The sequence below is a fragment of the Pelobates fuscus genome, chromosome 11 (assembly GCF_036172605.1).
Source record: "Pelobates fuscus isolate aPelFus1 chromosome 11, aPelFus1.pri, whole genome shotgun sequence".
NCBI classification, from domain to species: Eukaryota; Metazoa; Chordata; class Amphibia; order Anura; family Pelobatidae; genus Pelobates; species Pelobates fuscus.
In genome coordinates this window covers 82497701-82569789 of record NC_086327.1, presented here as the reverse complement: position 1 = coordinate 82569789, position 72089 = coordinate 82497701, and the positions used below count along the sequence as shown (strand labels likewise).

General features: G+C 42.0%; 1 protein-coding gene across 1 annotated transcript; it reads left to right on the top strand.

Annotated features, from left to right (window-relative positions):
• The first annotated feature begins 14069 nt into the window (after window positions 1–14069).
• Window positions 14070–69895, top strand: ABCG4 (ATP binding cassette subfamily G member 4). Its single transcript, XM_063437113.1, has 15 exons — window positions 14070–14400; window positions 42195–42466; window positions 42825–42942; window positions 44389–44521; window positions 45472–45522; window positions 51095–51240; window positions 55153–55276; window positions 55424–55538; window positions 55627–55757; window positions 60304–60405; window positions 60817–60985; window positions 63308–63408; window positions 67077–67235; window positions 67344–67462; window positions 68128–69895. Exons 2-15 carry the CDS (start codon window positions 42241–42243, stop codon window positions 68351–68353), a joined length of 1920 nt encoding a protein of 639 aa, XP_063293183.1. The 5' UTR covers window positions 14070–14400; window positions 42195–42240; the 3' UTR covers window positions 68354–69895.
• Window positions 69896–72089: the final 2194 nt, after the last annotated feature.

Genomic DNA, 72089 nt, shown 5'->3' with positions numbered 1-72089 from the left:
AGTTGAGTCTTATGGTTCCTGCAATCTCTTCAGGTGCAGTTTGGCTAAGCTGATACAGGACCGTCTTTATGCATGTGCACACTGAGCAGTTGCCCGGAGGCCCCACAAGATTAGGGGTCCCACCGCGTTGCCCATATGTTGAGGCTGATAGGGGAACAGAGAAGATCCTTTTATCTCCCCTGCCAACATATGCCGAGCTGGCCTTACTATCTGTCTTCTCAGGACGTCCACGGGCAATTCCTTAGTGGAGAGGGAAGAAGGATCAAGGAGGCTGTAGGGTCCTTTCGTGAGCAGGCAGTTCGGAGCGTTACCACAACAAAGCTCCAACATAGTGAGTTTGTAAGAGGACAAAAAGTGCAAGAGAGAGGACAAGAGACGTGCACCCGCCACCACTTGACCACTATGCAGTGCAATGTTCCCCCGTCGCTGGCAAAAGGTAAGAAGAAGGGTGGGGGGACATAAAACGTTTATTTATTTATTTTTAAATAAAGATAAATATATACATCTGCTTATCACCCCCACACATTAAAGACCCTATGCACACCTACATATATACTGTACCCCTCACACACACTGCACCCCTCACAAACACACTGCACTCTTCACACTAACACACTGCACCCCTTATATACTACACTCCTTACACACACTGCACCTCTCATTGCAGTGCCTGTGTGTGTGTGTGTATTCAGCAGTCCATGTGTATGTATTCAGAAGTCTCTGTGTATGTACTCAGCTGTCTGTGTGTGTTTCAGCATTCTGTGTGTGTGTATCCAGCAGTCTCTTTGTGTTTTCAGCACTCTGTGTGTGTATTTATCAGTCTGTCTGTGTGTATTCAGCAGACTGTGTGTATGTATTGTATGTATTGCATTTGTTGGATGTACCAATAAATATAAGCTTCATTTTATCGATACTTTACATTGTTATTCCTGTGAGTGGTTGTGTAGGAAGGGCACTGGTGCACTGCTTTTCCCGGGGGTCTATTTGCTGTTAAGACGGCCATGCTGACAGGGCACTATTTATTCCACAGTGAAGCTGAGTTACTGACGCTCTGGACTGGATGTGTGAGAAATTTGTATTTGTCATGGTGGAATGGGTCCATTGCCCACTGATTTTTCCCCTTTTTATTTTTGGATATACACCCTATTTGTGACTTAAAATTACTCCTACTTCCCATTTTTAATAATTCTAGCTAGCAAAAGAAAGTTTTCTCACTTAGAATTTATTTTTACTCAAGATATATAATAATCTAATTTTGTCAACTCAAAACGTGCAATGAAAAATGCTTGATATTGCGCAGCCATTATGCTAGGCAATATTGTAGCTGTTTTTGCATGACAGTGCAATAAGGTATACGAACAAACATTTTCACTCACATGAACAGATCCAGTGACACCTGCTGGGATAAAAGGCTTCTTATAACATGCACAGGACCGTGCTTCAGTGACATGCACATAATTATTTACACAGAATTAAAAAACAGTGCAGCATGCCATTTATCTGTGGGACTGATTGCTCTCTTCCCAGCCTTGAGCACCTACTGCTGTTGCAGAAAAATTTTCAACTAATTAGTTCAGGGAGCTTATCAACACGCCACAGCATCTGCATGTTCATCAACTAGGGAATTACTAAATTATCTGCATAATTTTAATGATGTAATCCTCATATGGTATGAATCCAGCCTCGCTGACCTGCCACTTTTTTAATTTTTAAGTGTATTCCTTGTTTAGTGACCGTAAAAAAAAAATAGAACCCAGACAGGGATGAGCTATATTAACTCTTGAATTTCACCAGAGATCCAGACATACATAAATTGCATTTAAGACCTGAGTACAGTGTAAACCCATTAGTTTATCACAGAAGGTATCTGAGTATATGTTTCTGGTTTTTACTCTATTTCTATGGCATTTTCAGGATTTGTCTACTTTAGTATCCCAACATATTATTTGGCATTGATGGCATACAATTTGGAAATCGCTTAAACTATAAAAACTCTGTTTAAATGAATACAACAATGATATATATGCTAATTCCTAACATTGGTGCGTGTTAGATGCAGGGTCCCGAACAGCAAGTTACTTACATTACTAAAGCAGCAAGGCGTTTTACTTATTGCAGCTCCGCTCCACCCTCTGAAGAACCTCATGACTGAGGATATCCCAGGTCCGTCCAATCTGTCCTTCTGGGCATGAGTGGCAATTGCTGTCCTCTGCCAACAGAATGCTTCTCTACAAGATGCCCTAACTTATGTTTTGAGTGTGTGCTCAAGGCGAGTGAGGAAGAATCCCTAAAGTGCCATTTTTGTTTTGAAATCAGAACTTTTGAAAAATTCAGACAACTGAACAGATTTTAGCACTGCAGCAAACTGAAATAATTTAAGAGCTTGGAGTATTCCTTAGGAAATAATGGCATTTAATGCCAAGATAGGAGGTTACCTTTGTTTATGTGTTTCATGAATTTATTTCTTATCAAAGGGTCTTGAAAACATGGAAGCAGCAAGGATCTATCTAGAATAGCGTGCGCAGTAGTAGTAGTAGATTTTGAGTGTTTCTACGTGCATAGTATCAGTATGAAAACATGCGAACATTTTGGCATGTTCAGAGTGCTGTTGCGTTTGCCTGTGCTACGTTAGTGAATACGTGTCAGCGTTTCTATATGTGCTCTATAAATGAGTCATCAAAATTATTTAGCGCCCATTTAAAATCAGGTTTATTGTCAAACTTTACAGACTTTCCGCTGTTTGCAATGAACAAATCAAACAAAAGCAACACCAGCTTCTAGCAGCGTTCCTGATGAATCTTAGTCCATTGCTTATGAGCAATGGCCTCCAGTTCAGTAATATTTTTGGGTTTGCGTGCTGCAGAGGCCTTCTGTGACTGTGATGGTCACTGTAGAATTTTCCAGGACTTCTTCTGCTACCAAGCTTTGGTGAAATTTGTGGTATGCTTGGGGCCATTGTCTTGTTAGAAGGTCCAATGACGACCAAGCTTCAGCTTCCTCACAGACGGAACGACATTTTCACCAAGGTTTTCCTGATACTTCAAGTTCCCAGTGCAAAGCAGCCTTAGAGCATCACCAAGCCAACACCATGCTTAAACATAGGCAGACTGTTCTTTCCAGCATATGTTCCATTCTTCTTCCTGCAGACATATGCATTGGGCTGAAAAGTTCCAGTTTTATTTCACAAAACTAAACAGAATCCCCAAACTTCTGTGGCTTATACATATGATTTCGAGCTTATTGGAGCTGACGTTTCTTGTGCTTTTGGGTCAGTAGGGGTGTACATCTTGGAGTTCTGGCATGGAAACCTTCTGCGTTTAGTATGCTCCTTACTGTGCTCACTGAAACCTCAGTGCCTGTTGCCACCATGTCTTGCTGCAGGTCTTCTGCAGTCACTCAATGGTTTTTCAAAACCTGCCTTCTCAGAAATCTAGTTGTAGCCATTGATAGCTTCCTTTTTTGCCCCATCCATGTAGTGTAATCACCGTTCCTTCAACTTTGAACTTGCGAACTATGCTTCTAGCAGTGTCACTAGGAACATTCAGTCCCTTTGCAATCATTTTGTATCCTGTTCCTTGTTTGTGACGGTCGATGATCTCTTCTCTTAACTTTGTGGACCATACTTTTTACTTAGCCATATTTCTTTTGTCAATCTTTCTTTTATTAAGGCACATGTGAGGGGTACAGAATAAAGAAAGGGAAATGCATGAATATTCCACAGAATAGGGTTGATATGGCGAAAACATTGTTAGTTACATTTCCATATTATCAATGCCTCATTTTTTATTTTATTTTGTAAGTCGCTTAACGTAAACTTGTTTGAAACAGGCTATATGACAAGTGCGACCTTTCCAATATAAAAGATTATATAAGAGCATTACAAACTAAAGCTGGCATGTGAAAATCAAACCAAATCAAATTAAACAATCCCAACAGGATTATAGACAAAAGAATATTGGATGAATAATCCAATATATTTCAGGAGTAGTATATACCTTTAAATTTTAAACTGGTATGCAGAAATGCTGGAATGACACAGTATAACTTAAAATAGCATATGAATAAAGAGAATATATAAAACATATGATATAAGTGTGCTTGTGTTGTAATAAATCCAATAGTAAAAAGAATGTCTCTATATTGATACACTTGTATCACTTTGAATGAAAGTTCATAACAGTCGTGAATAATGTTAGCTCTTTCTTCTATTACCAGTTATAATCAAACTGGAATAGTGAATGCTGAATTAGCTGAATTAATGTAGTACAATAATATATTTAATTGCATATGCAGCAATAGTAGTTTGCAATATACTCATGTACTTATAAAAAGGAAGAAATAATAATCACTAACAACAGGATTATATTTGGTACTAGTAATGCTTGCAGGGCAAAAATGCAATACATTCTTTACGGTATGGACAGTCTGGCAAAAAGCTTACTATCTCGTGGTGTTACGGTAAGTGTTATCTGCACTACTGTGTCTGAAACAAGTTATGCTATGGTAGTAGGTCGCGCGTATACGATGCGGTATGTGGATACACTGTGCCTCCAGGATACTAGATACAGGGTAGGCTATCTGCTGGCTTAGGCAGCACTATCCCCCATTATTGGTGTGTCGAGAAGACCTCAGAGGGCCGTGCTAAGCTAGGCAACGAGAATAGTGGCCCGCATTACTCAGGTCTTTAGAAAAAAACCTATGAAGCTGCCGACATGCATTACAGGTAGCAAAACTAAATAAATGATTAAGCCAAATTAAATGAAAGGAGACGTTTGTGTCTCTAGGCGGTCATACAGTTACTGTAGTGTGAGAGCGTCCCAAGTCCTGCTCAGTGTCTGGGCTGGTAGCCGGGGTGTGGACTGCTGGGACACCTCACCCGATGCCACTAGTGTGCTTTATGAGGCAGGCTTCTCATAGCGTGGTGATCTTAACGTTGTGTCTGCCCGGATCCTCCTGGTTCCCAACCTCTCGTGCTGTGGTTGTCTCTCTGCACTTCCTGGGTTTTTGTTGCCCGGGTGCTGTGTGTCTTCGGCCCGAGGCCTTAGTAGGGGCCCTTGCCACATGTCCATTGACCCCATCAACAGGGTCGGGGGCCCAAAGATTTGCCGGAGCGCGGCCTTCTCCTCGGGTATATGGATGGCATGGGAGGGTTACCTCTGGGTGAGCCCCCAGCTCGGAAGAAGAGTGTACAGTCCTAGTATCGACCTCTTCCCCTTGAGTGGTGAGGTGTGTCGGGTAGTTTGGTTTGGGATGTGACCTGCCTCTGCTCTGTGTCGGCATATAGGGTTTGGTGAGGCCCGTGCAGGCTTCTTCCGCCACTTCCCGTTCCCGCCTGTGGAGGTGTGTGGCCTCCTCAGAGTCGCCATTGAGTGCTTTAGTCATGGGTTGGTGTTTGTCGGGCGGGTTCTGTGGTTTGCTGCTGCTGTCGGCAGTTGCTGTCACTTTGGCCTGGGGGTTCGCGATGGCACCGGCTTCGTTCGTGTGGGTGTCTGCTGCTTTGCGGCAGGTGTATTTGCGCCCGCCTGTTGCTCCCTGGACGCCAGCTTCATCCAGAACTTGGCGAACAATTCGTCCAGCCTAGTCTCAAGATCCGATTTCTCTGCGGACCAGGTGCACGTGGCGGCGGCCATGTTGCTTCGCTTCTCCCCGCTGCTCACAAGGCGTCTCCGCCGGGGCAATTGTGGAAAGGCTGCTGTTCCGAGTTGGACCAGGATAACCCCCGCCGGTCCTGGGGGGGGGAACAGGGCATCCGTGGGGCTGCACCTTCAGGGTCCGGGCAAGGAGAGCGGCCGCCTCTCCCAGTTTCCTTCCCCTGCAGGCCTCGGCTTTCCACTCTGGGCGTCCGTTCTTTTGAGCTCTCAATAAGGGTGTCAGGTTTGTCACCAGGTCTCCCCTGATATAGGCGGCTCATCCTGGTATCGTTATGTCTCGATTTGAATTAGTTTTTATCAAAAAACGTCGGGAGCCCAGCTTTCATGCGACTTCTCTGCTTTCCACTGCAGGCCTCGGCTTTCCACTCTGGGCGTCCGTTCTTTTGAGCTCTCAATAAGGGTGTCAGGTTTGTCACCAGGTCTCCCCTGATATAGGCGGCTCATCCTGGTATCGTTATGTCTCGATTTGAATTAGTTTTTATCAAAAAACGGCGGGAGCCCAGCTTTCATGCGACTTCTCTGCTTGCTGGCTTGGCCCCGCCACCCCTACTTAGCCATATTTCTAACATGCAGTCAAACATGACACTTAACAAACACCTGTAGTAATTCACAAACAAAGGATACCGCATTACCACTTAGGAATCCAGGTGCTTATCAGGGCCAGGGTTGGCAAAACCTAGTTTAGTAGACAAAATAAATTAGGTCCAGGCACTCAGGTTTGCTGCAGGAAGGCAGGTTTATTGGAATAAAAACCCCAACATTTCAGCCTACACCGAGGCCTTTATCAAGCTTGCTGCAGCAATTCTGAGTGCCTGGACCTAATTTATTATATCTACTCAACAAACACCTAGTCAGCTCAGGTGTTTCAGTGTTCTAGCTCAAGCACACCTGGTGCAAATAATGAAGGACATGATTAGTTGCATCAGGTGTGCTTAAAACAACACCTGTTTTGCATATTTGTGCCGTTGTGAGGGATTCGATTCGGGGGTTGAATAATTTTGAGATTGGAAAAGTCATTATAATATAAGTTGCATTTTCAGTTGAATTTGGGGAAACCACTTAAAGCATTCGTTTTGTTGAGCTATTTCAATTGCTTTTGTTTGATTTGTTCACTGCAAAAGATGAAAGTCTGTAAATTTTTTACATAAACCTGATTTTCAATGGAGGTTGAATAATTTTGATTGCAACTGTATGTCAGATAAAAGCACAACAAGCCTGCTTTAATATTTACACTCCAACCTACCACCCACAAGTTAAAGGCATTCTCATCACCCAGTCAGGTAGTTTTCCTCCTTTCTCGCCCTGCCTCGGGCAAATCGATTGCAGCACCTGTGTTTTATATGTATGAGTGGGACTGGGCCAGTGCTTCAATCTGCTTCTCAGCAGAAGACATGACCAGGTCCACAGATTCGCTGTATATGAACACTTGAGGGTCTATTAAAGCAGCAGAATAAGCACCATAACCACTACATCACTTTATACCTACGCTGTAAGTTTAATTTCCCTATTCTGATTCAAACAACTTTCAAGTGGTTTGAGCAAAACCAGGGGTCCCCTAACGCAACCCGCCTTCTGGCCACTGCTTGTTGTATTGCTAATATGGAAGTGGATATCAATTTTATCCATATTTAGATGGCAGTGGAAGGAAGTCCGTATTAGAAAAAACGACCAGAGGTGCCTCAGGGAACATGATAATATGTTTTCACTGTGCAAATGCTACATCCGGCTTTTCATGCGCAGTTTCACAGTATAAGGTATCCATATGTTTCCTATAAATAGATAAGGATTATCTGACCATCTTTTTCAAAAGCAAACTGGAGAAATGATTGAGCAAAAAAGTTACATTTTAAACAATAATAATGAACATTCACATGTTTCTTATATGTTGATGATGTTTAAGCCAAATGCTTCATATTTAGCCCTTTTTTGCGAAATACAAACTTAATTAGGGAAGTTGTTTTTCTTTATTTTTAACTACATGCTTAATTGTCATGAACTGACAAAGTGACAAACGAAGTGCAAAATGTTTCGCAAAAATAGCAGAGTTGGTAAACCAGTTAATGCATGCAGACATTTCTTTAGAGAAATGTGTCATTTAATTTTGTTTAATTATGTAGTCATCATTCTCCTAAAAGGCAGAGTTATTCCATTTGATTAAAACATCGTCAAAAATGGTTTATAAGTTATTGGTCATCTCTACATCTGAGAGTTTATAAAAGAGGTTGTGAATCACATTACATTATGGGTCGATATTCGTTTCCATGATAAGGAAGATGACTGGATAAAACAGAAGCATCATATTAAAAAGTAATTTAACTTAAAAGGAACAATCAATTGAATAAAATGCAGTTTCAAAAATTTAGTGGGTATATTTTCAAACAAAACATGCATGCAATTATATTATGTTGGCGCTATATAAATGGCAATAATAATAATAATAATAATAATAATTTGAGGGTATATGAAATCTTAGCTTGCTGTAGTTGTAGAATCTGCAACTACTGCAAGCCCTCTCCTTCTACAGATGAAGAGTGCCCAGGAGTCATCCCACCCCCACGGGTTAAGCCATCTTGCGTTGGGAGAAGGAGTGTCTAGGCCAGGGCTGCCCAACAGGTAGATCCCCAGATGTTGTAGAACTACAACTCCCATGGTGCTTTGTCGTTGTAAATGCACTCTAAAGGCATGCAAAGCATCATGGGAGTTGTAGTTCCACAACATCTGGGGATCTACTTGTTGGGCAGCCCTGGTCTAGGGCCTACAGGGGAGACCGCTAGGCACTGCCTTACTTTCAGAGAATGAATCATATTCCAACAGTTTAACCCTGAAGTTGGGGATAAGTACCTAAAACTTACGCAACCAAGCTTCCTTCATCTTTGATGCCATAATACGAGAGTATAGCCAGGCTGCCAGAAATAGCCTCAGAGTGTCAGCTGACAATCTCAGCCTTTCACTGATCGCCTGTCACCCAGCAAGCCAAGTGACATCATCACTTTGTGAATGAGCAGCAGCTGAGCAAGTGAATGTGATCTTAGGTATGATTATGGCGATTTTGACCCAAGATCGCTCAAAATGGCTGCGCAGACAAAAATTTGGGGAAGGCGACAAAGGAAAACAGAAAAAAATTCAATATGGACAATTTAAATAATGTCTAATTTAAAAGTAAGTGTATCAAACTTCTTATTTTTTTAATTCTTTATTTTGTCGTGCGTAAATGGTACATAGGTACCCATCCTGCCACAACAGCAGAAATAGGTTATAGACAGGTATACAGTTTTGTGACAAAGAGTTATCAACGATTATACAGCACATTTTTGTGAGTTTTCTGCGTTTAATAGGACATGGCCGAGGTTAATTGAGATCTTCCTAAAGTTTGCAAGGCATGTCGTTACTCATGAGTTATATCCTGCTTGGGATTGAGGTTGTGTTTGTGGTTCTGTGGCTATGTGCATAAAGAAGGTGCTTGTTTATGGGTAGGTGTCATTAATGTCTCAGAACCATGCTTGTCTCCAACAGTACCGTGTAGGTCCTATGACTGTGCTTAATTCCGGTACGGGGTGTTACCGATCTGTACTTTGATATCTTATTGATCGTGCATGTGTTTGCCATCCCTCCGGGTGCCTTCCTATCTCAGTGTGGTGTTCAGTGATAGGTGTGTACTGTGTGGTGTTGTCATCTCGTCTATTGGGAGTGTATGTGCTGGCTCGTCGGTAGGTGTCTGTGGTGGATTCGGGGCCCATGGGGGGGTTCCCCGTGTGTCAGGCAGGGGTAAGTAAGAGACCCTATCGTTCGTGCCAGGATTTGAGCTGCGCTAAGCTGTGCAGCTTGGGAGCAGAGAAACTGGGGTATAAACAATCTTTGCTTAAACATGGGTATAAGTCTTCAACACTCGCTCTCTAACTTGAGCTGCGCTATGCTGAGTAGCATTCAAACAGGTAAATTAACATTCAGTTCGTTAGTGTCCGAAGGACCCGGTTGTCCATAGTCTCTATGCAGTGTCCTACGGATTGTTTCTTTCGGCTACCTTCATATCGGCTGTTGGTGTGTCAGGTCGGGCCGTGAGATGGAGGGGCCGCTGTTACCTGGGTCCCAGGTGCCCTCTAGGGTTTGTGCGTCTGCCGCTTTCAGTCCCAGCGTTTCAAGAAAGGTCGGGGCTTCTGCAAGAGAGGTAAGCGCATGGGTAGTCCCATTATGTGTGGCCAGTAGCGATCCTGGTGCTGCCCACCTGTAGCTCATGTTGGCTGCTCGCAGCTGTTGGGTCACTGGGTGGAGTGATCGGCGCCATTGAAGGGTGGCCCTCGTTAGATCTTGGTAGAAGGTGAGGTTGGAATTCTCAAAAGATAGTGGGGTCTTGTCCCGTAGTGCCGCCATGATCTGTCCCTTGTCTTGTGAGGACATACAGCGGAGGATGACGTCCCGTGCTGTTTGCGAGGGAGCCCTTGGGGGGCCTGCGACCCGATATATTCCATCGGTCACTATTTTCCTTGCCATCGCTGGAGGTAGTATTGTTGCCATCAGCCTTCTTATATAGTGTGGCAGCTCTTCTGACGTGACACTTGTTGGGATGCCACGGATTTTGATATTATTGCGTCTGTGCCTGTTCTCGAGGGCATTCAGGTGCAGGGTCAGGTTATGATGGGACTTTTGGAGCTGTTGCACCAAGGCCTGTGTGTTTGTTAAATTTGTTGTGACTTCTGGCGCGCACCCGGTCATTTGTGGCCTGTAGGTCAGCTCTGAGTCCTGCAAGCTCCTTCGCCAGCAGTTTGTGAAAATCATGCAGGAGTATCTGCAGGTCATGTTTGGTCGCTGGTGGCGATCCCTCTGGGGGAGCTGGTGGTATGGTGCCGAAATCGGCGCTCCCTGGCTGCTCAGCATGGTCCTGTTGTGCAGTTGCTGTCTGGGTTTCTCCTGTGGCCAGTTTGGGCCTAGCGGGCCATTGTAGCATTGCCCCTATGTCTCTCCCTTCTCTCTGGGTGTTGGCTTTCTGGGAACGGCGTCCCATGGCAGGCATGTGATCCACCAGGCTGGGATGGGGTTCTGGATACAAGGTAGGTGCAAGGCCTTGGTAAACTCCGCCGAGGAGCGCCGTCAGGTCAGGCAGTGGCTGCGCCAAGTAGGCCGCGGTTTTTCATTGCCGTTTCAGCGGTGTCTTTTTTACAAAGAAGGGCATCTATCGATGCAGCTCGGCTTCCCAAGTCGGGGTGTAGGTCGAGGATGATGGGCTTTATGGCGATTCTCCAGATTTAGGCGAGATAAGTAAGATTAAAGCCGGAGCTGTCTGCAATGGCGTCTGATCAGCTCGGTGGTTAGCTCCGCCCCCCGTCAAGTGTTCTTTTAAAGGTCTTCAAGTGAATTGAAGAGATATAAGAACGTCATTACTATATGTGCAAGTGATGCAAAAATTAGTATATTTTTTAGTAAATTGGCAGGGCTGCTCCTGGGGAGGACAGGGCCCGAGCAGAGAGTGCAGCATGTCACTTAGCGAGTCAAGTAACTCACTGGCAGTGTATCAAACTTTTAACAGTAAAAATAAAAAAAACACAAAACAACCTATTATTTTCCTATAATTATTATGTAAGCAAGGAATATAAAACCATTTCATAGATACAAACACTCTTCTCTCATCATGGTCCCATATTCTAGGATGATAATGCCGTCATGTATATATTACTAAGAAAATTAATGGTGAGTTCATACACCCCAGTGAGAAGCCAAACTCCTTGTATGGTCTCCTCATTACTGAAGATCACTGAACCTTTATGGGACATTTTACAGTAAATCTCCACATCTTGAAATGGATGTCAATGTCCCACTACATCCAAGGGTTTAGACACTAAACTGAGATCGTGGAAAATAGTATAGAATAGTTAAACTGAAAAATAGCCAAGTTGAATAATTATCCTATTTTGGCTTTCTTAGACTAAAATGTGCAATTTCTACAGAGAATAAACCCAGTAATTCAAGAATTGTATGAGAACATTGCACAAATGTATTCTGAAGAAAAAAGTTTCTTATAATAAAGGGACACTATAGTCACCAAGACAGCTTCATCTCATTGAAGTAGTCTGAGTGCAGTGTCCCTGTCCTTTTAAGGTTGTAATGTAAAGCATTGCAGTTTTTTTAGAAGCTGTAATGTTTACATTGCATGGTTAAATCCTCCTCATACTGACAGCCACTAGAGGCACATCTATCGCACTGACTAAGTAAACACATTGACTACAGTACAAAAAGAGAAGTCCTGCGCTTAGTCCCATTACTGCTGGGCCAGCAGCAACGACTACAATACACATCAGCCCCAATATATAGTAAAAACCAAAGAAAAGAAAATGTTACCTGCGCTTTCTCCTTAATCCCTATGTATATTTAGACAAATGGAGGTCATTTAGTTGCTCCAATGGCCATTGGAGGGAATGCCCACCTGCCAACGTCAAGGCAGACCCCCCTAAGCGGGTCCTATCACTGACCCTTCAGCCTGCTTCCTTGAGCTTCTGGCAAAGATATCTCTAATGAGACAGAAAGGGGTATTTTTTATATACACCCCTATACTTATTAACCCTTAATAGGGAACACATGGGATGGGCAGCAGCATTGTAACCAGGCTGTGTGATACAAAGTAAATACAAATACAAAAAGAGAAGTCCTGCGCTTAGTCCCATTACTGCTGGGCCAGCAGCAACGACTACAATACACATCAGCCCCAATATATAGTAAAAACCAAAGAAAAGAAAATGTTACCTGCGCTTTCTCCTTAATCCCTATGTATATTTAGACAAATGGAGGTCATTTAGTTGCTCCAATGGCCATTGGAGGGAATGCCCGCCTGCCAACGTCAAGGCAGATCCCATGTGTTCCCTATTAAGGGTTAATAAGTATAGGGGTGTATATAAAAAATACCCCTTTCTGTCTCATTAGAGATATCTTTGCCAGAAGCTCAAGGAAGCAGGCTGAAGGGTCAGTGATAGGACCCGCTTAGGGGGGTCTGCCTTGACGTTGGCAGGCGGGCATTCCCTCCAATGGCCATTGGAGCAACTAAATGACCTCCATTTGTCTAAATATACATAGGGATTAAGGAGAAAGCGCAGGTAACATTTTCTTTTCTTTGGTTTTTACATTGACTACAGTGCTTTCCTATGGGCAAACTTGGATACACGCGAAGATTTCTACACATGCACATTAGGTCCCCAATCCTCGTCTATGAGGAGCATTGGATTGAACCATCACGGAGAAAGCCATGCCTTCTCCACAATGGTGCAGGAGGTAAAAAAAATTTGAGGCACTGAGGGAGCCTTGGCACTGCAAAAAGGTATGTGAAACTTTAACATTATTAAAGGATCACTATAGTGTCAGGAAAACAAACTCGTTTTCCTGACACTATATCATCCTTAGGTCCCCCCCCCACCCTCAGGGTCCCTCTCCCTTGGCGCTGAAGGGGTTAAGACCCCTTCAGTTACTTGCCTTAATCCAGCGCCGGGCTCCTTCTGCGCTGGTGACCTCTCCTCCCCCGCTGACGTCAGCTCCCAAGTGGAGCGGAATGCGCATGCGCGTCAAGAGCCGCGCGCGCATTCAAACAGTCTATAGGAAAGCATTTCTCAATGCTTTCCTATGGACGTTCTGCACGCTGAATGCGATTTTCGCATCCAGCGTTGCATAACAAGTGCCTCTAGCGGCTGTCAGGAAGACAGCCACTAGAGGCTGGATTAACCCAGCAATGAAAACATAGCAGTTTCTCTGAAACTGCTATGTTTATATCTGAAGTTTTAAAACCTGGGGGACCTGGCATCCAGACCACTTCATTGAGCTGAAGTAGTCTGGGTGACTATAGTGTCCCTTTAACGTTTTAAGGCACAAAGGGGAGACCTGTATAGAGCTAGATGCAGAGCACGTTAGGAGTGCAACTTTGTATTCCTAACGCTATAATGTCTATTTAAAGGGTTTCTATAATTTCTTCCACCACAGGTACATGGAATGCTTCTCTCTATTTCCAATATACACTACTTCTTTCTACTACTCTTTCACTTGTGAATAACAAAAGTAAAATCATTTTAGGTTTTAAAGAAGAGTGAATATATCTGGTAAGGACAATGAACAAAAAAATAGTCACTGCACAAAGTGATGGATAGCACAGATCACAAGGTATTTTTTTTAAACATTTTTTAAAGAGGCAATAACAAAACCTGCATGAGTTCATATAATTTTAACCAGTGATCTCCAATGCCCTTTAATGTCATACTTCACCAGACATAATTAGTCATCCTATACAATACCTGTATTACAAACACACGCACAGTTCTTCAAGTGGAGCAATTGGCTGTGACATTCCATTGGTTTCCATGGTGACCGTTCCTCTTTTAGAACTTTGCCCCAGAATTGCTCTTAACAAATATGTCCTAGAATTCTCGTGGTAAAGGTGCTCTGCTTCTTTAAGACCAGCTCTGTGAAGCCCAACCTCTCAGTCGCCTGCCAGAAGATGGATCTGCATCTGTATTAGGAACCTATGGAGCATCTCTGAACGCTGGAAGAAGTCTGCTTCAGGATCATATTTTGAAGGGCCCTAAAATTACTCCATCTATCCATTCTTAATATGTGGGGGCTGGTGTACCCCTACCTACAATGTCCCGGGACCAAACTAGCAGCTATTGTTTTCTCCCTTATGTCCTGAGAAAACCCTTCCCCCAAATCCCCATAGGTAGATGCAAGATACAACTGCAGCTGGAGAAGTGGGGGTAGCTGTGACCTCTTTGGTAATCTGAAGGTGAGACCCTTTCCCCCTCTTACAACTGCGGCTGGATGTATGAATCCGGGTGGGAGCTGAATGCATTCATTGCCTATAGCAGGGAAGGGATGGGGGGGGAGCACATCCTGCTTTTTATAGAGGCTGGGAGTGGACCATAGCAGCAGATAGTGGAAAATAAAGTAAGGGCTGGGTTTGGAACCTTTAGTTTATTCGGAGTCTTGATTCAGTAGAGACTAAAGTACTATCGGTTATTAGAAATGCTGGGAGTAAAATGATGCATATCCCATATTACTGGAAACAGCCAAGAGCTGGGGGTGCTGTCTGTGTTAATGCGCCGGAGGGAGGAGGGGGGAGCAGGGCAGGTGACATGACAGACACCTGTACCAGACACAATGCCTGTGACAGACCAGCAACATTGTGTCAGGAAACAAGCTGTCTTCGTGTTACAGAGACATAGTAGGTGTCAGATGCAGGGAAAGTGCACTGATTATTATATGATGTGCAAGAAATGGTGTACTGCAGCCTATGCAGCCAGAATAGCAGACATGTCATTTACATCAGTGTAAATTGGCCACGAATATCCCTTTAATGTTGTCTGTGTTGGAGGTTTTACGTGTGCTGGTGATGTAGTTCTGTTATAGGCCACTGCAATGAGGGTGATGTAGTCGGTACAAGTCATAACAACTGAGGTTTGGCTATGACATCACCAGTTTATTTAGAAAAAAATGCTGGAAGGCCGGAGTGTGTCTGTTAGGGTTTATGTGATTGTATAGCCTCTTTATCACTGTTAAACTGATGATGTCACACATAGAAGTCATAATCTATAAAAGTTTAACTACGCTATAAAAAAAAACAAGTATATAGAGCTCCCGCTGGCAGTCAAAGAGTCAATAGAAAATGACTATCATTGCTTGTAGCTGAATTTCTATGTGTTCAGGGGTTTATTCACAAACTATAGTATTTGAAATCCAAACACCATAATTAAGACTAAAATAGACAAACTGTGGCTACTGAACATTTGGAAAATTTTCCCAAATCGCTTATTTTTTCCTATATTTTGCAATCTAGATTTCAGTTCACTACAATTCAGGGTTTAAGGCTGCCCTGGCATTTGTGGGGCCTTTGCATTCTTTGTTAAGACCTCACAAGATATGTGCCCGCTTGTGTGGAGGTAGCCAAAGGGAGAGCGGATAGGAAGATTTATTCACTTTAAGCTCTCTTTCCTCTGTGTTGCCATCTTCTGGACTCTAAATTTCACTGGCTGCTGACAACTCCAATGGTCAGGAGTCGTTGACTCTATTGTACTTTCGCGCATGCATGAGAGTACAAAATGGAGTCTATGAAGGATGCCGTGAGACCACAGAATTTTCAATACATAATCTGAAACATTCTAATCTATTGTACGTTGCGCAAGAATGAGGCCTGCTCCCATGAGCCATTGCAATTAATGACTGATGGGAAATGGCAGCAGAAGCTCCACCTTTTGTCAAAATTTGGCAATTACATGGTTACAGTGTATCCTTTGATTGCAAAGAAATTCCAAAACAAAGAGTTTTTGATGAAGATGCTGAATTTGTGGAAAGCTCACAAATGATATGCACGCTTTAACATATAAATTCCTCAGTGTTTCAGTACTTTAAATAATCATACGTTGCAGCACCAGATTATTCTAGCAGTCTATCCCTTTTTCTAGTAAGTACACATCATAACCTCTATCTATCTCACTCAATGGGCAGGAAATGAATCTGACTTTCAGAAAATTCTTTGAAAGAAGTTATGTGTCTAGTAATGTTGAACATGTCTAGTTTTGCGAATACAGAACAGTACCTAAGTATACTAATCAGCCACAACATTAAAACACCTGCCTAATATCATATAGGTCCCAATAATGCTTCCAAAACAGCCTTGATGCGTCAAGGCGTGGACTCCACAAGACCACTGAATGTGTCCTGTGGTATCTGGCGAAAAAGAAGATTGAGCCACTGCAGACAAAAGTATGAGTGGGTTCTGTGTCCATGGAGGGGAGGTGATATCTCCCACATTTGTTTCAAGAGGAAAATGTACTGGATCTTCATGTTGGAAACCAGGATGCCTCTTGGTTTCAATGTTGAGTGGGATATCTCCCTTCTATATTAGATTTCACATGCGTCTTACTTTTTTTTTTCTCAGCCAATATTTAATATATCATCAATATACTGCTATGGAGTTTTGTCATGGTATATTTGATATTCGTTATATTTTTGGTTGTGTACCATCTTATATAAGTAGTTTCTTTAATGTGCAATGTATCCAGTTGAATTGCATTCCTTGACTACAGCCATTGTTAGCAGGGGTGGATTGTTACATCTGATATTGTGTTCTTAAGTTGTCAGACAGATCTGTCTTAATGAAAGTTGACAATTTCTGTCTATTTGGTATTGTTCTACAGCAATCAATCACCTTAGGATCGGTATTTTTTGGCATATTGAACACACCACCAATTTTTTTGTTTGTTTTGCAATAGTGTGTATTGATATGCGATCTATTATTTACTTGTGAGTATCTACTTGGACATTTAAACCATGTTATTAATAGTATTTACAGTAATTTTTTTATGTTTATTGTGTGCGCTTATCTACTTATATATAATACATCTTCTTTGTTTATGTTATATATAATTTTATGGTTATTCTTAGATGGATATTTAAAGGAACGCTATAATGTCAGGAACACAAACATGTATTTCTGACACAACAGTGTTAAACTAACTGTTTAGCTCCTTGACTCTCCTCAGATCACTTTAAAAAGGTTTTAAATTCACCTTTTTTTCCTCACACTGCGCTGGTCTTGCCACGGCTGTCTCCGCCTCTATGGCTAAGATGATCAAACTTGATAATCTCAGCCAATATAGTGCTTTTCCAAAGGAAAACATTGGGAGGCTATTGCGCATGCAAAGCAAAACACCACGATGCACTAATCAGCATCTCCTCATAGAGATGCATTGAATCAATGCATCTCTGTGGGAAACGTTCAGCATCTCCATGCAGAGCCTGGAGACACTGAATATCATTGCTGCATACTGTGCAGCACTGGACTAGTAAACATCTCCAGAGGCCATCTGAGTGACTGCCAATAGAAATGTTCATAGACAGCAATGTAAAGTGTTTACATTAAAAAGCCTACAGGGGCATGCTATTGACACCATAACCACTACATTAAGCTGTAGTGGTTTTGGTGACTATAAGGTCCCTTTAATGATTGCGTTTCTGCACAGATATATATTTTGTTTTTTAGTGGATGCTTGCCAGCATTAAGTTTTTTTTTCAATTTGAGCTACAGTACCTCTTCTGTAAGATCGCTATTGTTCGCTCCCCACCAATAAACATCAGTTAACACTGAACTCCCATGACCCTGATGCCAGTTCACCGCTTGTCCTACCTTGCACTACTTTGGGTGCGTATCAACCACTGCACACCAGGAACACCCCACAAGATTGTAAAGTTACTCAGAACTTTTTGCTTGACCAACACATGAAATTCAAGAACTGACTGTTCACTTGCTGCCTAATGTATCCCACCCCTTGACAGGTGCCATTGTAACGATATATCATTACATAGTTACATAGCTGAAAAGAGACTTGAGTCCATCAAGTTCAGCCTTCCTCACATATGTTTTTGCTGTTGATCCAAAAGAAGGCAAAAAAACCAGTCTGAAGCGCTTCCAATTTTGCAACAAACTAGGAAAAAAATCCTTCCTGACCCCAAAAGGGCAGTCATATCTCCCTGGATCAAGCAGCTATTACCCTATTAATTAGAAAATATATATCTCTGTATGTTATGTTTTTGGAAGTATTCATCCAATTGCTGTTTAAACATCTGTATGGACTCTGATAAAACCGCCTCTTCAGGCAGAAAATTCCATATCCTTATAGTTCTTACTGTAAAAAAAAAAAAACCTTTTCTTTGGCTTAGATTAAATCTCCTTTCTTCCAGCCTAAATGCGTGACCTCGTGTCCTATGTATAGCCCTGTTTATGAATAGATTTCCAGAAAATGCTTTGTACTGGCCTTAAATATATTTGTATAATGTTATCATATTCCCTCTGAGGCGCCGTTTTCCAAACTAAACAGATTTAAATTTTTTAACCTTTCTTCGTAACTAAAATGCTCAATTCCTTTTATCAATTTTGTAGCTTGTCTTTGCACTTTTTATAGTGCCATGATATCCTTCTTTAGAACAGGTGCCCAAAATTGCATAGCATATTCAAGGTGTGGTCTTACTAGCGATTTATACAGAGGCAATATTATATTTTCATCCCGATAATTTATGCCCCTATTTATACATGACAAAACTGGCTTTAGCAACTGCAGATTGACATTACATATTGCTGCCTAATTTGTTGTCTATAACAATTCCCAAATCCTGCTTGTGTGTGGTTACCCCTAATTCACTACCATTTAGGGTGTAAATTGCTTGTGCCTTCATGACCCCGAAGTGCATAACTTTGCATTTATCTACATTCAATTTAATCTGCCTTTTTAGTGCCCAGTCCCCCAATCCATCTAAATCCCTCTGCAGCAAAGCAATATCCTGCTCACATTGTATTACGTTACAAAGTTTTTTGTCATCTGCAAACACTAAAACATGGCTTTCAATGCCTATTTCAAGATCATTTATAAATATGTTAAATAGAAGCGGTCCCAAAACAGAACCCTGAGGGACACAACTTACCACTTTTGTCCAGCCTGAACATTTACCATTAATGACAACTCGTTATACTCTATCCTTAAGCCAATGTTCTACCCAAGAACAAGAATAATCATCTAGACCAATTTCTTTTAGTTTGAAGACTAACCTATTGTAAGGAACCGTATCAAATGCCTTGGCAAAACCCAAGTAGATCACATCCACTGCTACACCCTGATCTATACTTATACTTACTTCTTCGTAGAATGCAATTAGGTTAGTTTGATATGACCTATGTTTTGTAAAACCATGCTGATTATTGCTAATAACAAAGTTCTTCCTAATGAATTCCTGAATATTATCTCTTAATAGCCCTTCAAATATTTCCCAGTCACAGAAATTAAGCTCATAGGCAAGGATTTTGAAGCCTTTTTAAATATAGGAACGACATTTGCATTCCTCCAATCCTCCGGTACAATACCTGAAATAAAAGAATCTTGAAAGATTAAATACAGACTGTGGCGAAACCAACCTCGCCACTATGAACTGGAGAAGCCTGGTTGCCCGTCTGCTGCCTTTGGACTATGGCCCTGGGAGATTGGGCCCTTTAAAAGAACGTATTCGGCCCTAACAGAGTGCATGTCACTCATTCTGGCCCTTCAAATACAGTGGGGTCATTCGGTACTTGCCCTGTGTGAGCGGTGATACCCCAGATAGCTATGCCATGGAGCCCATTCATATAATGAAAGACTATGGGAAAGACTTTAGCTCCATGGCAATTGAACTGTGTGAATAGGATCTGAGCGCTATTCGGTAGTTTTGTGCGCTCAGATCCCAGCTATCTGGGGATATGTGAAATGTCTGTGTGTTATGTGTAAAAGGTGACTTTATGTATTTTAAAGTGTTTTACTGTCTTTGTGTCCCCATGTGCATAATGGAGTCTGGTCTCTGTCCTGTCAGGTAATTGGATTACTTCTCCATTGTCTCCAGGAGAGAGGGCTCTGTAAAACCGGTCTGAGCCAGATAGCCATGTGCCAGCCAGGGCCCAAAAGATATTTTACAAACTTTTGAACCCCTGGTCTGATTCATGCCATTTTTTAATATGATGTTCCCCTGAATGGATTGATTGTGAATATGAGATTTGTATGTGAATGTGATGTATGGTTTTAGAGTTATGAAAGTTGAGTAGAAAGTATGTTTTAACTGTATGTGACTATGATGTGTGAGGAAATATGTGACTATGATGTGATTGGTTGTTTTATACCTCCCTGTGGGCGGACCTGTATTTGCAACAACTATAATAAAAACCAGGCTGGGAGTGCCAGCACCTCAGATTCTGCTTGACCCTCAAAACGAAGTGTCGTCTCGTTATTGGGGGAATTGGATTGTATGCTGACTGCTAGGAGTGTAAGCGGATTGTATGCTTTTCCTGTTCAGCTATTCCAGGGTTCGTGTGTTTCCAGTTCGGGAGTTGGAAGATTCGTACAGTTTGCAGTTCGGGAGATTGGTGCTTGCAGTAGCTGTGGGTCTATGGGAAAGGGGATTATCGCCTAAACAGATTTTAACCCCTTGTCTGCTGAAACGGTCCGCAACACAGAGGTTCACTTATTTCCCCACTTAGCTCCTTAAGTACTTGTGGGCAAATACCGTCAGGCCCCAGAGCTTTTTTTTTTTTTTTTAATCATTCTTTATTTATCGGATTTTTTGTGTATTTAAATAAACATATCAATATTCGGGAGAGGGGGTACAGAAAAGAAAAGAGGGAAAGGGTTGGGGTGGGGGCATAACATTTGCATCCGTTCAGATTTGTACCATCGCAGGGTACGCATAAAAATATTATAAAGCAAGCAATGGTATACACTCAGTGGTGTATCGGTATTGATTGGTGGTCAGGAATCCATGCGTTCATTCTCGCTCTTTTGGGAGCCAGTAATTGTGTATACCAATATCGTCGCGGTGGGGGGTTGCCTTTAGGTTAAGGGGGGGGGGTGGGGGTCTGGTCAGGTCGTGAGTCCAGCCAGGGTTAGAGTGCCTAGTCCCGTCGGGGACGTTGTTTGGTTCCTATCTGTCGTGTCCGTCGGGGGTGATTCGTTTAGGGTTGCGTCAGTGGGCTTGCCTGGTTGATCGCCCAGTTGGTATTGGGTGGTGAGGGTGTTGGGGACTCGTGCTGAGGGTAGTCCTGCTGTAGATCCAGATGTCGGGTCTGTCCATCTCTTGTCGTTTGTGATAGGCTGTGCGTGGTCTCTACAGTGCCCCATCTGTAGGGTCACAGTAATGGTCTGTACTTGTCGGGTTCGGTAATGTGTATGTTGGTGGGGTGGTCGTCTGTGCGTCCCTCTGATGCGTGGGTGTGCTGTGTGTCTGTTTGTGTTGTGTTAGGGGACGTCATGATGGTGGGATTAGGTAGGTGGGTTGATATCCCTGCAGGTGGTCTTATATGGGTGAGTTGGGATATAGGAAGGGGTTACAGCCTGTGGACCGCCCGGGGCGCCGGGCCTCCCCGCCCGAGCCCTGGGAGGGCCGAGAGTGTGTAATGTGGAGTATGAGTTTTGTGGTGAGCCAGTGTTGTGGTGGAGTGTTGGCGGTTCAATCTTTACTTATGATGTTGATCGTGTCCCTCTCTGTGTGTGCGAGTCACCAGGGGATAGTCGTGTCCCCCTCCAGCCATGGGTCCCATATTTTGTGGAACTGTTTAGGGGTGTCTCGAATTAGTGCCGTCAATTTGTCCATTTGCGAGCACTCTACTATTTTTCGTGTGATCATGTCTTGTGGTGGGATACGGGGCGTGGACCAGAGTTCTGCAATGGATCTGCGGATGGCCAGTGCGATTCGGGCAATTAGTTTGTTTTATGATCTTGTGAATGGTTCTATGGGTTTGGATAGCAACAGGGCCCAAGGGTCCACCGGGCACGGTTTGTGTAGCAGTTTGGTGATTAATTGGGTGGCGCTTTGCCACAGCGGGCGGAGTTTCGGGCACGTCCACCAGCAGTGTAGGAATGTCCCCGTCTCCCCGCACTGTTTCCAGCATGTGTTAGTCGGCGTCTGGTGCATGGTGGCTAGGCGTTGTGAGGTACCACCGGAACAGCATTTTATATGCTTGTTCTGAGTGGGTTACGCATATGGACACTGAGGCTATTGCCTCCCAGATGTCGGGCCAGTCCGTCGATTCAGTTGGTGGGCCTAGGTCTCTCTCCCATGCTAAAATGTATGGGAGGGAGCGTTGTGTGGGGTGGTTGGCGATGGTCATGTATAGGTCTGATATTTGGCCTTTTCTGTTTGGGCGGGTTGTGCATTCACGTTCGAATTTGGTGAGCGGAGCCGTCCCCGCTTGCTTGATGCTCGGTGTAGCCGCGAAGCTTCGCAGTTGGATATACCTGAAGTGGTCAAATGTTGTTAGGGAAGAAGATTCTGGGATGTCCGCGAATTGGATGGTTTCGGTGCCCTGATAGAGATGTCCTATTCTGGATATATCTCTTTGCTCAAAGTTGGCAAAGTGTTTGGGGGTGAGACCTGGGGGGAACAGTTTGTTCCTCCAGATGGGGGTCATCGGGGATAGGAAAGAGGAGAGGTCATATTTGTCCCTCGTCTTGTCCCACAGGTCCAGTGCGTGGTTAATCGCGGGAGCCGTCGGCGGTGGTAGGGGTCTATGAGGTCTGGGTGTCCACATGTATAGGGACGGGTGGTCGCGTCCAAAGATCAGGTGTTCCAGGTCCACCCATCTTTTCTTTCCAGGCGGGATATGCCATTGCTGGATCTGGGCTAAATGTGCTGCCGTATGGTAGTGTAAAAAGTTAGGTAGGCCCAGACCTCCTGTTTTCTTTGGCACGTATAGTGTGCTCCTTCGCACCCTTGGTCTACGTCCGTTCCATATGAACGTGTCAATAGCTGATTGGAGGGCTTTGAAGTCTGGTTTATGTAGCGGGATGGGTAGGGTTTGGAAGAGGTAGAGGAACCTAGGGAGGAGATTCATTTTAATGGAGGTCACGCGCCCTAACCATGATATCCCCAGGGGTCTCCATTTGATGAGGTCCTCATGTGCTTTAAGGAGTATGGGGGTGTAGTTCTTGGCATATAGGGAGGAGACGTCAGCTGGCAATTGGATTCCGAGGTAGGAAATAGCCAGGTGGCAGATCCTAAGTGGGAATGTTTGGCGTAATCTTTCTAGGCTCGCAGGGTCTAACTGCACGGGAAGGAGTTCAGATTTGTTTAAATTGAGCTTGTAGCCCGAGATGTCGGAGTATTCCTGTACGATGCTTAGAAAGGGCCCTAGGGAGTGTTCCGGGTTGGTCAGAGTCAGGAGAATGTCGTCGGTGTACGCCGAGATCTTGAATGTCTCCCCCCTTACAGTGATCCCCTCCACCTCCCCGCTGGCTCGCACCGCCTGGAGTAAGGGTTCCAGGGAGAGGGCAAACAACAGGGGTGATAAAGGGCACCCCTGGCGCGTGCCGTTGGTGATGGGAAAGCGCGGGGGCGGTATGTGGGGCAGTAGGAGTGCCCCTTGAGGATCGTGGTATACCGTAAAAAGGGCCATGTCAGGCGGTCAAAGGCCTTTTCGGCGTCAAGTGATATTACTGCAGTTGGGATCTGTCTATGGTTAGCGAGCCATATAAGGTCCACTGCTCGTCGGGTGTTGTCCGCGGCCTGTCTGTGGGGGATAAATCCCACCTGATCTGGGTGGATCAGGGATCCTAGGTACGGGTTCAGTCTATTTGCCATGACCTTAGTCATGAGTTTGAGGTCTACGTTAAGTAGAGATATTGGCCTATAGTGGTCCTTACCGGGTTTGGGCAGGAGGCAGATGTTCGCGCTAGTCATGTCCGGTGGGAGGGTTTCTCCCCTAAGTGTAGCGTTAAATACCCTGCACAGGTGGGGGAGCAGTAGTGGGCTAAATTCCTTATAATATAAGGCAGAGTAGCCATCTGGGCCCGGGCTTTTGTTGGGCTTGAAGGAGCCAAGGGCTAACGCCATCTCTTCCACCGTCACGTCTTGCCCCATTGAGGTCTTTGCCTCCTGGGTCATCGTGGGTAGGGACACGTCGTTCAGGAATTTATCTATACGGGCGTGTAAGGAGTCTAGGTTGTTCTGGGAATGTCGGGAGTGGTTATAGAGGTCAGTGTAGTATTCTTGGAAGATACGACCTATGTGTGTCGGGCAATTGCTTGTATCACCTTTTTCGGTGCGTATAGCGGAAATCCGTTTAGCTTCGATTCGTTGCTTGAGGCGGCGGGCCAGCATTGTGTCCGCCTTGTTCCCTTTTTCGTAAAAAGTGCGTTTTAGCCACATCAAGGCTTTGGCGGTGTCTTTTTGCGTAAGGCTTTTGAGTAAGTCCCGAAGCGCTGTCAATTTAGTTAGCGTGTTGGGGTGTGGGTTCTTTTTGTGTAGGGTTTCTAGGTGACGGAGCTCCGTCATTGCGTCTGTGATTTGCTGTTGCGATCGTTTTTTCTTATGTGAAGCTAAGCTAATAAGGGTGCCTCTAATGACCGTTTTGTGCGCGGCCCATATCATCGCGGGTGTGGTGTCTGCCCGTGTATTGAGGTCGAAGTAGTCCTTTAATTCCTTTGTGATTTTGTCTTTGATTAGGTCGTCGTGTAAGAGGAGAGGGTTTAGCCTCCATGTCCAATGTTTGTGGATGGTCGGCAGGGTCAAAGTAATAGCGATCTCAGCATGGTCTGACCATGATATGGAGCCTATTTCCGATCTAGTGACCTGGGGTACTAGGTTAGGGGTCACTAAGAAGTGGTCTATACGGGAATACGTGTCGTGTGGGTGGGAGTAAAATGTGTAGTCCCTGATTGTTGGGTGTTGTGCCCTCCATATGTCGATCAGGTTTTGTGACGTTAGGAATTGGTGGAATAAAGCGTCATTTTGCGATGGGCGGGTGCGCGTGTTATGGGGATGCGTCCTGTCGATGGCCGGAGTATGGACTGCATTGCAGTCTCCTCCTACGATGAGGCGTGCAGTGGAATAGGTGTTGAAGTGTGTCGTTAATTGTTGCCAAAATGATGTATCTGGTATTGTAGGTGCATAAACTGAAGAGAAGGCATAGGCCGTGGTGCCCACTGTGGCGAAACCAGCTTCGCCACTGTGAACTGGAGAGGCCTGGTTGCTAGCCTCCTGCCCGCTGACTATGGCCCCTGGACATGCTGCACTTTAAAAACTATATTTGGGCATGTAATAATTTATATTGCTGCTACTGGCCCTTTAAAATCATCTATGAACAGATTGGGACTTTTGGGACTACTGTCCCTTTAAGACTGTGAAGCATATTCTAGTGTACTGCCTGTAATATTGTATATGTATTCATGTGTTAAGTTTAACCTGGGTGATATGTATGCAGCATTCACCTGATTGTTCGGTAGAATCACTCCATTCATTATATTGAGTGAAACTACCGAACAACCAGACCACCCAGGAATAAGTGTGCCTCCAATTACAGTTTGCAACAATGTTGCAAACGGGTAATTGGCAATCAGTGTAATGTATTCTTTGTCCTCTGGGTGGCCGCCATTCGGGAAACAAACACGTGGCGGCGGCCATCTTAAACTACCGAACAGCGGTGTTTTGCCGTCGAGTGTCTGGAACTAAAATCGGACACTTGACTAGGCAAACACCGCTGAGACCTCCATACTTCCAGAAATTCGTATGGACACTACCGAATGACCCGCCGTTCGGTAGAAAGAACCCCACAAACAAGGGAATTCATTCAAACCCTCTCCAGGCTCTATAACACAGGCAATTCGTCTGTTTCATTCACTTGTTTGTGACCAACCGCAGGGCCAAAATGCATGGAACTGTTTTCGGATACTTTACCCATGCGGTCGGTCAATACTTTAAAGTCCCATAACTCCCGAACCGTTTATCCGAATGGGCTGATTCTTGCATATGTTGTCCCCCTGAATAAGGGCTATCAGGGGATACCTGTTTTGGAGGTGTAGCCTATGTATTTGGGGTACATCCAGGAATTGGGGGAAAAGGTGTACGGTATAATTGTGTTAAGTGTTAATCTAAGGGGAGGAAATGTGTGGGAGGTACATCCATGTGATTGGTTAATTTCATCCTCCCCCTGGGAGTGTCCTGTATGTACTTGTTTGTAATAAAAGCCAGACTGGGTGTCCCAGTCTTGAGTTCTTGCTTAACCCTCAAAGCGATGTGTCGTCTCGGTCTTTGGGGGAATGGGATTGTATGCTGACTGCCAAGAGTGTAAGCCGATGTCTGCTTTTCTTGTTCAGCTGTTCCAGTGTTCGTGTGGTTCCAGTCGGGAGAATGGTGTTTGCAGTAGCTGCCTGTGCATCTGGAAAGGGGATTATCGCCTAAACTGGGTTTTATCCTCTTGTAAGTGAAACGGTCCGTTACAATTGGTGGCAAGCGGCGGGATCGTTCCTACAACCAGAGGGACAGCTACAGACAACACCATTTCTGGATTACAAATTGAGGGCAACGCTAGTATCCGTACAGCGACCCTAGCTACAAAGGAAATAAGAAAATGGAAGGAGACAGAGTCGCAGCTGCTGCAGCACCTCCAAGGGAGAAGGAGGAATCCGAGTTTATCAGGGAATACAGGAGCAGGATGGCTCTATTCTCACCAGCCCGAGCGGTGCAGATGGCATCCCGGGTCTACGACGATGTACAGGCGTACCTCATGCTGCTAAGGACGCAGAGGATCCAACAAGATTGGTCCTGTGAGGAACCACAACAGGCAGGTGGAGATGGGACCGAGGTCTCTCCACCGGGCCCAACGGGATGGTGGGCAGCAGGCCCAGATCCCCAGCGACAGAGTAAGTCCCAGGGAGATGAAGGTGTCGTCCTTCCTCCCCAGCGGCAGGCTGAGTTACAGGGGGCAGAGGTTGTTGTTCCTGCCCCCCAGCAGCAAAGTGATGTGCCAGGAAGGCAGTGTGAAGTGAAGGGAGAGGAGAGCAGCGTCCTCCCTCCCCAGCGGCAGTGTGTACCCCAGGGAGATGAAGGTGTCGTCCTTCCTCCCCAGCGGCAGGCTGAGTTACAGGGGGCAGAGGTTGTTGTTCCTGCCCCCCAGCAGCAAAGTGATGTGCCAGGAAGGCAGTGTGAAGTAAAGGGAGAGGAGAGCAGTGTCCTCCCTCCCCAGCGGCAGTTTGCCATCCAGAGAGAGGAGCTTGTTACACCCTCTCTCCCACGGCAACCTAACCCACCGAGGGGAGATGTTAAGCCCCACAACTGTGCAGATGGGACCGTAGTCTCTGCACTTACAGCACAAGGGATAGGGACGGTCGGTCCTGTTCCCCAGCCTCAGTGTGATGGATCCAAAGGGGAGACAGTCGGTCTCCCCCTCCAGCAGTCGAGCTGTGCACCTAAAGGGGAGACAGCCAGTCTCCAGCAACCAGGCGCCCACCAGACTACTCCCGTGGTAGTGCTGGCAACAGGACAGAGTACCGCTGGTCTCTGCCCCCTCAGCAACCCACCAAGGCAGCCTACCCGTCTCCCACCCAGCAGTGGTGAAACCCCAGAACTTGGACAAAATTCTTCCTCACCCAGATGTAGTAACCGGTTAGTGGGGGCGGGCTGCTCTGTTATTTCTGTTTCGTGGGTGGGTTGCTGGACTAACCAGGGCACTGACCGGCAGAAAGTCAGGTACCCTGTTAGTCTAATTGGCAAAGGGGAGAAATGTGGCGAAACCAGCTTCGCCACTGTGAACTGGAGAGGCCTGGTTGCTAGCCTCCTGCCCGCTGACTATGGCCCCTGGACATGCTGCACTTTAAAAACTATATTTGGGCATGTAATAATTTATATTGCTGCTACTGGCCCTTTAAAATCATCTATGAACAGATTGGGACTTTTGGGACTACTGTCCCTTTAAGACTGTGAAGCATATTCTAGTGTACTGCCTGTAATATTGTATATGTATTCATGTGTTAAGTTTAACCTGGGTGATATGTATGCAGCATTCACCTGATTGTTCGGTAGAATCACTCCATTCATTATATTGAGTGAAACTACCGAACAACCAGACCACCCAGGAATAAGTGTGCCTCCAATTACAGTTTGCAACAATGTTGCAAACGGGTAATTGGCAATCAGTGTAATGTATTCTTTGTCCTCTGGGTGGCCGCCATTCGGGAAACAAACACGTGGCGGCGGCCATCTTAAACTACCGAACAGCGGTGTTTTGCCGTCGAGTGTCTGGAACTAAAATCGGACACTTGACTAGGCAAACACCGCTGAGACCTCCATACTTCCAGAAATTCGTATGGACACTACCGAATGACCCGCCGTTCGGTAGAAAGAACCCCACAAACAAGGGAATTCATTCAAACCCTCTCCAGGCTCTATAACACAGGCAATTCGTCTGTTTCATTCACTTGTTTGTGACCGACCGCAGGGCCAAAATGCATGGAACTGTTTTCGGATACTTTACCCATGCGGTCGGTCAATACTTTAAAGTCCCATAACTCCCGAACCGTTTATCCGAATGGGCTGATTCTTGCATATGTTGTCCCCCTGAATAAGGGCTATCAGGGGATACCTGTTTTGGAGGTGTAGCCTATGTATTTGGGGTACATCCAGGAATTGGGGGAAAAGGTGTACGGTATAATTGTGTTAAGTGTTAATCTAAGGGGAGGAAATGTGTGGGAGGTACATCCATGTGATTGGTTAATTTCATCCTCCCCCTGGGAGTGTCCTGTATGTACTTGTTTGTAATAAAAGCCAGACTGGGTGTCCCAGTCTTGAGTTCTTGCTTAACCCTCAAAGCGATGTGTCGTCTCGGTCTTTGGGGGAATGGGATTGTATGCTGACTGCCAAGAGTGTAAGCCGATGTCTGCTTTTCTTGTTCAGCTGTTCCAGTGTTCGTGTGGTTCCAGTCGGGAGAATGGTGTTTGCAGTAGCTGCCTGTGCATCTGGAAAGGGGATTATCGCCTAAACTGGGTTTTATCCTCTTGTAAGTGAAACGGTCCGTTACACCCACCCTCCCTTGTATCGTGACGTAGCGTCCCTGTGGGTCCCTGTTGCATACTATATCAGAGAGGGGGCAATTGGCTTTTAGTAAAATGGCAACTCCTTTTGTTTTGGAGTCTGGGGACGTAGCCATATAGCTTTTCGTGTAGTATCTATTTGTTAAGGGGAAGGCTCGTTGGGTTGTGAAATGAGTTTCTCGAATAAGCAGGATGTCTATGTTTTGTTTATGTGCCCATCTGAGTATGCTGTGGCGTTTGGTGGGTGAGTTTAGGCCTGTTGCGTTAATGGATACGCAGCGTAGGTGTGTGGGCATTGTGCTAGTGGTGCTCGTGAACGGTAGCTGGGTGTGGAGTGTGAGCGGGCGTGGGGTCTGCGCCCGGGCGGTCCAAGGCTGTGGGGCTGAGGGGAGGGGAGAGAGGGAGAGATGGGGGGGGGGCTCTAGTCCTCGGTTCCCGAAAGGGGAAAAGGGAGAGGGGGGGAAGCCGGGGAGGAAGGGACGGTGAAGGGCAAGCGAAAAGTCGGCGGGGGTGAGCTACTGGGCTTATAGTGTGGCCAGTAGGGAATGGGGGTGAGCGTCTAGCCGCTCTGTGGGTATTCTTACCCTGGTGGTGTTGTGTCGTCTGGGGTTGGCGGTCTCTCTAACAGAGTCGCCGACAGGCATGTAAGCTGGTGATGCGTATACCTTAGTGTGTGGTGGTCGGTCCGTGTCACTGGTGGTTCCGTAAGGCCTGTAATGTCTTACCTTATGCCAAGGCGTAAGTGTCGTAGGTCAGTGCTGTCAGGTCGTAGGGAAGTTGGTACAGTATCTTGGAGTTGTCGATCGGGTAGCTGTCCGTGTCGTCCTTTGTGCGTCGGTGGGTCCAGTCTTCCATGTAGCTTACGCTAAGTCTAGAGGGGAGGCAGCGTCACAGTGAATAAGACATATAACAATCAAAACATTTAAAACATTGAAAACATGGCATGCATAACATAAACAGCTTGAATGTTCCCTAATGCGGTTTAGCTTCATATACACTAAGTCCTGATCTCTAAGAGACCCTGCGCGGGGTTGCAGGCATGGGGAGAAGGGGATGCCAATCATTTGGTGACGGTTTCCCTGTTTTTCGCGCCTCCGAGGTCAGGCGAGGTGGCATCCAGTGAGCGTCTAATATAGCAGGGTGGCCATGGGTCTTGGATTACTCGTATGTCCCCCCCCAGGGGCAATGGAAAGTTGCTTGCCTATCCTTTCTTGAGCATCCCCTACATCACCTATTCCCTGTGATGCAGTCAGAGGGGTTTAAAGTCAGCGCGAGCGGCTATAGGTGAGGATCTAAGCTATAGGGTTAGGCAATCATGAATACTTTTTTTTTTTTTTTTAATATTATTAGTATTTTAGCATTTTTTTGTTTCTTTTCCCTTTTTTTTTTCGGTTTGTAAATGGGGGGGGGGGCGGTCTCGTTCGCCTGGGTCCGCGAGGATGTGCGGTCCATTTGATCTTCAATGGCGGTGGTTCTGTGTGTCAAGTCATTGAGGCTCGCAGTGATAGGTGCTAGGTGCCTGGTGAACTCAGCGGCCATATTAGATTTGATCTCCTGTAGCAGGTGCCGGAGGTAGTCCTTTGTGAGGGGTTTTGCGGCTGCTGTGCGGCTTGTGTCACTTGCCGCGGAGTCAGAGTCCTCATCGCGGCCATCTTCCCCGCGTGTGGAGCTCTCTGCCATGCGGGCGCGGAATATCGGCGCCACCTCCGTGCCGTGTTTTGATTTTCGTCCTCCACCCATGTCAGGACGGTCAGGGGCGTTGTGGGGATGTTGTGGACCGAGTGTGGGGAAATTTCGCCGGGTATACTTGCGGTTAGTAGTGCTTGATAAGCCTGCCGGTACGGAGCTCTAGAAGAAAGCAGCCATCCGCACCGGAAGTCAGGCGCCGCCCCCCCCAGAGCTATTTTTACATTATTTTTCTTTAACTTATGTAGCACCTTGTTGTTTACTTTACCTGTCAGTGATTTTTAATGTTGTCGCTTAATTTAAGTTAGTTATAAAATAGCAAATAGAGAATACAAAGCATTAAATACATGCATGAACATTATATAGTTTATCTAAAAACACAAATAATTAAATACATTCATAAGCATTAAATAATATATTCAAAGTTTTAAAAAAACTAAGGTGTGGATAATTCTCACTTTGACTGAAAATGTTTTGTGTAACTAAGAAACATAAGTTCATATCCATAAAAAAATAAAAAATAAAATACACACTTGGCATGATAAAGACAACAAGCACTACCATAAAAGATTATATGAAACAAAAGGATGACATTTAAGTGAAGAAAAAGGCAGAAAGGAGAAACAGGAGTAAGAAGTAGCAGATAGAAGAGGAAATAAAACACACAAAGAAAAGTCATGAGAAAATGTGTCATACAAAAGTTAGTCCAAGGAAGAGCTCAAGTATTTTTTCCATAACAGCCAGATTTTATTATGTGCAGGAATACTACCCAATATATCAGCAGTCATCTTCTCCATGCCAAATACGTTGTGTACTTTCCACAAAACAGTGGCAAAATTAGATACAGACGTACAGACTCTTTCCACCTTTTAGCAATGCAAAGTCGGGTAGTGGTACAATTTTTAAGGGATAACTTTAACATTGGTTAAATAAAAGAAATGCAGGGGGCGTGGCCGGCAGAGCACTGAACCAGACGTCTATCTGTGGAGCTCCGACAGGAATCCACAAAAAAAAAAAGAGAGAAAAGCCGCAAAAAACAGAACCAAAATCACGGCACAAGAACCATGAACCCCCAGAGAGCGATATGGGGCGCAAGAACAGGCAAAGACAATGTCCCGAGCCCCCTCGTACGCCAGATATCAGGCTCTCCTATAGCAGGCCTGCACCGCGGCCGCAGCCCAAGATGGCGCCCAAGGCCCACACAGACCCAGAAGTCTCTGAAGACTCTCAGGAGGGAAAGGAATCGATTCCCTCCTCCGCACAAGGGGAGACCCCCCACACCTCGGAGTCGGAAGAAGACTCATCCCCATCCACTAAAGGGGACATCAAGAGACTGCTAACGGACCTAAGGAAGGTCTGGAAGGCGGATCCGGCAGAGGCCCAAAATGAAATGGGGATTATACACCAAAAGGTGAGAGAGGTGGAGGAGAGAGAAACCGCTAGGGACAGCCACATACAAGGCAACAGCAGCCTAATAGAGGATCTCACTGCACAAGTCCGCCAGATGCAGCGGGCAGTGACTCTACTTGAAACGAGGCACAGACAAAGGAACATCCATATCAGGGGTATCCCAGAGTCTGTAGAGGGGGAGCAACTACTGGAGTTCGCCAGGAACATAATCGCAGCTTTGGGAATCAACAGTTGTGCAGCCTCTCCCACCATAAAAGCAGCATTCAGGGTGAAAAAGTCTGCTGCAGCACCCAGCGACGCCCCGAGAGATACTATTGCTCTCACAAGAGACATAGCGGTGCGAGCCGCGATCATGGCCAGATCCAGGGAACTGCAAACCATACAATATGAAAACAACACACTGGCGATATACATCGATCTCCCTTTCGCAGTACTGGCAGAGAAGAGGAAACTAGCACCAATAGCAAAGAGACAGAGACAACTCCGTGAAATACAGATGGGGAGCTGACGGTTCACTCTTGGCAACGTCGGGAGCAGGACAAGTCACCCTCACCTCCTCTGAGGACCCAGAACCTTTCCTCCGAAGCCTAAATGCACTAGTAGACGGACAAAAGCAAGCGCCACCTGAGCCTACATCCAAGAAGCGAGCTGACCCCAAGGGGCATGACAAGCCGACCCCAATAACCCAGGGATACACTGCACAGCGGTGGAAACCCGCGGAAATAAAGACCCTTCTGCTGCAAAAGCCACGGAGCTCGAGGATCACCACCTGAACTGATCCAGCGGGGATATAACCCATGTGGACGGCAATTCAGGCCTCCCATCAGAGCCAAGAGACGGCAGACACAAATAAAGACTAGAGACACTACTATAACTCCAGATATTATAACTTAAGCTATCATAATTTAAACCAATCTTATGTATCTTATGTATACTTTACTTTACTCTACCCATATATTGGTCACGTTGTAAGATTTATGTGCAAAAGCAAATAAAATGCAAATTTAAAAAAATAAAAATAAAAAAATAATAAAAGAAATGCCAGCTTAGGGTCCAGAATAAACACAATGTTAAAGGCACACTATAGTCACCCGAACAACTACAGTGTGTAGAATTGTTACCTTTAGGTTTTTTGCTGTGAACACTGTCTTTTCAGAGAAAATGCAGTGTTTACATTACAGCCTAGTGATAACTTCACTGACCACTCCTCAGATGGCTGCTAGAGATCCTTCCATGGTCATGGCTGCCTAAAATGCATCCAAACACTCAGTGTCTCCACCCTCTGTATGCAGACACTGAACTTTCCTTATAGAGATTCATTGATTCAATTCATCTCTATGAGGAGATGCTGAACTGGGCAGGGCTGTGTTTGAATCATGCTGGCTCTGACACTGATCTGCCTCTTTGTCAGTTTCAGCCAATCCTATGGGGAAGCACAGTGATTTAATCAGGCCACCACTTGTAATGATGTCAACAGACTGCTTGTTTTTCTGAGTCTAACATCATGCAGATTTACAGCTTCAGGCTTAAATACAGTAAGATTTTGCTATATTTATGGAGGCATGAGGGGCCCAGGGGGGCTAGATGTTGGTGTTAACACTATAGGGTCAGGAATACATGTTTGTGTTCCTGACCCTATAGTAATCCTTTAAATAGCATCCTAAAGACTAAAAACCTCCCTCTAGGGAAAGTCTAGAGTTACAGATGCAAAAGTAGAGAAGAGGGATGTAACGGATCTCCGTGTACTCCGACCGAGTACCCTCCGTTGATGGATGCTCCTAGCGCTCTCAGAGGACTCCAAGCACTGCAGACGACACCACAACCACCGCAGGCTCCACAACCGCCGTAGCTTAACTGGAGCCGCGCCGTCTTCCGTCCACCCTGGAATGAACCTTCAGCATTCAGGAACGTGTGGGGAAGATCTCTCCTCCTGGAGAGCGTATCCGGAACAAGCTCTTAAAAGAGCTAAGTGATTAAGAGCTCAGGGGAATATGCAGAGCATAGCAATCCCCAGTGTGATATAGCAGTTCCCTCCAATAACGAGACAAGGCTACGTATTGAGGGTCAGAAGAGGTCTGAGGACTGGAACACCCAGCCTGCTTTTTATTAGGATAAGGTACACACAGGACACTCCCAGGGGGAGGATGAAATTAACCAATAACAGCATAGTACAGCCCACAGGTTCCCTCCCCTCAGATAAACAGTTAAACCAATTATTACATACAATAAAAATACAGTTTTTACACACACACTGTAACTTTAAAACCATACATTCAATTTCAATAAAAGTTGCATATTCAGACTCAGCATACATCAAACATAAACCCTTCCAAAAATCAGCCAAATCCCTCCAGTGAATCAAAAGTTAGCTGGAAGTCCTTTATGACCGACCGCAAGCACAATTTCCTGCCCAAAACAGTTCCATAGATTTGGGCTGTGCGGTCGGTCAATTTCATGCGAAAAAACGACTAAGTCCCATTTCGAACGGGACTTAGTCTCTGGAGCTGCAAGTTCCGTATGGGAGAAGGTAAGGGTCAGCGGTGTTCGGCAAAATGTGTAGCCGATTTTAGTTCCACAGAATCTTTAGCATACACCGCTGACCGCATCCATATGACCAAAATGGCCGCCGCCACGTGTTCGGCTGCCGAATGGCGGCCACCCAGCGGTCGGCAATTAACCTGCAGTAACCTCACAGCCTGGGAGGTAAATTGCCTGCACACTTTAGCTTCTGGGTGGTCCGCCTGTGTGGTACTTGGTTCAGTAAGCCCTATTTACTGAACCAAGTGGGAGAAAGCCAGGGGCAAGTTATTTTACAGGTCTGGGGACATAGTCTTAAAGGGGTATTGTTCAGCAAAGTCACAATATGTCCCCAGACGGTTCTTAAAGGGCCATACACACCCAATAAATGTTAATAAGTTTTCAGGGGCACAATCTTCCAGGGGCCAAAGTCATGAGGCAGGAGGCTGGCAAACATGCTTCTCCACAATCCAGGGAAGCAGGGCAATTTCTCATTTAAAGGGCCAGTTACAAATAGCGATTTGTAACAAGGGAGGTCTTGGAAAATGTGACTCAGTCTAACTGGATCCTGGTACCATCTAGATCAACACTGTACTAATCAATATACTTTGATAATAGTTTTACTGGGAAGCATCATCTAGGTCTTCACCCAGGTCTCTCTTCCCTGATAGAGTTATGAGCCATACCTAAGAATATTGCCAGGATTCTTAATATAGCCCCCTTTTCACAGTTCATATATTCATAAATCCTCTCAAAGCTAGTTAGTGGGGCGTACTGTCTGTTTTGGAAAGACAAATCTCAGAATTACAGATTAGCATACAAGTTATCCTGTTTCAGGCATTGCATACATATCACTTAGAAAATCCAGCATTGGTGTACCCCTACCACTACCAATATCTGAAAAAGTAAAAAAGGATTATAAGAACCACCCTTGAAAAATACTTAAATCCCTTCTATATCAACGGTGGAAAACGAGGTTCCCAATGATTGGTGGATAAAAGAAGTTAATCTAGGGACTTCCTATGGGGATCAGTCCGCAGTGAAGTTGAACGTTTTAAGGTGAACAGATTGATTGTTCAATGTCGACCCATTGTCAGATTCCTGTATTTAAATTCAATTATAGCACCTGTACTAATTGGGATGATCTGTAAAATCAAAGAAGGTTCAGGATACCTATACTACTCGACAAACCGTGGACAAAGAATAAACACATCTAGACAGTCTTGGTCTTTTCCTTGATCTGACATATTTTGAGATATGTCTTTGTAGTCTTTGGTGGTCGTCGATGTCCAACCTAGTGGGCAAAGTTCTGAAAAGGTTTCTCGCTAAAGTGAGAATTCAAAGTGAATTTCAAATTTACAACCATAGTAGCTGAACTGAAAGCATAGCTGATTTAGATATTTTTTCCAGTTCAGCTTCTTTGACCTTTAATTTGAAAATTCACTTTCAATTCACTTTAAATTCACACTTTAATGACTATCCCTGATAGTAATTTAATAGTAACATAATTTTTAGCACGTAAATGCGACAATTAGTTATATTTTAAATTGAGTCAAGCAAATCAGAATGGAGTGCAGTTTTGGGTTTTTTTTTATAACATTTTGGGTATTATAAGAATAAAGATCAGAGGGTGGACAGGTCAAAATCACTCCAAGATGATCCATTCTCTGAATATTGCCTTTAAAAGTGAAAGAAGAGGCAATTACCAGGAATTTAAATGGGTTCCACAGAGCCTGAATTAACTGTGAATTTGAATATACTATTATAAATGTAGGACAGTAAAAATCTACATTGAGTTATATCTAGAGGATCTACAATAGTTACCCCTCATATATTGGATGTTTCTAATTGTGCATGTCAAAGGTTCAATATATATTGCAAACAGGAAAAGAGATAGTGGACAACCCTCTCTGTACCATATTTTATTGGGATCTCACTGGAAACCATAGTTAATACCTTGGCCATTGAGTTCTAAAGCGCTTTAACAGCTGTCCCAACATTCGATGGTAGTCCAACCTCAGACATGATTTCACAGAGATAATCCTAACCAACTTGGCTATATGCCTTCTCAGCATCTAATCCCCAAAGAAGGCTCTATAAATCATGTCAATGCAACAAATCAATCAGACACCTTGCGATTGTAGATCAATCCAACCTTGTCAGGATGGATTGCACTTGGATGCAATTAAATATGTGATATGAAACACCAAGTTTTGAGCCAAGTATTTTAAAAAAGTGTTCTCCAAGTTTTGCATGAAAGAGAGCTTTGGATTGAGGAGGACTTCAGAAATAACATAACAACATACCAAAACAGATTTACTTTTAGTAGGCTTATAAAGGCTTGGTTACATGCCAAAAAAATGCAGAAAACCCCAGTTTGAAGCTTTTTCCAATTTTGTTAAAAACTAGGAAAACATTATTCTCAACCGCAGATTGGCTGTCAGATCTCTCTGGCAACCCATATATTAGATATTATATTCCTGAATACTATGCTTTTGTAAGAATTCACCCAGTCCATGTTTAAAAACCGGTTCAAACTCTGATAAAGCCACCTCTTCAAGCAGAGAATTTTACATTGTTATTGTTTTTACTGTAAAGATCATTTGCCTTCATAAAGATCATAAACCTTCTTTCTTCCAGTCAAAATGAGTGACCTTGATTCTCTTGTATAGTCCTATTATATATACACATTGTTATCATGTCCCCTCTAAAGTACTGTTTTTCTAAACGAAACAAATTTAAATTTATTAACCTTTCTTCATAACTAAAATCTTCCATTCCCCTTACTAAGTTTTGCACTTTTTCTAGTGCCGTAATATCCTTCTTTAGAACAGGTCCCCAAAATCACAAAGCATATTCAAGCTGTGGTCTTACCATTTATTGATAAGAGGCAAAATTAATTTTTTATTCCAAGAATGAAAGCCTCTTTTTATACCTTACTGGCCTTAGCAATTACGGATTGATATATCTAATAAAGTTTGACTTAGTTTGAGTACTGGTATATGTGGGTAATGTTTTGAATAAGGTGACAGTAGGCCATCAATTTGTAAAAAAAAACATCTTAAACAGAGCAAGGTCTTTTTTAAGGGTTAAAAAGTCTTGGTCATTCCATAGTTGATTGATGGAACTTACAACTGCTTTTGTCAAGGATGTAAAGATAAGTAAGGGTAATACATTTGAAAAGTGTTTAGAGTGGTATATTGTAGGTGAGTGACACTCTTGAAGAGCTTTGAAGCCCTTGACCTTGAAGTATTGTTTGGTGTTGGCTAATGCCTATTTTGGTAGGTTGCATAATGCCTATGTTGGTAGATGTCATATCTTTAGTGGAGCCCACATGATTTTTCTCCAATCTAAATTCTAGGTGGCTTTCAGTAAAGTTTCTGTTTGGTTGAGATGTGAACTAGAGATATTGTGTTTTGCTAACATTGTAGTAGTACATTTTGTATTATAAGATAGCACCATACCATTGTAAGAGCTGTAGCAAAATTTATGTAACGGTTATTCATCTTCGAAGATCACCATTTTCTGTTCCACTAAAAGTGTTTGGGTACCTGAAATGGCAGACGATGTGCACCAAAGTTAGCAATGTCTATCAAATGAAAATAGTTTTTCATGTATTGTCCGAGGCTTGTCTATTCGAGAAGTCCGATTGTTCGGTGGAAACTAAAATGAGAATCAATTTATTAAGGTGCATCTTAATTATCTTAGCATATTATTTGATGTCTGTATTGAGAAGCAGTGTAGGGAGTAAATTTGTACTTGTGATGGTTGGTTTGTCTGGCTTAGGTAATCTTACAACAGAGCTCAATATTTCCACTTGCCACTAGCTAGTGAAAATTTAGCCCTGCAAGTAGAATTTTACCCCAGGTAGGATATATTATGACTTTTAAGGCCTGGCTAGTAACTAACTTTATACTCTTGCTTAAATACTGGCTGTCAATGTTTTGGGCGAGACTGAAACAGTTTTATTTTATTGCATTACAATGCCAAATGTGACCGGTGGAGATCTTTAAAGACCTTCATTAGAGAACCCATTTGGCCCTGGGGATTTGTAACGCCTGTTGCACCTCCACCTCAGATATGAAAGCAGTGAATATCTCTTGTTTGTCATGTCGAAATTATGACAATATGACATCTAAATACGACATTTAAAAAATTATTGATGTCAGAATAGACTGCAGAACAATGTTAGAATCAGAATTTGCATTTTATAAATAATAGTAATTTACTATTTGAAAGTTTAAAAGTTTGAGTCCTCCTTTAGTTTTATATATTTTTTTAAGAATATGGTCGCTCTATTACCTTGGCATAGTAAGTGAATTTGGTTTTACGGGTCAGGCTTTCAGCTTGCATGCGGTGTTCAGTTTGCGTAGGGCAGAGTATAGACAGTTGATTCCTTGTGTATTGAAGGTTACATGATATGGAGAGGATTGGCTAACCTGTTTTGCAAGGCTTCTTGTGTGTCTATGAGCTGTAGATGAAGTGGCCTCCAAGAACTGCTTTATTGGCCAATCAAGTGTTGATAACAGTGTGAAATGAATGAGGGTTCAGAAACATAGTTTAGGATGATTGATTGGGATAATTTGTTGAGCCTCAAATAGTTTAGGATTATTGAATGGGATGATTTGCTAAGCCTCCATAAGCCTAATGCTTTAACTGCAAAAGGAATTAGGGGAGCGTGATTGATCCAGCTTTCTTAAGTCTATTTAGGTAAATAGTGCCAGTAGGAGAGTAGACATTTCTCTGGGCTTATTTGGTGCATGTGCGCAGTACAATGTGGCTTAGTAGAGAAGTAAAAAAAGAGATTAAAAATAAGAAAAGGGCTTTTAAAGCATTTAAATCAGACCAATCAGATGCATCCTATATAAGATATAAGGAAGCCAATAATACTTGCAAAAAGGCAATTAAAGTGGCTAAACTAGAAAATGAGAAATTGATAGCCAGGGATAGGGAAATAAGTGAACCTCTGTATTTAATTTTTCAAGATTCTTTTGTTTCAGGTATTGTACCGGAGGATTGGAGGAAGGCAGATGTTGTTCCTATATTTAAAAAGGGTTCAAAATCCTTGCCTGGAAATTATAGACCTGTGAGCTTAACTTCTGTGACAGGGAAATTATTTGAACGGCTATTAAGGGATAATATTCAGGAATTCATTGGGAAGAACTGTGTTATTAGCAATAATCAGCATGGTTTTATGAAACATAGGTCATATCAAACTAACCTAATTGCATTCTACGAAGAAGTAAGTAGAAATATAGATCAGTGTGTTGCAGTGGATGTGATCTACTTGGATTTTGCCAAGGCATTTGATACGGTTCCTCACAATAGGTTAGTCTTCAAACTAAAAGAAATTGGTCTAGATGAATATTCTTGTTCTTGGGTAGAACATTGGCTTAAGGATAGAGTACAGCGAGTTGTCATAAATGGTAAATTTTCAAGCTGGACAAAAGTGGTAAGTGGTGTCCCTCAGGGTTCTGTTTTGGGACCGCTTCTATTTAACATATTTATAAATGATCTTGAAATGGGCATTGAAAGCCATGTATCAGTGTTTGCAGATGACACAAAACTTTGTAAAGTAATAAAATGTGAGCAGGATATTGCCTTGCTTCAGAGGTATTTGGATAGATTGGGGGACTGGGCACTAAAATGGCAGATGAAATTTAACGTAGAAAAATGCAAAGTTATGCACTTCGGGGTTAAGAATGCACAAGCAATTTACACCCTAAATGGTAGTGAACTAGGGATAACCACACACGAGAAGGATTTGGGAATTGTTATAGACAACAAATTAGGTAGCAATATGCAATGTCAATCTGCCGTTGCTAAGGCCAGTAAGGTTTTGTCATGTATAAATAGGGGCATAAATTCTCGAGATGAAAATATAATTTTGCCTCTTTATAAATCGCTGGTAAGACCACACCTTGAATATGCTGTGCAATTTTGGGCACCTGTTCTAAAGAAGGATATCATGCCACTAGAAAAAGTGCAGAGACGAGCTACAAAATTGATAAAAGGAATGGAGCATTTTAGTTATGAAGAAAGGTTAAAAAATTTAAATCTCTTCAGTTTGGAAAAACGGCGCCTTAGAGGGGATATGATAACATTATACAAATATATTCGGGGCCAGTACAAACCATTATCTGGAAATCTATTCATAAACAGGGCTATACATAGGACACGAGGTCACACATTTAGGCTTGAAGAAAGGAGATTTCATCTAAGGCAAAGAAAAGGTTTTTTTACAGTAAGAGCAATAAGGATATGGAATTCATTGCCAGAAGAGGTGGTTTTGTCAGAGTCTATACAGATGTTTAAGTTGCAATTGGATAAATACTTGCAAAAACATAACATACAGGGATACAATTCCTAATTAGTGGGGTAATAGCTGCTTGATCCAAGGAGACATCTGACTGCTATTTTGGGGTCAAGAAGGAATGTTTTCCTAGTTTGTTGCAAAATTGGAAGCGCTTCAGACTGGGTTTTTTGCCTTCTTTTGGATCAACAGCAAAAGCATATGTGAGGAAGGCTGAACTTGATGGACGCAAGTCTCTTTTCAGCTATGTAACTATGTAACTATGTAACATTTCAGGGTATAATTTAGAGTAGAGATGGGGACTGGGGAGGATTATGTCTGTGAAAATTTATTTCCTGGTAGAATTTATTTGCAGCATTAGATTTGGATTTTCTTGTAGTAACTTTGGAGATAAAGATGTAAAACCTGAATTATTAAAAAAAAAAAAAAAAAGAGAGAGATGGAACGAATTGAGAAAAATTATAGTTAGAGTCCATCTAGAGAGGCGATTAAAGCCGGATAGACAGGCTCACAGTCTCTGGTGAGAACAGGTGCCCTTTTTTGGGTTAAGAAACCCAAAGAGGAGACTAGAAGAGATTTATTTTGATACATCATCTAGCCAGGGCATCAGGGTTGTTTTGGTGGGGTAAGGCAGGTTTAGCAAAATCTAGCTGTTTGTTGTTGCATCAGAACTCTGCCGTCATGTGATAGCTTGGAGCTAGCAAAACACTATTATATTATATTATATTTTATAATCAATGAATAGATACCTCTACATATTAATGTAACAGTTTGAACTTAGGACAAAGAAGCTGAACTGGAACCATAGATTAATTTTTCCAGTTTGGCTATTTTGCCCTTAAATCTGAAATTAATTTTGAATTCGCTACAATTTAAACTTCAGTAAATAACTTTTATATACCCTACTCTAGAACAAAGAGCCATACCTGACCGTAAGAGGTGTCTTTGTTTGTAATTCTTAATGTATATTAAGCTTTCAGAAGTGAATAGTGATATAACAAAATCATTCAAACTATTGGAATAAGATGAATTCTAAATTGCTCTATCAGCTGAATACTAGGGCTCAAAATCAGAATTTATGCACTACTAGACAGGCCTAAAAATAACTTGCCACTGCAAGCATTGAGGGTCAATATCACACTCACCAGGGCAGAACTTCTACTCGCCAATGTCTAGTTGGAATTTTGAGCCCTCTTTGAATACTATGATGAGTATCTACGTCATGATAAATATTGCTATGCTATGTTAATTCACAATGGCATTACGTTTAACTGTTAATAGGCCACCAGGGCATCTGCATACCAGTGGTGCATTCCTATCCTTACACATGGCAGAGAAGGTGATCCCCCTAACACAGGTCACAACCACTACTGAGGATGGCCCCTGCCAGCCCCCACAAGACACAACTCTTCTTGCCACCCACCTGAAGAAAGTGGAGAACCACATCACAGATGCACGCCGCTTCTCCCATCTTCCTAAACGGTCTGCTGTGGACATTGAGTTTAAAGACCTTTCTTACTCTGTGAGAGAGGGATCATGCTGGAGAAAAAGAGGTTAGTGAATTTTTGGGTTGGTAGAAGCACTGGAAAGAGATGGAAAGTCATAGACAAAGCTGAATTCAAGCAGGTGTTAGTGAAATATTGAGGTGTATGGGAAACCTTAAATAAAGCCACAATGAAGAATAAATGACGGAAGGACAAAAGCGTGATAATGAAACAGAAAATTAATTAACAGCGTATTTCAAGAAATGGTCAGGATGGAAGATAGGCGAAGTAAACAAGGGGACGTACTGTTTGTACAGGATATATAGGGTGATAAAGCGAGAGGAAGATAATAAATAAAATACAAGGATGTATGTGCATCTTATATGTGTGCTTTATAATTTAAATTATATTTATTTATTCATGTCAGGATACAAAACTCTTCTAAAGTGCCTATCTGGCATGTTCTGCAGTCGAGAACTTATTGGGATAATGGGGCCATCTGGTGCTGGAAAATCTACTCTAATGAATATTCTTGCAGGATATAGGTGAGTGACCCTATATGTTATACTACAATACAGCATGTTACGGTCGATGGCAAGATTGTTATAATGGGAATGCTTTGCATTTTTAACTTTACACTGCAGTTTAAAATTAATAAGTGTATGCATTATAAACCATCACGCATTGCTGGTGAGAAGAACTACTAACAGAAATGAAATGAAATGAAAGAAAATGGGTTCTAATTACATATTCATTGATTTAATGTTGGAGATATCAGTGGATGGATGGTTTGGTGGAGTATAAATGGAGGGTTTTAATATCAAAGGTATGTCAATAGAATGATGTCTACATCACCTAGGAAATGATTAAGGAGGTTGTGTGGCTAGACTGATAAAGGACATTTAGTGGTAGTATAGAGAGACATTAGGTGACAGGCTGGAAGATAATGTTTCTGCTCATTCTACTATCTTAATAAAGGCAGAAGCAAGAACCAAAAAGATAGCAGGGCCAGCATTTATTATCAAAACATTCTAAATCATTTTTAGTTTACTGTTATTCATGTCACTTATGTTCTCGATGAAATGTATTAATAACAGCACTATTCTTCAGAACTAGTCAAATGTTCCAGAGGACCCAAAAGGGTGCATTGATTTTTAGCTTTAACTAGAGAGCTTGTAGAAGGCATTTGGCTTAACATTGTGTCTAATATGACAGTTCGTAAACTAAGTGTGACCTCTAAATTACAATGGGACGTTATACAATATCGAAAGTAAAATTACATTATTTAATCTTCTCTGTCATAAATGTCTGGGTTTAGAATTAATTATATTCCATTAGCATTTAGACAGTCTGTCCATCCCCCGTTCTCATTTCTTATCAATTTGGTTTGTATATACTATGCATTCCTTAGCTTCTGGCAAAGTGGTTAGTTTTACAGAAGGGATAGAAATCTTGTGTCTGCTGGAGTCTGCTCTGTTCAGAGTGACTCTGACAATATACATTTTAATTTCTATCATAGCACAAAATGTCTGCCGATATAAATACCCTGACAATTGGTTTATGTGAATGTACTTTTTTTTTGGGGGGGGGGAGGTATTCTCATGTTGGAATACAAGGGAAAATGGCGTCCCAGCATGCATCCTGTAAAATGACCTATTATATATTGGCAATTACATGACCATGCACCATCTCGCCTAGCGAGTAGACGACTGTCCGTACAGTTACAAATCTCCCATCACATTGTGACTTGAATGCATTCCTTTGGCTTTCTCCAAAACTGAAAAACTGTGAGCTATAAAAAAAAAATAGTGTGAAAGATAGCACACACAATTCCTATTGCTTATTATTTAGCTTTCCTGCTGCCTACACCAGATACTCTCAATATAACTACAAACTGGTACCATTTCGCACAACCTGGTTTATGGTGTATAGAAGTTGCTAATTATTTATTTCTGTTTAGTATAATGTCAAATTTTCTCTAAATATTACAGGGAAAGTGGGATGACTGGCCAGATTCTGGTGAATGGGAAGCAACGAGAACTTCGCACCTTCAGGAAGATGTCATGTTACATCATGCAGGATGACATGCTACTGCCACATCTTACTGTCATAGAGGCAATGATGGTGAGATGGGGGATCAGGGGTAAAGACTGAGATTTTATCAATTAGACTTTAATGACAAGAGGGTACTCCTCTATGTTGCTGAGAGATGTTTCTTGAATCAGGAGGTTGTGAGTTTGGTGCCAGTGCAGGGGATGTGAGCCCAAATTACTTCTAACAGAGATAATTAAATAATAAACAAATATATAACAATTCTTAGAGAAAATGAACTTTATATTGATAAATGAGACCAGACAACATGTACTTTTTTAGCTATAGGTAATAGTTTAGATTTTTATCTTTTATATGTATTGGAAAAACTATTGTTGTTCATCTGCTGCATATTTAAATTGGACATCGGAAAGTCCTCCTTTCACACAGAAACACGAAAAACCATGTTTCCCCAACTATCCCAGAGTTCCCAGCTTGGAATGCAAATGAGCACAGATAGGCATTGTGTTTTAGACTTCATAATGCCTTTCTGCTGGTACCCTTAGCAATGGATGTTATTGTAAACACAACTTTTTTAAAAATCATACCATGATTTCTTGAGCTTCTGTGCCCAATGAGAACTTCCCAAATTCCAACTTCAGATATGCAAGTGATGCACAACAATAATTTTTACATTAACATTGTGGGGAGATTAATTATGTATGGTTTCACCATGGCCAGATTCTGGTCACTGGTCCTTTTCCATTCCAACCCATGCTTTGGTTTAAAAACAACAACAACAACAAAAAAATGTGTTTTTGAAACATTCCAACTTAAGATATGCAATACATTTATCAAGGATATCTGGAAAAAACAATCTTATGTTTTAGTCTGCATGTAGGTGGTTCCAGGGAGAAATGGAGTAGTTTAGAAGTAAAAATAAAATCTTTATTAGTACAGATTTTAAATTATTATAGGGAAGAGGAAAAGTGCAACGTATAAGAAGACACTTTTAAAATTATTTTTTTTCCATTCCTGCCCAGGTCTCCACAAACCTCAAACTTAATGAGAAGATGGATGTGAAAAGGAAACTGGTAAGTGTCTTGTGAATCATTCGGGCCAAGATAGTGACTACACCGTTGAATAAACTGCTGAAAATCTGTTTTCCAAACGATATTCCATTTACTTATAAATGTATATTAAATATTTATCAGTTGACATCTCAATCAGAGTCAGTCTAGGTACAGCCAGGTCACACATTGCATTGGAGGAGGGGAGACAGCAAAATTGGGGGAGGTGTATCTACTCTGTAATAAAAAAGTGGTGCATAAATGTAAAAACAGAAGTCACCAATGGAACGTTCTGCTTGTTTCCATGGTGATTACCCTACATTTAGTACTTTAGACCGCTTTTTAGTACAGAAAACTTTAATAAATCTCCTCCATTGTTTCTGCTCCTCCTTTTCTCTTTATGCTCTCTCTCTGTGCTGAATGACCGATACAAAGGGCATCATTTATAACAAAGTTAAATGCTGAGTAATTGGGTAAGTCTTAATTTATTTCTTTGTTTTCTAAAGACATCTTACATTTGAATAAACATGACCTTTTAAAACCACCATTAACAGCTTTCTTGTTATCGACTGGAATATTACTTTAATCTGTCAAGCTATTTAATGACCCTACTTGTGAGCTGATATCCCTGTAGAATAAGTCCAAATGCATTTCAAGGATTAACAGGTGATTGGTTAAACTTTAAAAAAAATGATGCTTGTTACAGCATTATAAAGCAAAACTGTTCCCTCAGATCAGAGGAAGCAAAGAGCATTAAACCTGAAAAATAAACTCTATCGATCAACTAGGGCTAAAACCTCCTCATTCAAGTAAATACATATAAAATATGAATGCTGTGAGATGCCAGCATGTCCAAGACATTAGATTAGAACTGGCAATAACCACCCTACCTACCTTCAACATCCAAAGCCCAAGGAAACGAAATAGTCTTGTTAATTCACCAAAAATCCACTTTGTTCACAATGTTTATTGTGCATAATAAAAAAAAAGTGTGTTGGGCGTACACTGCATTACAACTTCCTTTGAGATTTGTGTTTGAGAAAATAAAAGGTGAAAATATATGGAACTGATGTTACCCAATCCCCAGCTTACTAAATTAAATGCACTAATTGATGCCCAATCTTCTAATTCCAGCATGTATCTATAAACTGAACAGATAATGTTCAAGCACATGGGGAATAGACTCAACTACCCTAGCGGTCTAAAAAAAGACTCTTATAACTACACCGTCACCCGAACTAACCTCCTCCTCCTCCTACTTCTTTTACACACAAAAATCTAACTTCTAAGTGCAAATTTGTGTGGATCCAACAATATTGCCTGGAAAATTAACCCAATGCCCATCTAGCACTCAGAGATTTAAACAGTCAAATTGATGACATACTAACACCCTGTTTTTTTGCCACAGGATGACAAGTACTTACAAACAGACCTTAAATGATATATTTACTTTTTAATTATTGGTTCATTTTAGAAAAATACCATATTTATTTAAGCACAAGAGAACAATATAATATTGAAATTGTCTCCTAAGTGTGGGGGGGGGGGGGGGGGGGTAACACCTAGTGAATAAATTCACTATGAATCGAAACTTACAACACAGTTTGTAGGAGACATAGGGAATACGTGGGCCCCTCAAAAAGGAAGCTAAGTAGATACTGACGAGTGAATATAGAAATACCTTTATAGATGAAAAAAAACCTCTAACCGGACTGTAATACTTAAAACTTATCTACTTAGCCCCCTTTTTGAGTTGCCCACTCCCATATCTACTTAGCTCCCTCTTTGAGGTGCCCATTTCCATAGGAACACTATACTTTATTCCCTATGTCTCCTATAAACTATGTTGTAAGTTTAGAGCCATATTTATTTAGGACTGGAGAATTGATTGTGCCCGGCTTCCAGTTGGTCAGTGGGATAGAATACAGTTTTGCCCATTTACATTAAAAAGTGTCCACCCCTTCTGAAGATTAAAGCTCCACAGTTTCAGTTTTTATTCCATACATGGGGTACAGGAACAATGGAATCCTTAGATCAATCCCCTGTTTTGTCATAACTCCAAATAGTGGAACGTCATTGGCAACACATATAAAGGGCATGCCCATCCATGAGAAAGGGGTGAACCTGCCCACTGAATTGGCGTGTCAGCCTGGCGCCTTGCATCTTACCGACAGGACCATGAATGGAGCGATGATAAATCTCTCTCTACATGGTCCTGGTGCTCATACAGAGCACTTACGCATCTATTTATGTGCTCACATTGCACTGCTCCAGGACAGTTCCCTGGTGTCCCCAGATGTTGGACAATGAAGGGGGAGGGGGCACGAACTAGGGCAGCAAAAACTGAAACGAAAGTAATTTACCTAATAAATGGCAGAGAATTGAGCAACGAGACTGCAGGGGCATGATCTATACCGGCGGTTCCAAAACTGTGGTGCCACAGAATATTTCCCCGCCACTATGATTATAGCACCGGGGAAACATTACTGCTGTACAGGGGCCCGGTCAAGTGCCGCGGTCCTTTAAGACCGCAACCGGGCATCTACAATGTTGGCCGGCTGGGAGGAAGTGACAGCCTGTCACTTCCTCCCAGCATCCTGCAGGGAGACAGTGCGGGAGGAAGAGTAGAGGAACATGAAGAGCTCCAGACGCCTCATTCCCACAGCAGCAGGACTTCAAGCCACTCTCCTAGCACATAAGGTCAGCTAACATGATATATACATACATACATACATACATACATACATACATATATATATATATATATATATATATATATATATATATATATATATATATATATATATATATATTTAAAAAAATCACTTGTGTGTGAGTATGTGTGAGTGTGTGTATGTATGTGTGTGAGTGTGTGTATGAGTGTGAGTATGAATATGTGTGTGAGTGTGTGTGTGAGTGTGTGTGAGTATGAGTGTTTGGTTTGTCAGGGTGTGCATCTGTTCTCCTCCCACAAATTCAGGCCAAATGGCCTTTCAACATATATATATGTCAGTGTGCTTCTGTGTCTTTGTGCGCACACAAATCTGTGTATGTGCATCTGTGTGCCAGGGTGTGTATTTTTATGTCAGTGTGTATCTGTCATGGTGTGGGCATGTATCAGTGTTTGTGTGTGTCAGGGTGCATGTGTGTATGTGTCGGTGTGTATCTATGTGTGTATGTGTCGGTGTCTATATGAATTTGTGTGTGTATGTGTCTGTATTTATATGCATCTGTGTGTTAATGTGCATGAATTTATGTGCAGTGGTGTATCCTGGTTTTGTGCTGCCCTAGGCAGGACAAAACTCAGGCGCCCCCCCCCCCCCCCGTGCCACCCCCACCCAACCCTTCCCCCCCGTCTTACCTTCTAAATACACACACACATTCACTGACAAATATGCATACACTAGCTAACAGACACTCACACTAACAGACACACACACAGTCAGACACACACACTCACTAGCAGACACACACACACACACTCACTAGGCGACACACACATTAACAGAAACACACACACACATTAACAGACACATTAACAGACACACACACACACATTAACAGACACATTAACAGACACATTAACAGACACATTAACAGACACATTAACAGACACACACACATTAACAGACACACACACATTAACAGACAAACACACAGTCAGACAAACACACAGTCAGACAAACACACACACAGTCAGACAAACACACACACAGTCAGACAAACACACACACAGTCAGACACACACACACACATTAACATATGTATATATATTTTTTAATTTAACCTACCCCCCAGCCTCCTTACCTTTGGGAATGCTGGGGGGGGGGGTCTCTTTCTCCCTGGTGGTCCAGTGGCTGCCGGCCGGGCGTGCAGGCTGCTGTGCGCTGGCGGGTAGGCGGCTGGCGAGGGAGCTCTTCCTCTGAACGCTCTGCTCAGCTCCCTCGCGCGCCGCAGAGTGAGGCTGGGAGCCGGAAGATGACGTCATATTCCGGCTCCCAGATTCACTCTGCGGCGCGCAAGGGAGCTGAGCAGAGCGCTCAGAGGAAGAGCTCCCTCGCCAGCCACCCGCCCAGCCCATCAGCCCGACCGGCAGCCCAGTTAGCCGCAAGGCTAACAAGGCATTTGCCCTGGGCATTTAGGGGCGGCGTTTTTTGCCGCCCCCTGGAAAATGCCGCCCAAGGCAAATGCCTTGTTTGCCTTGCGGCTAAAACGCCCCTGTATATGTGTACATATGTATGTGCATACATCCTAGCAGTCAAACACCAGTACAACGTACAAACACACCCCTTCACTCAAACACAAATACTTCACACAAATGTACATCCACATTTAAAGGTGAACATTACATTCAGACACACCCCTGTATTAAAACACAATAAATGTAGACAAGCACCCTTCAAACACCAACACTGTACATTGCACTATGGCCCCAGTAAATGCCGCAGCGCTGTACAGATATACAACCTAAAAATTTTGACTTGGAGTGCCTTGGAAAAATATTGAAATATTAAGGGCGCTTTGAACCTAAAAAGTGGGGAAACCACAGATACACCAAAAACACCAAAACTGCTTTCTTCAGCTTAAGTTATGTTGGTGCTTAGAGTGTATATATGCTTGATGCATAACATATTTCATTTTCTTAAATGTATTCCTGACCCTATAGGGTTAAAACCACCATCTAGCCACCCTGGGCCCCTCATGCCTCCCTAAATATAGTAAAATCTTACCTGTATTCAAGTCTGCAGCTGCATGATTTGTGCCTGTTTCCTTTATACCTGCCCACTTTCTGCTGACATCAGCAGTAGTGGTAGCCTGATTCAATCACAATGCATCCCCATAGGATTGGCTGAGACTGACAAAGAGGCAGATCAGTGGCAGAGCCAGCACAGTTAAAACACAGCCCTGACCAATCAACATCTCCTCATAGAGATTAATTGCATCAATGAATCTTTATGAGGAAAGTTCAGTGTCTGCATGCAGAGGGTGGAGACTCTGAATGTTTGGATTCATTTTAGGCAGCCATGACCCAGGAAGGATATCTGACAGACATCTGAGGAGTGGCCTGTGAAGTTATCACTAGGCTGTAATGTAAACACTGCATTTTCTCTGAAAAGACTATGTTTACAGCAAAAAGTCTGAAGGTAACGATTCTACTCACCAGAACAAATTCAATAAGCTGTATTTGTTCTGGTGACTATGGGTATTTTGAACCTTTAAAAAACATTATCAATGGTTTTGAAGACATTGTTGCTCTATGGTGATTATTCAGCTGATGTGATATTAGGGTTTTTTTACCCCAGATTTGCCCATAGGATTTTTATTCATTATGGTTCTGTGTTTAGTGAATAACATTGTCAATGTATTGTAAACACTATGAAACAGTTCACAATCAATTATTTACTTGCTAAAACAATAAAGCTTCCCACACATTTAATCCTATTTCTTCTGAATTGCTTTTATGTGTATTGCGTATTTTAATAGTTTATGTACAGAACCAAGAATTTATGTAACATTTTACAACTAACGTTTTATAATGTTTACACATTTTGCCTGAAATAACAATATGATTCTGAAGCATATCTCTGTCATGCAGGTGAATGAAATTTTAACAGCACTTGGTCTTCTAGAATGTTCTGGAACACGCACCATGTGCCTTTCAGGAGGACAACGGAAACGGCTTGCAATTGCCTTGGAGCTAGTCAATAATCCACCTGTTATGTTCTTTGATGAGCCTACTAGGTGGGATTGCTAAAACTAAAATGTCCAACTATATTTTCTATACTCGTGTTATATACCTAGAATATGCTCTTCAATGTTCTATATTTTTTTTAAATTAATATTTATGTTCAAACCCCTCAAATATGTATACATCCAAAGCATTTGATATGAATAATTAGTCTTGACTTCAGAAAGCATTAATGCGTCATTTTTTTTTTTTTTTTTTTAATTCTTTATTTTTGTTGTGCAGGTGATTACAGGGCATTGTCATACGCCACAACAGCGTTAAATTGCATCAAGTTACATATGAGTTAAACAGTGGCATGAGAAACTTGCACAAATTTTGTTTTTGTTGAACATGCTAATCTAGGCAATTTTATGTATACGTTAACAATCTATGTGATAAACGATTAGAGCTGCATTGGGTCCCAGCGTTGCACATAAAAAGAAAACAGTGGTCTAGCGCTTATGTTTGTGTCTACATGCTGAGTTACATGCTAGAGGGTTCACTTTCGTAATCGCTTATTGAGTCGCAATATAACTGTATATGTAGCCTATCTCATCTATACAGTCCGCGTGTATACTAGTTTAGTCGCAAGATTTTGTAAGTGCAGAGTATAACAGACATTACAGTGACATTACACGTGGGAGTATACAGGGATATACAAGAGTAAGCTTAAGAAGGTTGGGAAATTTCAAAATACTGCACTTTATATAATAACCAGAAATAAAATGATAAAAGGAGACTTGCAGGGAGGAGAGAGTAAAATAAATCAAATCAGGCTGCTCTAGCTGAGTAACGTGTAAAATATCGCTACAATACTTCTTATATGTTCAGGTGGACAAATACAAATATAAAGCCATGGTGATTTATGGATGTTAGGTGAAAGTCACTTGTATTAAAGTAGTTACTCGGCAGGTCATTGGAGCTGAAGGCGCCTTGCAGACATCTTGTCTTCGTGCCACAGGCGAAGTCCCCTGTACCCCTTCATGGGCAGAGCAAGGATTCCCGGTTGGTGGGCTCTTTATGAGGCTGGCATGATACCTGGGTTCCCTGTGTGTTGCTGGCAAGAGGTAGCCGGCTTGAGGGCTGTGCCGTCGAGGTTGGTGCTCGGATTGCGCCGTCTGCCTGTGTCTGCACCTCGGCGGTGTCACCTGAGGGACACACAGTTGGTGCTGCTCCTGGCACCGTTCTCCGGTAGGTTGGCACTGGTGGGTAGGAGCTTGTCTGCTCTTTTGCCGCTTTGTTTGTGTTTGACTTTTCAGTCTTATGCTAGTGAGTCCGCCATGTGAGTGGGCTGTAGAAGGAGCGAGCTCCGGTCTGGCGGCCATCTTGTTTTGGGCCTCGAGCTCATGTGTCAGCGTTGTATTGCCTCCAGGCGCTTTTGCTATGGGGTGAGGACCGGGATATCCCCCCCGGTCCAGAGGGGGGGGGATCGGGACCGGGACCGCGATGGTCAGATTCATTGTTGGGCTCCGTAGGGCAGGATAGTGGAGCGGCGGCCGTCCACTCCACTCACCGCCAGGTAGGTCCCGCTTGGTGCGGCGGAAATCTCTCCCCCGAGGGACTAAAACTCTGCGAGCTAGCCTCTCCTCGGCTCCGGTGGCCCGCAATCACCGGGGGTCGCAGTTGTGGGTCCTTTAAACGTTCAAAAGTCCCTATATTCAGGCTTAATTCTGCACTTTTTGCAGGAGCAGATCCTTCCTGCGACCGTTAGGCTTGGCGGCCCAGCCCCGCCCCCAATGCGTCATTTTTTATGTCTGAAAATAAAGTCCCAATTTCCTACAATTGGTATGCATACTGGCAACTGCACATCACGGTGTCTGCTGACACAACACATTAGCAAATGGGTTGTTTTAGGACAGGGTGTGGGACATAACTGGGAGATTGTAATATGTGATGCCCAGCGCTAAGGGAAACATTAAAGTTATACATTTAGAAATAATGGAAGTGATAAAGATAAAGATGTATTTTGTGTCCTTAGATATTGCAGGGCTTAGTAAAATATGTCTCCAAGAAAGCAAAACAAAATATTGCATGGTAATACTGACCAGGGTCAGGCTTACAGAAAGCAGCCTAGATCCTGCCAAACTCAACAACAAAGCTCAAAATAACTAATGACAACAAACTGGGTAGATAAACTAAGCCCTTTCTTTGGCTTTCAGGAACCATGACAGGGTAGTCCAAGTGCATCGTTGGGGGGGGGGGGGGGGGGGAAGAACAGAGGATGTAGCCCCAGGTGGGGTCCTGAAATGCCTCGGGTCTAATTCTAGCCCTGTGTCACTGTCAGCCCCGAGTCCTATACAATACTAAAAGTAAAAAAATATTTCCAATCAGATAATTATTGCAGTGCCACCTTAATGTTCCATATTTAAAGTTAATTATACAGCAATTAACATTGCTGTGGGTGTAAGATTATTTAACAAATCAAATTGGGTTGCAGGGGCGTTGCTAGGTTACAGCCATCCTTTCCACACTACCCCCTCCTCAACAAGTTGCCTAATAGAGCATTGTACTTCTGATCCTGCTTATTCCAATAGGCAGTTGCTTTGAGAAGAAGCTACGTGATGTAAAATAAAAAGCACATTAAATCCCACTTCCCCCTCCACTAACTGTTAAAATCTAGGTTTAAAGAGTCCCACATCCGTAGCTTCAGCCCACAAAGAGCGCCCCCACCCAAAGCCACACCTGTGTTGAGGCTAATACAGCAGGTGTCGAGTTTATAAATATAGTCTATATATTACTTTTACAATTAATTTAAAGATTTCAGAGGTGTCGAGTTTATAAATATAGTCTATATATTACTTTTACAATTAATTTAAAGATCTGAGAGGGTAGTGGATGCATGGAATAGCCTTCCAGCTGAAGTGGTAGAGGTTAACACAGTAAAGGAGTTTAAGCATGCGTGGGATAGGCATAAGGCTATCCTAACTATAAGATAAGGTCAGGGACTAATGAAAGTATTTAGAAAACTGGGCAGACTAGATGGGCCGAATGGTTCTTATCTGCCGTCACATTCTATGTTTCTATGTTTCTATGTTTCTATTTGATTTCACAATATGATTTATAGAACTTGTTAGGAAATATGGTTGGACTCAAACCGTGGTATGGGTCTGATTTTAGGAGGGGCTTTAGTCACTATGTATGGGAGGAGCCATTACATTTACCTTAGGCTGAAGCCACTAGTCTTTTGGCCACCTAGCAAAGCTAGGATGCTGAATAGACTGAGTGGTACATTTATGAAAACTGTAACATTTTATAGCAAACATACAGCATGTGCTTGTGTCTTGTTGACACCAGTGGCACTGGAACACCTCTTGCAATTCATAGAAAAATGTGTGAAATAGCAGGTTGGACTGGTAGACACACTTTGACATTTGGCAATGAGAACAATGCATTTAGGAACCTGAAGGTTCTGAGCAATCTCACATTGTAGAATCAATAGGAATAACAATGACAGCTTCTATATTTACCTATCCTCTAAAGGCACACAGTGGAAAAATGGCATTGAATAATACTTTTGTCTAGAGTCCAATAGTATTTCAAGAATCAGAGGTTAATATTAAAATTGACTAACTTTTTTCAAATATGATCCCACACCATCACCACTTGATCAGATTTTGTCTAGTTTAAAAATTGTCTGTTCCATCACAGAAAATAATATTGGATCAAAACACCTCTATTGCAGTAATTTCTGATTTACACTCACTTGCCAATACTAAAGTAACAATATGTACATATGTGTAACTACACTGTCAAAGTGAACAATTATATACATGCACTGCATAAAATAAATGACTTCATATAACCCATTGCATTTGCCCCTCACTTCCCATATGATTATCCTCACGTCTCCCCTATTTTGCTATTTTTTTGTTGGTTAGCTAACATTATAATACATTCTCTTCTCTCTATTTGACATTTTGTCATAGTGGTCTGGACAGCGCTTCCTGCTTCCAAGTGGTTTCTCTGTTAAGTTCACTGGCACAAGGAGGGCGCACCATAATTTGCACCGTACACCAACCCAGTGCAAAACTCTTTGAGATGTTTGACAAGGTCTGTATGTTTATGTTACTGTTGGTGTATATATCTATACATATGCTTATTTATACATAACCAAGGTGGCAAACATCCATACCCTATCAGGGTCTGTGCTTAACTAGAAGGCTATGTAACTACATTGTTTTTTGTGTGTGATTTCAGCTGTATATTCTCAGTCAGGGGCAATGTATATATCGAGGCTCTGTAACTCACCTCATTCCATATCTAAAAGGACTAGGACTACATTGTCCAACTTACCACAACCCCGCTGACTTCAGTGAGTAATATATAACATCTAGTTTACAAGTAATTTAATGGAGTAACTATCACTATCATTGAGTTGTCTTTGTTTTGCATCAATGCAGTTATTGAGCTGGCCTCAGGGGAATATGGAGATCTGAATCCAGTGTTGTTCCGTGCTGTTGAAGATGGGCTGTGTCCCATTAGTAGAGAGAAGAACCTGCCTGCCAAAACAGAGTTTGACCTATGCCCCAATGTGAGTACTGAGTGGCAACGATGACTGCATTCTCATTATGCAACGTAACCAAGTATAATTCATTCAAACATGGCAGATACAACTTAAATACACAATATGTGTTTTATATACATGTAGTAAATAGTAGTTAAGCCATACCTCCTAAGTGTCCCTATTTAGGATCGTCAGTCTCTATTTTAGGAGACCCCTGACAAATACCCCTGTCCCTCTTTTCTATTCAAATGTCCCTCTCTTGTAGGAGCACCATATTCTTGGTGTGTATGAGCTTCACAGCAATAATAGTCCCAGTAATGGGTCTTTAAACTACAAAAGCCACGTTTAGAAATCAGTCTGGGTCAATAAGATACATTGTTTTTGCTCTAAATTACATTTTAATTGTAAATTTTGTTTACCCCATGCCACACCTCTATAATAAAAGTCTACCTCTTTGTTTTTTCAAAATGTTGGGAGGTATGATAAAGCTAAAATGTATGTTCAAGTACATTCTGTAAGTTAGATCTGCAGTTTCATGATTCCAGACTTTTAATATTATATACAATCCAAAGTAGATTTGGATATATTAATCATTGGAAATAAAATTCACAGAAAAATAGATACATGTATTTTATTATAGTACGATTATATAATTATAATTTACTTTTTGAATTAATTGTTAAAAAAAAAAAAAAAAAAACAACAACAACAATTGCATGAGAGTGCAGGCAAGGGAGGAAAGGTGCAATTATCCCCAAGGTCTCTAGCACACAGAGTTTTTGGGCTGCAGACTCACAATATTTGTTTGTGGATTTGGATGTCCTCTGGCATTTGAATGTCCGCTGGCAGAGTACTGAAAAAGTGAGATGATTTATCTTTGCTAGTCTAGTATGTTTAGGTTTGTGAATGGGCTGGTGGCTTGAAATCTCAGCATTCTCCAGGCCTGGACCAACTCACTAGGATATTTTCTAGATACATCTGGGTTTGATTGGGCTGAGTATGTATAATGTCGCTGGAGTGGTTTACAAGTGATTGCAGGATGAGGTGAGACTGTGCTCATGACATTTATAACATATGCCACTTGCCTTTAGTGTCAATAAAATTGTGGGAAACAGAGTTTTGTCACCTATAAATGCACAGATCTACAGGTCATACTGTGTCATGTTTCTGAGCAGGTCAGAGAGGAGACGATTGCCAGGGTTATTGGTTGAAACTTTGTCTTTTCAGACATAACAATTTACTTGAAATACAGAATTAAGACAATCTGCCACAAAAAGGAAACTTTGTAAGAAAAACAGAATAAAGGCACTATGCCACAAATGGGATATCTTGAAAGTAAATGAAGTACGGTAGGTTTGAAGGGATCCCAAGGAGATTAGTAGTTTGTGGAATGTCACACTACAGTCAGGTTCAGGATGATACAGGGTTGAAATAGTTAAAGCTGGTAAATAGTTTCAGTATAATATAGTTCAGGTTGCTTACATGATTATGCAGAGTTTCAGTAGTTGAGACAGGTAAGTAGATTCCAGTATAATGTAATACAGGTTGCTTACAGGATCATGCAGTGTTGCAGCAGTTGAAGCAGTTGAAGCAGTTAAGGATCTTCAATATGGTAGATCAAGCAGGTGAGTCTCTTCAGATTTAAATAATGCAGATAAACACAGGATGTTTTCAGGAACCAGGATCAGACGTTCTATTCAGAACACTGACTTCAATGTCAAAGCCCTGTTGTGTGCAGGGTGTCGACTTATGAAGCCTCCTCATTATTCAATACAGGTGAGGATGATAGGGTGAGAGAAAAGTTTAGTGGCTAGGGAGGCCACTAGAGGTGAAAATAAGGAAGTGAAATCAAAGGGGCAGTAATAAACGAAAAGTCTTACATGTCAGTTTTGGAACCTGACATACTGAGGGAGATTGCAAAGATATATGATGTCACACCCTGCAGTATACTCCATATATTTTATGTGATATATAAAAAGTTGCATTTCATTGAGGTAACTATACCTTCTTCTCTTCTCTTCTCTTTTTTTTTTTTGTAAATCTTTCTTTTGTTGAGACAATGTGATTTGCAATACAGCATTTCAACAAGAGTAAAGGGAATTAGTGCATATGATAAAATAGGAAACATATATTCGATAGCTAAATTCCTGAAGATCTGTCTCATTTTTATATATATTTAAAATGCTAGTCAAGCTGATAACAATTTGCTATGCTATATAATGATGTGTAACAATTAGAGGACAGTGTCAGCACAGCTTAGGTTGTGAAAATAAAAGGATGATGGTCAACAGGCTTGATGGGTTAGAAGGTATGCAATATATGGAGGCAGTGTGTGGATTAGCCAGAGGTGGGGCAACGGCCTTGAGCAAGTTAAGTGGTAGAATCCCCTGGACAGACACTGTGTACATCGTGACATTGTAGGAATCAAATAGGCTATGTGGTCGCGTGTACCATGCGTTAGTGGGGATTCCTAAGCTGTGGTCTGCGAGTCTAAGTGGATCTATTCAAAAACATCAGGCCTGCTGTATACTATTTGTAATACTGTACAGTAGGTTTTAATAGGTTTTAATATGTTTTAATAGGTTTTAAGTGTGTCATGGCAGTCTCTAGTCCATCATAGTGCAGTAGCGCACATGCAGAGTTCGTCAGCAACCACCAGCCCATTCACAAACCTGGGTGGGTAATGCGGTTGGTGATCTGGGTACTTTTAAGTCTCACGGTTAAAAGTGTCCGTGATCTGGTCCTGCAGGTCAATGAGTCCCCTGTCAGCCGATGCTCATACGGAGTGCGAAGGGACCTCGTTGTTGGGACCTCCCCCAGCGGACGTTATAGTGTCGCAGTTGAGAGGCCGCTTTCCGGTCCCCGGTTGCTGGAAAGGCCAGCACCAGCGTTCCACAGACTCGGGTGCCTCTTGGGGCCGGGTCTCCCCTTTGTCGGGCGCCTCTGGAAGCCCGGGTGTTCTGCTGCCGCCAGCGGCGGTCGGGCTTCGGGCATTGTGGTTGGTGCCTTGGAGATATTCTCCGGTTGGCCGTCCTCCCAGGTTGGCCTTGAGGGCGGTCAGCAGTGGTAGCTCTGCGTGCGGTGCCTTGGTGTGGTCCACTCTCATGCCGTCTCCTTCTCTGCTCGTTGTGCACGCGGGGATGCTTCTTAGGGGTAGACTTCTGCACAGTGTGGGCCATGCGGAGCCAGAAGTTGTGACAGATGGCATTAAACCTGGCCTCGAATAGATCTTACCAGTAAGTGTCCGGGTCATTGGGCATGGTATTCCATGTGGCGGCCATCTTGGTCGCGCCACGGGTTCCCTGTCGTGCGGTGCCCTCGCCCTCCGGTTCCCCTGAGGTGCTCATCCTTCTACCTTGAGTGGACCGGGATATCCCCCACCGGTCTAGGAGGGGGGGTCAGAGTGCAGTGGGTCTGCTGGTCGAGCCGGAAAGTCGGGAGGTAGGCCGCCTTTCCCCCGTCCAGGAGCCAGCAGGCCGCAGCATTGCTCTCGGGCTATTGTCGGTAGAGGTGTTTGTGATGCATATGGTGTCGCTTGCCCGGAGTCCTCTGGGTACCAGTGCTTCCAGGTTTCAGTAAGTGAGCCCTGAATTTAGGCTTTTTTTATGCGTTTTCGTCGAGTTATGGCAGGAGCTCACAAAGTGTGCGTCTGCTCTGCCTGGCAGTCAGGCTCCCCCCCCCCCCCCACTCCATATATTTTAAACTGATAACTTGTATGCTCTATGTGCAGCAGAGGAACCCTGGGGGCCATAAGTTAGTCACCCTGGGGCCCATAAGTTAGGGTGGGTCAAGCAGGTGGTCTTCACACTTAAGGTCATTAAAACAGTCTTCCGGACAAAGCCCCCGTTAGATCGACCCAATGTTGAGAGTTATAACAGGTCACTTTCTCCAGGTTTACAGTGAACTGCATGATGGTGGAGGGTGAAGTGAGTTTGGAGGAGGGAAGCAGAGAGAGGAGAGCTGTCTGAAAGCCTGAACCAGACTCAGACTCCCAAACGCTTTAGCGAGATCCCAGGGAAGTCACCCTCCTGCACCTAAATGCATGGAAAAAGGAGGGTGGCTAAAAATATGTAAATTATGATATGTGTGTGTGTGCATATGTTTCTGTGTGTGTGTGGCACTGTACGTATATATATGCATACATCCTAGCAGTAAACTATATTTCAACACTATACTCAAATACACTCCTGCAATCAAATGCCAACACTACACACCATCTTTACATACAAACACAACCCTGCATTTCAAACACCAACACGAAACACAAATGCACACCTACATCCAAAAGCTCAAATGCTTACATTACATACAAACACAGCTCTTAATTGATATGCCAACAAAACATACAAACACAGAACTGCATTAAAACAGAAACACTACACACTAATACATCCCTTAAATATAACAAAATAGTCCATTTTAGATGCTTCATGTGAAATAATGTTTTTTTTAATATGCAATTGTGTTCATGGTTTAGTCTACATGTTTGTTGATGTAATCATATATATTAATCTGCATGCAGTTTAACTATAAACAAATATGATCAACATTTGTATGTCGCTGTTTTTAATAGGAAGTTTCTGGTCATGTAGAGAGCAACACTTTTGCCACCAGCTCGATGAACCAGTTCTGCATCCTCTTCAAACGAACATTCCTCTCAATATTACGAGACACGGTATGGAATACACAAGGAAATGTTAATGGAATGGAAGAAAGAGATTAATTGCATGGAGGGATAGAGAGACCACATGTATTATTTGGGAAGGTTGGGGAATAACTGTGGAGCTTAAAACATGATTTAGCCATTCCCATGTTTTTGCTACTAGGGCTGCCTATTCATCCATAGGCAGGTTTAATTTATTTAAAGAGATGTTGACTTAGATGTTCTTTTGCAAATGTGTCTCACAGTATCTCAAGGTGTTACCCATATTTGTTTCTTCTCAGACCCCTTCTTATGTACAAAGAAATATTTGCCCTGCTGTTCTTTCCTTGCCTCTTTATCTGGGAGTGTAATCTACAATGTCTCTTTGAAGATTTCTCTATCTATACCAAAGGATACTACTCATCTTGTTTCCCACTGCTCCAGGTCCTGACCCACCTGCGTTTCATGTCTCACCTATGTATCGGTGTTCTTATCGGGCTGCTGTACCTGCACATTGGAGATGATGCCAGCAAAGTGTTCAATAACACTGGCTTCCTGTTCTTCTCCATGCTCTTTCTCATGTTTGCAGCCCTCATGCCCACTGTCCTGACTTGTAAGAACATCCATTACTCCAACAATAGACCTACTCTCTGTCCTGTCTTACTTATATTTGTCAATTTTTTTTCACTTACGTTATTTTTTCCACTTTCTCTCATCTCTTCGTCTGTTTTCATCTTATAAATAACTCTCTTTCTTCCCCATATTACCTTATCTTTTTTAAATACACAATTTTTTCAGTACACACATTTCTTCCACCCCCTTAAAAAATCTATGCAGATTAGATTTATGCAGATATTATTATCATGTAAATAGTGCCAACATATTTTGCAGTGCTTTTTGTTTTACAGTGGTAGTATATGGCAGCATGTAAATGATAATTAGAATTAATGTGAGTAGAAACAAAAGGTAAAGATGGCGTAAAAAAGGTAGTATTCTGGAGAAGTGAACCAGTGTGCTGTGGCCTCCACAGAGTGTTCCACAAAGTTGTTGACTTCTGGGCAGTAATAGGTTGAATGCAGTCCTTAAATATGTTTTTCAATAAATTTCAGCTTTAACATTGGTATTCACATCTGGCAACTAATTAACCCCTTAAGGACACATGACGTGTGTGACACGTCATGATTCCCTTTTATTCCAGAAGTTTGGTCCTTAAGGGGTTAAGAATAAAATAAGTTAATTTGGCTAGAGATATGCATATTTATGGAGCAGTAGCAGAACTGTTTTGGGGCCCCCTCTAGCACAAGGCTAGCCACAGAGTAGACCCCCATCTGTCAAACTTCTACGATGCCATACTAGCTAAGAATTTACCATTTGCCCATCCTTGCAGGATTGCATTTGTCAGCAGTGTTTTTGCTTTGAACGTAAGCATGTTATTGTACTGGGTATGTGTATGCATGTAGGGGTGTATTTGTATGTATTCTTACCATTGAAATGCAGTGGGGTACTTGTGTGTAGTGTTTATGTTGCAATGCAGGGGTGTGTTTGTATGTTGGCTGTTACATGCAGGTGTGCTTCTGTGTGTAGTGTTGGTTTTTAATTGCTTTTGTGTGTAGTGTTGGTGTTTGAATGAATGGGTGTTTGTATATTATTTTAGCATTTTAATACAGAGGTGTATTTGTATGTAATGTTTGCATTCAATTGTAGGCGTATGTTTGTATGTAGTGTTGGTTTTTACATGCAGGTGTGCTTCTGTGTGTAGTGTTGGTTTTTGAAATACCTTTGTGTGTAGTGTTGGTGTTTGCATATCATTTTAGTAGATATGGTGTGTTAGTATGTAATGTTTGCTTTTGATTGCAGGAGTATGTTTGTATGTAGAGTTGGCATAAACATGTGGGTGGGTGTTTTTGTGTGTAGTGTTGGTTTTTAAATGCTTTTGTGTGTTGTGGTACATACACGTTTAGCTAGATTAAATGTACATGAAATTACATCTGTGCATTGTGTTAGCAGAATTATTAGCAAATGTAGAAGTGTGTCTTGGTCCAAAAAAGGTCGAAGTATATGAACACAGGAGGAAGAACAAAGTGTCCGAGGAACTAGACACTATCTCATATGGTAGCTGTATCCCTTCAAGATTAGTGGGAGTGGGCAAGCTGTAAAAGGAAAAGTGAGATGGTCCCTGATACCATTAGTTTTGACTGTTGTAAAGAGCGCAATTATAGGGATAGTAAGAGAGGAGTGCAAAAAAGTACATGTTGTAGTACATACGAGTTTAGCTAGGAATGAATGTAAATGAAATTCCATCTATGAATTGTGCTAGCAGAACTGTTAGCAAATGTACAGATTAAAATAAAAATCTATTTAGATTATATCCCTCCCCTACTTGCCAAAATATTCTTCAACCTTTTAAATAATATCCATGAAGCCGCCATGGTTACTCCACTGGATGGAACATAAGTATTTTATTTTCCCATTATTTTTTAGTTGAAATATAATTTATCTCTATGATAAATGATATGTTTATTGCCTCCTGCTGGTTTCAGTTACAAAGAAACTGCTAGCCTCAGTATTTTTATCCTGAAGGGCGCAGGAAGACTATGGAGTGATGCCCCCAAAATATAGACTCTTGTCAACTTTTGAAATAACCACATGTCCAGCATACTATTTGTATCAGGCCAGCTGTTAAGCTACAAAAATATTGTAAACATTTTTAAAATTAAAAAGTGGAATGCAATGTAAACAGAGATAATGATTTTGCAAGTTCCTAGAAGAGGTTTTAAAAAAACCCAAAACATATTCTTATGTTGCTGTCTGTCATACTGTTCATCCATTCAATTTTCGGTTTTCCTTTTCGGTTCCATTCTTTTCTTCTTTTCACCCAGTTCCTCATCTTCCTTACCCATCTTATCACCCTTCACTCTCCGTTCTTTCTCCACAGTTCCACTGGAAATGTCAGTCTTCATTAGAGAACACCTGAATTACTGGTACAGCTTGAAGGCATATTATCTGGCCAAGACCATGGCAGATATTCCTTTTCAGGTAATGTGATGCATTCTTTCTTGTGGTTCTACAACATTATGCTGCTGTACTTTGCCACATTAGAAGATGAAGCATAATGCACTGGATGCCATGTATTCTTCTACTATGCTACAGGAGGAATTAATTTCCATTGTGAGCCCTGTTACATCCTTTGATTAAGATTTAGTATGTTTGACAAGGCAATGGCTTTTAGCATGGTTTAGTGGCTTAAATACCCCTATAATGTTGGCATTTTTGCCATGTGCTTGCCTTTGTAGATTCTCAGTGTGATCTATTTAAGGGAGATTATATGTACCCAACAGGACTGCACCACTCCACGTGTGCCTCAGTGTTCAACCTGGCCCCTTAACCCCTTAAGGACCAAAATTCTAGAATAAAAGGGAATCATGACATGTCACACATGTCATGTGTCCTTAAGGGGTTAAAGGAACACTCAAAGCACAAAGACCACTTCAGCCCGCTGTAATTTTCACAGCATAATTTGTTCAATCCGATCATCAAAATCTACCCAAAATCCCACTAACTTGCAAATACCACAGCTGCTTAAAGGGGGACTGTCTCTGGTGTGGAAATTACACTGTTTGATAAAACACTAAAAATCATCTATAACATATGTTAACCTTTTTAAGAGATGCTCAGTTTTCTTTTAAATGTATATTTAAGATGAAGAAAATTACATGATTAACCAGTTCATACAAGGCAAACCAGGGCATACAATGCAAATGAAGAGGAAAAAAGAAACATGGTTTCATTTCTCTGTTTCCTTGTATGTTTTTTATGCTGACTGCCATGTACAAAGAACAGCGCTTATAACAATGATTGTCTGGGAGCTAAAATAGAGGCATCTAGATACAGGGTAAAGATCTGTAAATTTCTACATATAATTTTATTTTTCACACCTCACACATACATATTTGTTAACTATAAGATCTTAAAGATATTAAAATCCACAGAAGTGACAGTTCCACTTTAAACTGAAATAAAAACTGTACTCTGATAATCTAGAAAATCAGTACAGTGATATGTGAATTTTGAATGTGATTAAGGCTTGTAGATCAGACACAGCTGTGCTACCTCTGACTTGGTCTGCTAACAGCATCTGTGTATAAGATTCACTGTAAATTCAATAAAATGTGCAACACAGCTGGGCCAGGGGTTGGTACCTGTTGCCTCTCCTGGATCAGGTAATACAGATGCTTACCTGGAAATAGTGATTGGCAAGGTGTTACTGCATGATGTGTAAGATTGTTAGTTACTCTGGGTTTTAAAAAATCTTTTTAGATGACTTATTATTTTAGTACCAAAAATAAAACATGGGAAAAAGAATGACAAGTAGTAAGGACATCTGGTGTATCAACTTTAAGATAAAATTAAACAGCCTCATTACATAATTCAAGGTTTTCTTAAAGTGAATGATGTACAACATATCCTGAAGGTTTTCTCACATTGAATAATGTAGAACATATCCCCACAGTCGTTTAACTTCTTTCATGCCTGCTGATCCAGAAAAGTTGCCAAAGTGTCCATGTACAGTACTGTGCAAAAGTCTGAGGCCACCATTAGATTTGTTGTTTTAGCAATGGTATAATGACCATATATAATTATTCCTCAATATCTGTATTAGAATACAACCAGAAAATACAGGAAATGTGTATGCTGTATGTATGCAAGGCCACTCTCAAGGGGAAATCACCAAACAAACTAGATACTCAGGATGTGGTATTTAAGCTGTTATAAAGATATCTGAAAAATCAGGAGAGGTCATGAACAAAAAAAAAGGAATGTAAGGTCAAAAAAAATTCAAACTCTAATGAGAAGTGTCTGAGTTTTTTCTTTAAGAGACTGAAAGAAGCCCAGAAAGGACCTGGCTCAGCATCTGGCTGCTTCATCAGGATGCCAAGTTGACCGTTCTACAGTTACGAAGAAGTTTGATCAGAAACGGCCTTTGTAGAAGGGTATACATTCCAATCTTTGCATTTCATAGCTTTTTCACCCTTTTCCCCTTCCGAAAAAGTGTTTTCTTGGCTGCTACCTTTCCACAAAGACAATTCCTGATCAAACTTCTTCGGATTGTAGAATGGTCAACTTGGCATCCTGATGAAGCTGCCAGATGCTGAGCTAGGTCCTTGCTGGACTTCTTCCAGTCTGTCAAAGAAGAAACTAAGACACTTCAGATTGTGAAAGTTTTCTTGTCCTTCTAGTACTTTTTTGTCCATGATCTTTCCTGATTCTTCAAATTTCTTTATAACAGAATTCCACATCTTGAGTATCCAATCTGTTTGCTGATTTCCCTTTGAGAGTAGCCTTTCATACATACTGTATACAAATGTCTTGTGCTTTCTGTTTGTATTCTAATAAAGAGATTGAGAAATAATTATACACTTCCTGGCCCAAAAAAATAGTCGCCACCAAAAAAAAAAAAAGGTTACATACTCTAATATTTTGTTGGACCGCCTTTAGCTTGGATTACGGCACGCATTCGCTGTGGCATTGTTTCGATAAGCTTCTGCAAAGTCACAAGATTTATTTCCGTTAATTTTTCACCAAGATCTTGTATTGATGATGGGAGGGTCGAACCACTGTGCAAAGCCTTCTCCAGAACATCCCAAAGATTCTCAATGGGGTTAAGGTCTGGACTCTGTGGTGGCCAATCCATGTGTGAAAATAATGTCTCATGCTCCCTGAACCACTCTTTCACAATTTGAGTCAGATGAATCTTGGCATTGTCTTCTTGGAATATGCCCGTGCCATCAGGGAACAAAAAATCCATTGATGGAATAACCTGGTCATTCAGTATATTCAGGTAGTCAGCTGACCTCATTTTTTGGGCACATGATGTTGCTGAACCTAGACCTGACCAACTGCAGCAACCCCAGATCATAGCACTGCCCCCACAGGCATGTACAGTAGACACTAGGCATGATGAGTGCATCACTTCATTTGCCTCTCTTCTTACCCTGATCACTCTAGAACAGGGTAAATCTGGACTCATCAGACCACATGACCTACTTCCATTGCTCCAGAGTCCAATCTTTATGCTTGCTAGCAAATTGAAGCTTTTTTTTCCCCGATTAGCCTCACTGATTAGTGGATTTCTTAAGGCTACACAGCTGTTCAGTCCCAATCCCTTGAATTCCCTTTGCATTGTGCGTGTGGAAATGCTCTTGCTTTCACTATTAAACATAGCCCTGAGTTCTACTGGTTTTTTTTTCTACGATTTGATTTCACCAAACATTTAAGAATTTTTTTCCGACCACATTTCTTCCACGAAGATGATGGTTCCTCACTATCCTTCCAGTTTTTAATAATGCGTTGGACAGTTCTTAACCCAATTTTAGTAGTTTCTTCAATCTCCTTAGATGTTTTCTCTGCTTGATGCATGCCAATGATTTGACCCTTCTCAAACAGACTAACATTTTTTCCACGACCACGGGATGTGTCTTTCGACATGGTTGTTTAAGAAATGAGAAGCTACTCGTTGCATCAGTTTGGGGTTAAATAATTTGTTGCCAGCTGAAAGATAATCGCCCATGCAGTAACTATCCAATAGGAGGCTCTTACCTATTTGCTTACTTAAATCCAGGTGGCAACTTTTTTTTTTGGGCCATGCTTTGTGCATGTGTGTGCCTTGGGCTGTATTAACACGGTTTGGGTCTTTCTTCCTGCAGGTAATTTGTCCTATGGCATACTGTAGCATTGTATACTGGATGACGGGTCAACCTCCTGAAGCTATACGTTTTCTTCTTTTCTCTGCTCTTGCAACGTCAACTGCCCTTGTAGCTCAATCACTGGGACTCCTCATCGGAGCTGCATCAAACTCCTTACAAGTAAGTTTAAAATAATTTTATTACATTTGTTGTACTCTTGAGGGAGCTATAGTGTGCAACCTGTGTTCCTGTAATTCATACACTGTTACCTTTTGTCTTTTTGCTAAGGTTGCAACTTTCGTTGGCCCGGTCACTGCAATCCCTGTCTTACTCTTCTCAGGCTTTTTTGTCAGCTTTAAAACTATCCCAACGTATCTACAATGGAGCTCCTACATCTCGTATGTCAGGTCAGAGAGACAACAATGCGAGATAATATGTACAGAGTAAAATATCACTTGTTATAGGCTTGGAGGTTCCCAATTCACAAAAATGTTTCAAGACACAAAAACTTCAGACAAGCATCCTGGGGAATAAATGCAAGAGATTGAAATAGCACAGAAAATCATTATTCATTTAAATATTGATTCTAAAGCCCTAGAAGTTATTTTAAAGTGCAAAAACATACAGCTAAAAGAGCATTATTTACTGAAGACAACATTTTCACAAGCGACATAGAGGCTTGGAGGTTGGAATAACACAAACTTTACTATTGTGCCTATAAAAAAAAAAAAACATTAGTTAGAACCAGATTAGCACAAATTACGATCTCTGAATTGATCTGAATTAACTCCATCAAAACATTCACATTTGAAACTGATGACCAAATGTGCATTCAATTTGTCTTTATTATTTACCAAATGTGTAATTTCTTACTATGTTCATATATATTTTTTTGTAATTTTCAATTTGTAGGCATATTTGAAGCTCAGGAAATAGCCCCAAACTGTAGAAAATATGTAAAGCAGAAGCATCAACAACTTCTATTATATTCTGTTGCGTGCCACTGGGTTTTAAGGGTGTAGCATATATTTCAAAACTGCTTTATTTTTACCTTGAACCTCTGTTTGATCAGATACGGCTTTGAAGGAGTGATTCTTGCAATCTATGGCATGGACCGTGCTCCCTTACAATGCCGGGAGCCACCCTGTACTTTCCTTCTACCCCAACAAGTACTACAAGAGCTTGACGTAGAAGAAGCCAAACTGTATGTGGACTTTTTGGTGCTTGGAGGATTTTTCATTGGACTACGCCTACTTGCATACCTTGTATTGCGCTATCGTGTCAAATCTGAGAGGTAGAGTCTGAAAAAAGAAGGCACTGCGTATTAGAGATGTAACTGCAAAACGTATTACAAACTGTACTGATGGAGGTAAAACCTAGATATAAATCCCACAAGAAATCATCAAGAAGAGGTCCACATCCTTGAGTGTCAGATTCTGCTTTGTTTCATCTAATTACTTTATTTTAGTTATTTTTATCCTTTATGTCTAAATTTCTATCGTGGTCGTTTTTTTCATCTTTATTTTCGTCCTCTCAATTCCCTTCTTCAATTTCCTTCAAGGTATTTATACACCACTCATACTTTCTATAATTTGCTATTTTTTTCTTACTCTATCTTCTATCTTTGCATACATAATCCCAGAACAATGCAATTTCTCACCAATGGATGTTATAAGTTAAAAAGCCCCAAAATGTTCCTGCTTCTATATTGTATCTGCTAAAAACATTTAAAATGTACGTCAATGTGGACCAGAGCTATGTTGCCAAGGGATGCAGGAAAGCTAATTCTACTAACCATCGGATATTTTCTTTCAAGAGTGCATTGTACACACAGGGGAGTATGGTATTCTACAGGAAAAAAGCCTTTCCTATAGAACTTCCAGTATAACTTTTGAGAAGTGGAGCACGTGGAAATACAGTACTTGAATAATTCATCCAGTATTGAAGCCAGATCCATCCAAATATTTGATGGAACATACAGATGTTTATTTCACAGTTTCACTCAAGAAATTACAAAAGCTCCCCTTAATATTGCTGCTAATGTTGGGCATCAAATCCTTGCACCCTTGCTAGGAATGACTGCTGCCCCGCCCCAGAGGAGCTCTAGCTAAGCTACAACTTTTGCTCAAGCCATATTTAAATGTTAAAGCATTTCAAAGTTACTAGTTGTCTTCTCGTTAGTTGATAAAACAGGGTGTTATTTATTATTTTCTTTGCAAATGCTTCCATTTTTCTAGATTTACCACTGCACTGATGTCAGATGCCTGCCTGCCGTTCATAGTTGTGTTTTATTTTTATTTTGCCTGTTGGTGTGAATTAGCTCCCTTGATGGGAGAAAAATATGTTTTGACTATAAGAAAGTAGTTAGAGATATAGCAATTCGTCTCAAATATTAAAGAGGAAAAAAATATATTTTACAAATGCTAAAGCATGAGTTCAAGCATATCACTGGTGCTGTGAGAGAGAATGCTTTTTATTGTAGGTTTTTGCATCCCCATTCATCCATTTTGTGATGGGAACAATAGTACCACTATAGGGAGACAGTTGATTTTCATAGTACCTGAGAAAAAGAAACGGGTGGTCATATAAACAGATAATTTTATCGACAGTGAAGGAGAACACTGCTGTACTGAACATCTGTTGCACCCTATCTTTAAAACAAGTAGACATCCCGAAGCGTCCCTTATGCCATCTTGTGGATGCGTTGTCTTGTCAACTGAATAAGGAGTTGAGGGGGAGGAAACAAGAGGCTTCATTCATATTTAGGCCTCAAAACCACTTGCCTCCTCCACAGCTTAAACAGGATTAAAAATGTTTCAATATATTAAATAAAACTATACCTACACATCAAAGACTTTTTGCCTATTCAATTAAAAATCATGTTTATGCACGCTGTTCAAATATATTTTTGAATATTTGGGATATGTCTATTAATATTTTCACAGACATACACAATTGAGAAGTTTGATTAGTAGCTTTATTAATGCAGTTATCATTGTAATAGTTTGTTCACTGGACTATCAGAATCATCCTCGATCATCCTGTGATTACCTCCTGTCCCAATTTGACTGGAACCATCATAGAATAGAGGGGTACATTATGTCCGAGTTTCAATTGTTGGAAGTCCCAGTGAAAGAACTAGTTGGGAGCAAATCAAAAGGCAGCTCTTAACCTGTGTATTGTAAAAGGCAGCACACAAGGAAGCATGCTGCTTATGTATAGAGGACAGATGGTCATGTGTTCCTGGAGGACCTTCCTCACATCTGAAGGAACATATATAACTGGTGGCTCAGACCAATTCATTAGAGAAGTATCTGCACTGTGTGGAAACACAGTACAGTATGTGTATGGAGACAAGCAGACACAAAGTGTGTGATGTGGCAGAGCCAGACAGAACTGTCGAGAAACACAGTTGAGAGAAGGGATGGATGACAGACAGACAGTGGGGGAGTGGGATGAGTAAGAGAGACAAATGGGAATTTAGAGAAGAGAGACACAAATGGGAGGGAGAGGAGAAGATACAGAAATATGAGTTTATAGACAAAATGGATATACAAATCGGGAAATCGCTGTCTGAACAAGATGTAGGAAGGCAAATCGCTCTGAAATAGCCACCACCTACTCCTGTAGGGGGGTCACACTGAGAATACACTGGATCTTGTAGATATTAAAATCCGGAACCAAAAGTAGAGCAGGAACAAAGTATGGTAGAAAAAAGTATTTATTCATAAATACAATAAAAGGCACTGGTCCAACGCGTTTCGTTCAAACAGAACTTCTTCAGGGACCTTTCGAGTTAAAAATAATAATACAGATACCATACATAAAAATTCCCGCTGTACCCTCCCTTATCCCACAGTCCCAATATATAAGGCAGCTACTAATCCCATTGGTGGTGTGGTGGGTGTGTTCGAACTTGGTTCCGGATTCCTCAATCACTTGCCGACTCACAGCTGATCGTCAAATTCTTTTCCCGCTTCTCGGGTTTCCAAAGTGTCGCCGGAAGTGACGTCTGCGTTCCAAAATAACACTTCCGTGCGTTCCAACCATGATTTCACGTCCGCGTGAAAAGTGGTCCTCGTGAGTCTCTATAGTTATGCATGCACATGCGTGGTCGGCAGAAAGCCAAACTTAAACAAAAAATGATCAGTAACTTGCTATTAACATAGCCCATTGGAAAAAAGAAAAAAAGTGTATCAATATCAAATCATAAAAATCTATCAAATGCAATCATTGCTTCAAATTTAATTCATATAGTGTCTATTTTCGATCGTTTTATACCCTTTAATCCAATATAGGAATATTGAAACATATTGAAAAATATGTATAATAATCATAAAATGCACTCTGAATAATCAGTAATACGTGAAAGAAAAATATAAATAAAACTGATAATAATTCCCATATAATTAAACAAAAATACTCCATATAGCTCAGACGATAATTATAATACTACAAATATCTAATCATCAAGAAAACAAATCAAGTCAATGTCCACATTTAACCCCTTCGGCTCCAGTGTCTGTAAACAGTGTATCCAATAGGTTTCTTTCTGTCGAAGTCGTTTTAACCTATCCCCTCCTCTCCAATGGGGGGGGATATATTCAATGCCCTTACACACAAAGTCTTTAAAATTAAATGCAGGACATGACTGACAGTGTAATGGAACCGAGTGGGTTGTGAGACGTTTTTTGATATTATTCAAATGCTCCATGAATCTGACTTTCAGCAATCTCTTGGTGCGTCCCACATATTGCCTGCCGCACGGACACTGCAGTAAATATACTACAAAATCCGTGCGGCAGCCGATCAGGGACCTAATGGGAAATGAAATCCCTGTGGTGGTACTCTGAAAAGAGTCAGAATCTAATAAAGAGGCCGTACCACATGCCACACATCCTCTACAGCCTCTAAAACCCTTTATAATATTACTAGGGGTTGGTTTATTAATAGGTTTGATATAGCTTGGTGCTAGCATATTCTTCAAATTTTGGTTCTTCCTATAAATCATTTGTGGATTATTCGGTAACAATT

What these genes read in the sequence shown, in the direction of transcription:
- ABCG4 (XM_063437113.1), top strand. Translation starts at nt 42,241, where the DNA reads ATGGCAGAGAAGGTGATCCCCCTAACACAGGTCACAACCACTACTGAG. An exon ending in TTCTTTGATGAGCCTACTAG is followed by an intron (nt 51,241 to 55,152) that starts GTGGGATTGCTA and finishes ATTTTGTCATAG; the next exon opens with TGGTCTGGACAGCGCTTCCT. An exon ending in TGGCAGATATTCCTTTTCAG is followed by an intron (nt 63,409 to 67,076) that starts GTAATGTGATGC and finishes TTCTTCCTGCAG; the next exon opens with GTAATTTGTCCTATGGCATA.